General features: G+C 51.8%; 2 protein-coding genes across 2 annotated transcripts; one reads left to right on the forward strand and one right to left on the reverse strand.

The window, feature by feature from the left end:
- Positions 1-12649: 12649 nt before the first annotated feature.
- Positions 12650-16338, forward strand: LOC311176205 (olfactory receptor 11L1-like; the record flags this gene model as incomplete). Its single annotated transcript, XM_084241502.1, has 3 exons — positions 12650-13617; positions 14198-14393; positions 16069-16338. 3 exons carry the CDS (start codon positions 12650-12652, stop codon positions 16336-16338), a joined length of 1434 nt encoding a protein of 477 aa, XP_084097628.1.
- A 195-nt stretch (positions 16339-16533) lies between these two features.
- On the reverse strand, positions 16534-34280 carry LOC311176206 (olfactory receptor 14A16-like; the record flags this gene model as incomplete). Its single annotated transcript, XM_084241503.1, has 4 exons — positions 16534-16579; positions 18784-19472; positions 33912-34042; positions 34154-34280. The coding sequence occupies 4 exons, from the start codon at positions 34278-34280 to the stop codon at positions 16534-16536; spliced, it is 993 nt and encodes a 330-aa protein (XP_084097629.1).
- Positions 34281-71665: the final 37385 nt, after the last annotated feature.

A 71665-nucleotide genomic window follows, 5' to 3' on the forward strand; every position in this document is an offset into this window, starting at 1 on the left:
TGTCCGCAGCCTCTGAGCACAAGTTTGATCCCCAGCCAGGGAGCTGACCCATAGGGCATGGCAGACCTCTCCTGCCTCCCCGCTGCTCCCCTCAGCAGTGTATTTCAGTAGATCTGCCTTTTCTGTTCCCCACTCTGTCTCTGGTGAATCCTCTCACCCCTGCACCTCTGGCCTGTGCCCCAGTTCTTGTACGCATAATAAAACAAATCTTCAAAAAGTATCAGTGAGTTTAGCAAAGTTGACTGAGAGAGACGACCTGCAATTTTACACACTAATAATGAAAAAGGTAAAAGGGGAGATTACAAAAACAACACCCTTGCCACAGCATCAAAGAACACATGAGTTAACAGAAGAGGGAAATGATAACTGTGAGGTACTGTTGGGAGAATTGAAGAACACAGATCAGTGGGGACACGTGTTTGCTCACGGATTGGAAGACTTAATATGGTGAAAATATGAAACGACCCAAACATATGCACAATAATGCAATAGATACCAGAAGCTCAATCATTTTAAATGCAGACGTAGAAAACCCCTCCTAATATCCATACAGGACTTTAAGAACCTCAAAGAGACAAAACAATTTTGAAAAGTGCAAAGGTGGAGGGTTTCAACCTCCTAATTCCAAAGCCATGAAAACAGTGAGGTGTGGACAGACAGACAGATGGATGAACCAAGGTTCCAGGACGGAAAGCCCGGAGGAAATATCCATATGTGTGTCAAATGGGCGTGACAGAGCTGTGAGAAAAGGGCAGGCTGCAAGCCTGGGCTGGGACACCCGGACACCCACATGCAGAGGGGGATGTGGGTACCAACAGCCTGGCCAGGCGCTGCTGCCTCGTGAGCACAGAGCTGCATGACACGATGGGGCCCAGGACAGGTGTGGTGGTGGCAGTGGCCGTCACGACAGCCTTTTACTCCACTGGGCTGTGCCCTCAAACATGATAGGATGGTGAGTTTTATGTACGTATATTTCCCCAAAACTGGTAAGAGAGAAAAAAGAAACTACTTGGGGAAGAATCAAATGAAAGCAAGTCCCTAATGTATCCAGACACGCAGTGCATTGAAGTAGTGCTCGGGGGAATTCGTTATTGTAAATGTCTGTGTTTACAAACAAGATCTCAAGTCAGTGATAAGATTTTCACGAAGAGCTAGAAAAGCAAGAGCAAATAACCCTAAGAGAGAAAGGAGGTCACAAAGATTAGAGTAGAGACAGCATAGAGAAGATAAAAATAGAAAAAAAAAATACTGAAAGTTTGTTCTTGAAAAGGCTAACACAACTGACAAAGCTTTAACTAAACTGACTGGAGAAAATACTGGAGATTTGAGCCACTGAGGTTAGAAGTAGGAATGGGACATCCCTGCCAGGTTGAGACACAAAAAGGGCCGCATTGGAATACCATGGGTGAGGTGGCAGAGGTGGGATCAACAGATTCCAAGCACCACTCCACGCTGCAAGGTCTCATTGGTAAGAAATGCCCGAGAAGCCAGTCCACACGGGTGGGACGGGCGGCAGGAGGAGGCGCGGGAGTGACCTGAGGGGACGGGAGGTTTCCTTTGAAATGACAAAGACGTTCTGAAACTGGACAGCTGATGTCATGACTACGCGCTGTCACTGGTTACAGGTTTTTAAATGTCAAAATGTTGAGTTTCACGTCGTGTGTTTTCGCCACCATACAAAACGTTTTAAAAAACAATTAACTCCAAGTATGTGCAGTTAGACTATCATTCTTGAGGATATTTCAACACATAAATCAGAAGTCACACTGAACAGAATTACATATTTCATCTATAAAAGCAAATAAGCCCCATTCTAGATATCAAATAACTGAAAATGTCCTTAGGAGAAAGGGCATAGCAAGGACATATCCAGGCACACACACACACACACACGTGCCAGAGCCAACCCGTGCTAGTGCAGGAGCCCGTGGGAGACACTTCGGGCAGAAGAACCACTCTGCAGATTTCGTCCTGAGCTGGACTCTAAAGGCGCAGCCCTTACAGAGGGGTGGTCAAAGCCCTTCTGCATGTGAGCTCCAGACCAGGCACTTACACTCAGCACTTGCAGGCGGCACCTGTGGCCACACACCTGCAGCTCCATCGGGTGAGCCACCTGGGGAGAGACGCCAGGTAACAGCACGGAAGTGAAGCAACATGGGACGGTCCCCAGAAGACGCCATTCTGGGCAAAATCATTCACTCAGATCAGCAACAGATAAAAGTATATCTTCCATAAAGAAGTTAGGTTTGTTTCAAAAAATAGGTTTACCTTGACGAAATTCAAAATGCATTCAAATTTAAAGCAGCAAGACTGCAGTGGTACCTGACTGGCCTGACGACGAGCGGTGCCAGGGCCTGCAGTGTGTCCCGGGGCTGGCTGGGCGGGGAGCAGGATCAGGCTCCCAGCATCCTCACAGTGTCAGCCCCACAGAGCACAGGGAGAGGCCTGGAGGAGTTTTGGAAAGGGAGAAATCCCACTTCCCCAGTTTAGAAAAGGAAAGAACTTAGCAAGTGGGGAATCATGTAGTAGGATAGAAGCAAAAGCAGGTAAACAGAAGAAAGCGAGGAAGTTGGTGGAGAAAAGAGACGTGTCATTTTACTCTAAAAATGATTATGAAGGAGAAACATGAGAGAGACTGTGTGAGGCGCGGGGAGACTTTGGGGAGCGTGGCGGGCAGCAGGGCCTGCAGGCTGGCTTCGGCGAGCAAGCGTCCTCCTTACCAGAGTCAGGCTTCCATGGGGGCGCGGGGCAGGCAGGGCCAGGGTTATGGGAGGGGGTTGTGTGGCCTCATCTCCTGGAGGAGATCCGTGTCCCTATCCAGAGGGAATGCTGTGAAGACAGCGGCCCAGCAGGGCCTGCCCCAGGAGCCCAAATTGCCTGTGGGTGCCCTGAGCCTCTGGCTGATGTCACAAGGGTGATGTGCCTAAGTGGGGAGCCCCCTAGGAGCCTTGTAATTGTTTCCCGGTCTGCTGAGCTATAAATCACTCCCCAGGGCTGCAGGCAGATGGCAGGAAGCAGAGGGTGACGGCAAGGGCCATGCAGCTCGCCCCCTCAGGACACTGACTGATGGTTCCCCAGGCAGACAGGCCTTGAGGACAGCGACCCAGCAGGGCAGGTCCCCAGGAGCCCAAAGTGCTCCACGTCCCGTCCTGTGGCTCCTCCAAAGCCCTCAGCGCCTTGAGCACTCACCGCCTGCTGCGGCTCCAAGTTGTTTCTCAGCTGAGCTCAGTGGTAAATCAGCCCTCAGGGCTCCAGGCGGCTGACAGGAAGAAAGTTTAGTTCTCTCAGGGACAGAGCCCGGCAGTATCCCCAGACAAGGGGCAACCAGAGTTGAAGTTCAAGTTTCTGAAATCTCTACACAGAACAGCGTATTGCTGCATCTTGTTCAATGACCAAAGCCTAATTTTTATTTGAATTCTTAAGATGTACTCCATAGTATAACTTGCACAACTTTCTTTTTTTTAAGATTTTTTTATGTATGCATACAAGAGCTGGGGTACAGGCCAGAGATATGGGGTGTGAGAGAATTCACCAGAGACAGAGCAGGGAGCAGAACAGGCAGACGGACTGAAATACACTGCTGAGGGGAGCAGCGGGCGGGACAGGAGAGGTCTGATGCACCATGTGGCTCAGCTCCCTGGCAGGCCGGGGATCAAACTCGTGCTGCAGAGGCTGTGGATTGCTTCAACCCTCCACCAGGGAGGCACCTAATTTGTACAACTATCAATCCATGAAAAATTCACATTTTTAAAATCAATCCTCTTTTTTATTTTTAATGTTTTTTAAAGATTGATTTATTTATACAAGAACCAAGGTACAGGAGGGTGCAGGAGGGTGAGAGTTTCACCAGAGACAGAGCGGGGAGCAGAACAGGCAGACTGACTGAAATCCACTGTTGAGGGGAGCAGCGGGCGAGACAGGAGAGGTCTGCTGCGCCATGTGGGAATCTCCCTGGCTGACTAGGAACGAACCCACACTGCAGAAGTTGTGGACAGCTTCACAGCACTGCCCTCAACCGCCTGCACCACCGGGGATGACCTCTTTATTTTTAAGATTTATTTATGTATGCATACAAAAGCTGGGGTGCAGGCCAGAGATGCAGGAGTGAGAGGACTCACCACAGTCAGAGTGGGGAGCAGAACAGGCGAATCAATGGAAACACACAGCTGAGGGGAGCAGCGGGGAGATAGGAGAGGTCTGCCGTGCCATGCGGGTAGCTCCATGGCTGGTCGGGGATCAAACTCGTGCTGCAGAGGCGGCAGGCAGCTTCACAGTGTGGTACTTAACCACTTGCACCACCAGGGAGGCCCTCAATACTCTTATTTTTACTTTTTTAAGATTTATTTATTTATTTATACAAGCACTGGGTACAGTCAGAAGCGCGGGAGGGTGAGAGAATTCACCAGAGCCAGAGCGGGGAGCAGAGCAGGCAGAAGGACCAAAGTACACTGCTGAGAGGAGCAGCAGGAGGCAGGAGAGGTCTGCGCGCCATGCAGGACCCTACTCCGGTGGCCTGGGAGCAGCCGGGAATCGAACTTGCGCTGCAGAGGCTGCAGGTATCTTCGCAACCCAGCGCTCAACTGCTACGCCACCGGGGAGGCCCAATCCTCTTATTTTAAAATGAGCACAGCGTTAGAAAAGAAAGGAGGCAAAGAGTATCAGACAAAGCAGGCTTTATTGAAAGTCGGTGAGGTGAAGACCCCCTGTATACAGGTTGAGAATCGCCCCCAAAATGAGAGTGTGGGTCTTTATGGGTTGAGGCTACTGCTGTGTGTTTTGGCTCATGAGGGTGGAGGGTGGGGTTCTTTCCTGCCAGGAGGTCTGCTGGAGTGTTTACTGGTTATGTCTAGTTTAGCTCAGCTCTGGCACTGCGGGCTGCTGGGCACTGAGCACTAATGGGTTTTCGATGGGCCAGTGTGTGCTCTGGTCACATAGACAGACAGACACAGCGGGGGGTGCAGAGACGCTGTCTGAGCCCTTGGCCCTTCCCACCATCACAGCACAGGATACTTGGTGCTGAGGTAATGTGCTCACATGCTTTTGTGCCCTTTCATCACATATGTAGGTTCAGGGCGCCACCACGTTCGTCGAAGATACAAGACTATTTCATCCACCACACCTCCCTCGAGCTCCTGGACACAGCCACCCCCGTCTTCCATCGCTGTGGCTCTGTCATCTCAAGGACGTGGCATGGAATGACACATGGCCACACAGACACATAGCGGTGGGTTTCCCCTCTCTGTAACCCCTGGGCCCAAATAATTGTTGACTATTTTCAACAAACCACAAAGACATCAGCACACTATATTTATTATTTGGTGCCTCTGTTCTCATCCCTGCAGAGACAGGTTTGCAGCCGAGGGTGAGGTTTCCAGCCGGTGTGGTCTTTTCACAGCTTGGGTGTTATGGAGCGAGCCACCGTGTGCGGCTGTGCGCAGGCTTCTGTGTGGATGCGTCTCCATTTCTACAAGATGACCCCCAGGAGTCGAATCCAGATGATGTGGCAAGTGCATGTTCAATTTCTCAAGGAAAAAACAGCTGTTCCCCAGGGCAGCTGTGCACCTTTCATTACTCCCCACGAGATATGTCTGCTTTTCGTTTCCTCTATGAATTTAGTATTTAAATTACCCATTTTTTAATTTGTGGTAAAAGACAGGCAGTCCATTTAACAACTTATTTTTAAGCAAATTAAGTGGTTTATCTTGTTACGCAACAGAACTTTTACATCTTGCAGCTCTGAGCCTTGTGACCCGGTAACCAGCAGCCACTTCTTCTCCTGCCCTGGTTGGCACCTTTCCACTTCTGTTACTAGGAATTTGACCACTTTATCTCACAAAAGTGGAATCTCACAGTATTTTCTTGTGACTGATTCATTCCATTCAGTTTGCAGTCCACGTGGACCAGGTGACATGCCAGGTACTGTCCACTTACCTGTTGGTGGACGTGTGTATGTCCCCACATGTCGGGGGTCGTCATTAGTGCTGCTAGAAATGTGGGTGTAACAATAACTCCTCAAGGCCCTGCTTCAAGAAATGAAATTGCTAGATCATAAGGTAATTCTCATTTCAGCTTTTTTCAATAACTGTCATGCTGTTTTCGACAGTGGTTGGGCCATTTTACAATCCCACGAATAGCACATGGAGTCCAAATTCTCCGCACCCTTGCCCTGGTATCCTGTATTTTGTTTTGTCTGTTTTTGGAAGCTCACTGCAGAGTGGCTGACATCTCGCAGCATCTCACATTTAACAGCTAGTGATGCCGGGCGTCTTTCTGTATCTTTGACCTCTGCAGGTCTTCTTTGGAGAAATGTCTATTCAGCTCCTCACTGGTCAACATCAAGAATAGCTGGAAGGGCCTCTCCAGTGGTGCAGTGGTTGAACGCTGGGTTGTGAAGCTGCCTGCAGCCTCCGCAGCGTCAGTTCGATCCCCAGCCGCAGGGCGAGGGTCCCACATGGTGCACAGACCTCTCCTGCCACCCGCTGCTCCCCTCAGCAGTGTATTTTGTCACTCTGCCTGTTTGGGCCTCCCCGGTGGCGCAGTGGTTGAGCACTGGGTTGTGAAGCTGCCCACGGCCTCTGCGGCGCTGGTTCGATCCCCGGCTGCTCCCCGGCCACTGGAGGAGGGTCCTACATGGTGTGCAGACTTCTCCTGCCGCCCGCTGCTCCCCTCAGCAGTGTACTTCGGTCCTTCTGCCTGCTCTGCTCCCTGCTCTGGCTCTGGTGAATTCTCTCACTCTCCCTCGCTTCTGACCGTACCCAGTGCATGTATAAACAAACAAACAAACAAACAAATAAATAATACATGCCTCTAAAAAAATAGCTGGATTAAAAAAAAAAGCTGGATCCGTGCTAAGCTTACTAAATAGCATTATTTTTAAATGTAGACTGAGGAGTTAGATCAAAGGTGAGAAATTTCTCAAAAACACGCCCATAGAAAAATTCCTTGCTAAAAGTGAGATGAGGGGCCTCCTTGGTGGTGCAGGGATTAAAGAGAGCACTATCAAGCTCGTGCCAGCCACTGCAGCATGCGTTTGAGCCTCACAAAGTGCACAAGACCTCCCCTATCTCCCCGCTGCTCCTCTCAGCTGTGTATTTCAGTGGATCCACCTGTTCTGCTCCCCACTCTGCCTCTGGTGAGTCCTCTCACCCCCTGCACCTGTGGCCTGCACCCATTCTTGTAGCATAGATAAAATAAATCTTTAGAAGTGAGGTGTACAGGCCAAGGGCAAAGCAGGTGGCCAAAGCCAAGGTCTGATGAGGAGAAGGACTCAGAAGAACCTTACTAAAGTCTGGTCGAGGAGGTGGTCGCATCATTAAGATCACCACGACCCAGATGTGCATGCTGATGACCCAACAGAGAAACAAGGTGGAGGGGGGAAGTGCAGTTTCCAGGTTAAATTCCCCCTTCCAGGCTCTGAATGGTCACATCAGCTGTACAACAGGTAAGTGACGTCTCAGCCATCAGATGTGGGCCCAGGACCAGCACGGGCATCATCTCAGACCCCGTGAGAAAAGCAGAGCCCCAGGCACCACACAACCCCCTGGGTCAGAACCTGCACCACTGGGAGGCTGGGACACGACTCTGCCTCCTGCCTGCTAGGCCTGGGGTGGGGAGTGGGTGTGAACCCCTGAAAAGTTTACAATACACAATGCAAATTTTATTCTAAGTCTACAGAAATAAAATACACAGATCAATGGGACACAACAGGGAGGCCAGAAAACCCACCCCAGGCGGTGATCAGTGCAGCAGGGAGGAGCCGGGAGCAAACACAGGGGATGAGCTTTCTCGTTCAGGTGCGCCGGCCACCCACGGGGTCACACTCAGGAACGACCTGACCCCCATGTTCCTCCAGGACCCAAAATGACCCGCACAGAGCTCTCCACCCCTAGCAAGCCCCCCCACCCCGGGTCCCCTGACTGGCCCGCTCTGCATCAGCCACCGGCAGTGACATGTCCTCACCTCCCTCTCGCTTGGCGTGGTTCCTGAAGAAACTGGGTTCCCGCAGGCAAGGACTTCACCCCGAGTCCGGGGAAGCAGATGCCAAGGCGAGCCCGGCCACTGGGGAGGCAAGAGCCGGGCACAGGGGTGGGGCTGCAGGTGCAGGGTGGGAGAAGTGTGTGGGGGCAGGGCTAAAGGTGAGGGAGGGGGCTGCAGGGTTGGTGGGCAGGGTAGAGGTGTAGGGGCAGGGACGGGGTGCAGGTGCATGGGGCGGGGCTGCAGGTGCCTGGGGCGGGGCTGCAGGGGGTAGGCAAGGCTGTGGTTGCGGGTGGACAGAGTGTGGCTGCAGGTGTGTGGGCGGGGTGCAAATGCATGGAGCGGGGCTGCAGTGTCCGGTCAGGGCTCCAGGGCCGGAGCAGGCGGGAAGATCCCGGGGTGCTCACAGGCGACCCCGCCTGTCCCGCTGCGGCTGAAATTTAGAAAATGCAATGGAAACGGAGGCGAAGCACCCACGTCTCTGAAAGTGCTGTGACCCTAAACTTTCCGCAGCCATGAAATCAGCAGATCGTGTGCACGTGCGTTAAAATCACTGACCCGCGGCCACAGAGAGCCCCCCAAACCCGCTGCCCCCACCCCCAGTGAGAGAAGGGGCTTACTGCTCTGCCCGCCACAGCCCCGCCTGCCCCTGCGCCTCCTCAGGATTCCCCACCTCGCCACCAGGCGGCGCGCGCTCCCCGTACCCCTGCGCGCAGCCTTCTCCTTCCTCGGCCTGCAGGCCCGCTCCGCTGGGCGATCGCTCCTCGCCTCCGTGTCTCTGCCACTTCCACTCTGGCCGCTGCTCCACGTCAGCGCACAGGGTCGTGACGTCAACACGCAGGGGGCGGGGCGAGGCCGAGCTTGGAGAGCCTCGCAGGGAACCAGGGCCAGAGCAGAGACGCGCGCCGCCTGGTGGAGGGGCGGGGCGGCCTGGCCGGGACTCCGGTGGGCGGAGGTGCCTGGGCGGTGGGAGGCGCTGGGGGACAGAGCCGCGGCGGAGGGGCGGGTCGGCAGGGCCAGGGGGGACGCAGCCCAGAGAGTCATGGGGGGGGGGCTGCTCATCGGGGGGCTGGAAACGGGAGTGTGTGACGTCAGAGCCCTGAAGATGGGGAGACAGAGTGACGTGGAGGCAGGAACCCGCTGAAATAGGGGTCCTCGCGCATTCGGGGACGAGTACAAGCTGGGGTCGCCGTTCCGCGGGGACTCGGGATTTAGCGGCCGGCACTGGGGATGATGTACAGGCTTGTGCGCGTGTGTGTGCGTGTGTGTGCGTGCGCACATGTGTGTGCGTGTGAGGGTGTGTGTGTGTGTGTGTGCGTGTGAGTCTGTGTTAAAAGAAACAGTAATTCAGGTTTTGAGACTTGACCTAAGGAAATGCTTTGACACACGCGCACACACAGGCACACGCGCATACACACTTCGTGAACGTGCCAACCAGCATCTTCTCACACTTACTGACACTGGACACAATTTAAGGGAAACCCCAGAAATGGCAACACGCAGCTCACGGCATCCGCAAGCCGGTGCAGGGCAGGCGCTGCCGGAACAGGTCTCCGTGGGTGGGAAGCGCTCGCGTGACTGTGTCCAGTGCAGGAGGAGAGACGAGCGCAGGCTCGGGCTACTCCAGATATGAAGTGACCAAAGGACACAGACACATCAACTCCAAAGGGCACCTGCTCCCCTCTGTGTACAGTAGCACTGTTTACAATAGCTAAGCTTGGGAAACAACCCAAATGCCCAAAAATAGATGACTGGATCGAGAAGATGTGGTACATATACACCATGGAATATTACTCAGCATTCAAAAAAGATAAACACATGCCATTTGCAGCAACATGGATGGCGCTGGAAGGGATCATGCTCAGCAAAATAAGCCAGAAAGAAAAAGAAAAAAATACCGGATGGTCTCACTCATAGCAGGAATCTAGAAAACCTAAATAAGGGACCAGGAAAAAGAATAACTATAAGTAGAAATAATCAAAATCAACAAATAACTATGAACAAGAAACATTCTGTGGGGGGTGGGGCCTGGAGAAAGGAGGGATTGGGGTCAAAATAAGGGGGTTGTAATTGTATGGGGAATATTAAAATAAAATTTATTTAAAAAAATAACTATAAGAAAGAAAAAATCAAAATCAACAACTATGAACCAGAGACACTCTATGGGGCGTGGGGGGCGGGGAAATGAGGGATTGGGGTCAAAATAAGGGGGTTGCAATTGTATGGGGAATATAAAAATTAAATTTAAATTTAAAAAAACATGAAATAAATTTTCAACACCAGACAACGTGGAATCCCGTGAGGTGTCTGCATGGAGTGGCCCACAGCGAGGGGACAACCTGTCATGAAGGGCGAGGGAAATCGTGATGACAACGGCCTCGCATTCCTGCATCCTGGGGAGGAAGACGATGGCACAGTGTGGTGTGAGGGTTCTTCCCCCAGCCCATGGGTGCTCACTCTGTGATTCTAAATTTCCACCTGTGTCCTCTGTGCCCTGAGTATAAATGCGGGTGTCAGAGTTCACAGCTCAAAACATTGCAAATAATGAGGAAGAACGTAAGCTAATTCTTAAAATTATTTCTTTTAAAAAGATGTATTTATTTTTATGCAAACAAAAACTGGGGTCTAGGGCAGAGGTGCAGGGGTGAGAGCAGTCACCAGAGGCAGAGCAGGGAGCAGAACTGGCGCATGGACTAAAATCCAGGGCTGAGGGGGCAGCGGGGCACCCTGTGGAAGCAGGGGTGGCCCGGGGGGCTGGACTCGTCCTCAGGGGCTGGCCAGAGCTGGGGATCTCCATCTGCACCCCCTGCCCCCTCCAAGCCCACGTCATGACCTGATATGGTCCCCTTTCTCACAGGGAAGCTGGGCACGACCTGAGCTACAGGAGAGACGGCGCCGCCACGGGGATCATGATGGAGACCAAGCTCAGGGCAGCGTCCTCCTGCCCGGGATGGAGCGGGGGCTCCTGACGCCCAGCTCCCCCTGCCCCGCGCTGGCAGCGGGTGTGGGCCTGACGCGGAGCCGCCCCAGCCGGGCCTCTCTGCCCTCCCGCCCTCAGCGCAGGCGAAGCTGCTCAAAGCCCCGCCCAGGCGTGATCCTGAGACTCCAGGGGGGCTCCAAGCAGAGGGGGGTGCACGCACCCAGCCCGGCCCCTGCCCCCCCATGTCCAGCTGCTGCATCTCCAGGACTCCCCGAACCCTCATTGCACCCCATCCCTCTCACCCCATCTCCTGTCACCCAGGTGCGCACCCTCAGGTGGCGACGCGAGGCCCACACTCCAGTGGCCCCCAGTGTTCCCAGCAGCTGGTTTGCACAAAGGCTCATGGCGCAAACCCCAAGAGGAAGCCATCTACCCTCACCCCTGGGGTGCAGGGAGACTGGAGCATTCGGGTGGGAGGGGCGACGCTCCTCTGGGGGATGCGGCATTTCCAGGGGGGTGCCGGTTAATTTGGGCAAGAGACCAAATATTTTATCCAAGGCAAGCCACAGCCGGTTCAGATGCAGCCTCTGCGGGAGAGGGGGGAGGATGGGGTGATGCACCACCCATCGGGCTCCTGGGGAGACAGAGGGGGGTGGTGAAGTTTTCATCACTTTCCTACACAAAAAGTCTTGGAAGGTTTTGGAGAAGCGCCTGAAATAGTCCCTAGGGGAGAGGGAGGGAGGCGGAAGTGCCTGCAGCAGGAGCCCTGGGCCTGGGCATTACAGAGGTGATGTCACACTCAGTCCTTGATGAGGGAAGCCCCTGATGATGGGCGGATGCTGGCTTCGTCCAGAACTAGGCTAGACCTCGAAAAAAAGGAGAGGTGACTTGTAGACTGGACACCAAGTCCGATGACTAAGCTGGTGTCCACCTGGGTGAGAAAGTACCAGTGTAAATGCAGGCTGGCTCAGGCCTGGCCACACAGACACACACAGACACACTCAGATGCTCAGGTGCCCGGAGGAGGTGTCCATAAACACTGAGGGCAGAACACAGTCTCCCGGGGCTGGGAGATGGGCCAGGTGTGACCTGTTTCCAGAGGAGGGTCACCTGTGGGAGGAAAGGGCCTGGGCTCAGGCCCTTTCCAGGAAAACATAGCAATTAATTTTTTAAAGGTTTATTTATTCATGCATACAAGAACTGGGGTACAGGCCAAAGGTTGGGGTGTGGTTGAGAGGATTTACCAGAGGCCAGGACATAGTGGGGAGAAGAACAGGCGGATCTACTGAAACACACTGCTGAGGGGAGCAGCGGGGAGACAGGAGAGGTCTGCCTCACCCAGTGGGTCACTCCCTGGACAGGAATTGAACTCATGCCTTAGTGGCTGGCGACAGCTTCACAGCGCTGAGACTTAACCCTTGTGCCACCAGGGAGGCCCAGCTATTAATTGTATTTCCTGAGTTCGGCTCAGTGAGCCCCTTCTTACCTGTGGTGTTGAACCTGGAACTTCTAGATCTCAGAGAGCCTGGTGAGTGGCGCTTGCTGAGGCCTGCCCCCAACTCTTGCACCCCCTTCGCCTAGCGGGTTGAAACCACAGTGGTCTAAAAGACAGGTGGAGGCGCCCGTGCACGTTCTTCCAGAAAGCTTTCATGGAGACGGGAGTGCTCGAAGACAGTCTCTCACGTTCCAGAGAGCACCGAGGAATTTCATGCCTTGTCTGCAGTGCTTTCCAAGGTCTCTTCCCCTCCGCAGGCGATGGAGCCCCCAAATGTGTCTGCTGTCACTGAGTTTCAGCTGCTGGGGTTCCAGAACCTTCTCGAGTGGCAGTCCCTGCTGTTTGCCATCTTTCTGTTCATCTACGTGCTCACGGTGGTGGGGAACGTCGTCATCATCGCCGTGTCGAGCCATGACCAGCGACTGCACACACCCTTGTACAAGTTCCTCAAGCACCTCTCCTTCCTGGTGGTCTGGTACACCTCCACCTTCGTGCCGCCGCTGCTCGCCGGCCTGCTGGCCAGGGGTCGCGCCATCTCCTTCCCCGCCTGCATGGCCCAGCTCTACTTCTTTGTGTTCTTTGGGGCCACCGAGTGCTTCTTCCTGGCCACAATGGCCTATGACCGCTACCTGGCCATCTGCAGCCCCCTGCACTACCCCCTCCTGATGGGCCCCGAGACCTGCGTCAAGCTGGTGGCCGTCTCCTGTGTGGCCGGGGTGGGCACCGGGGCCCTGCCCTGCCTGATGATCTCCAGGCTGGACTTCTGTGGCCCCAACCGGATCGACCACTTCTTCTGCGACCTGCCCCCCCTGATGCGACTCTCCTGCTCCAGCATCTACCTCACCGGGATGGACATCTTCGCCCTGTCCGTGGCCGTGCTGTGCGTGTGCTTCCTCCTCACCCTCGTGTCCTACGCCTTCATCGTGGCTGCCAACCTCAGGATCCCCTCCACCTCCGGCAGCACCAAGACCTTCTCCACGTGTGGCTCCCACCTGGCCGTTGTCACCATCTACTACGGGACCATGATCTCCATGTACGTGCGCCCCAATTCCCACCTGTCCCCCGAGACCAACAAGATCATTTCTATCTTCTACATCATGGTCACCCCGCTGCTGAACCCCGTCATCTGCAGTCTGAGGAACAAAGACTTCAAAGAGGCTGGCAGGACAGCGATGACGAGGAGGGGCCGCGTCTCCGGCCTCAGAGTGAAGGGCGGCTTCCTGCTCAGGTGAGGCCATTCCAAGGGGCCGGCGCAGCCCGGGCTGCCCGCAGGTGGGGCTGCTTCCCGCGCCGCCCCCCCCCCCCCCCGCACGCGTCGGCCGCCCGCTGCACCTCTGCCCGGGCCCGCTGGCCCCGCCCGCCCTCAGGGGTCCCGCCGTGTGGCCCATCTCTGCGCGTGGCCGGCCCAGCCCGTGCGGCCGGTGGACAGAGGCCGCCTTCAGCCCGCCCGGGCGTCCGCTGCCGCGGGGGAGGCACGTCCGGCCGGCCCCGAGGCAGGCGGCGCTGGGGCTTCCAGACGCCGGACTGGTCAGCAGAGGCGGAGATCCCGGCGTTTGTGGAATGAAATTTTAGGAGAAGAGTCGCGGAGGAAGGGAGGGAGGGCGGGCGGGGGAGGGGCAGTGGCGAGAGACTGATAGGGGGGAGAGCCATGGGAAGGGCGGGGGGTGGCAGGAGGGGGCAGGTGGGGGCGGGGCGGGGCCAGCCGCCGTGGCCCGAGTGGCGCTGTGAGCTGAGGCTGCTGTCCCTGCCGGCCCCTGGACCCGGCCGTCGAGAGCTGCTGCTGGCCGCCGCCCCTGCCTGTCCCCCAGACGCCCTCCCAGGGGTGCCGTCCCCGCGGTGGGCCGGGCGGCCGGAGGCGTCCCTGAGGCGGAGGCTGATGTGCCCGCGGCGCGCCCCCCGCCCCCCCCGCATGTCCGAGCACCGGTTCTTGCGGGCAGCCGCCCAGGCTGGCGCACCGCGGCCAAAGGGCTGTTCCCCAACCCCGCGGGCAGCCGGGAGGCCCAGGTGCAGAAAGGGTGCTGGGCCGCCCTTGGCTCCGGCCCGCTGCCCCGACGCCGGGCCAGGCCCTGGGGGGCAGCGGGAGAGGTGACCCGACTCGAAGGGGAGCCCAGCGGGGGTCTGCGGTCTGTGCCCGCCCCTGCCTGGCGCCGGCCTTGCGGAGCAGACGGGGCTCCCTGCGGGCGAGGCGGGCTGTGGCGGGGCTCCCCGCGGGACGGGTGGTGCTGGGGCTCGGAAATCCCCGGGGTCCCCGGGAACAGGACGCACCCCTGAGCTGAGCTGGGGCCCGGCCGGGCGTCCCGGGCTTGACTGAGCGTGGATCCGGGGCGGGCGTCTGTGCGGACCCGCTGGGCGGGCATGGGGATGGCGGTGGGGAGACCCCCCAGGACAGCGGGGGGCGGGGCAGGCGGATGGGCTGAGGCGCCGCTGGGGGGCGGCAGGACCTGAGCATCAGCTGCCCCTGAGGTCTGCGCCCGCTGGAGCCTCAGCTGCGTGCCCTCTGCGCTCCCCGCCACGGAGCCGGACTTGAGGACTCTGGCGCGTCCCTTAACGCCCGCCCAGGCGCCGCTTCTGCTGGTTTTCCCTGCAGCTCCCCACCCATTGCGTGGAGGGGACCCTGCCTGCCGCGCCCTCCCCCCTTGCGTCCAGTCCTCCGGGCACGTGGCCAGAGGTGGGGGTGTGTGCGGGGAGCCCCAGAGCCCTTTGGAGCGGGGCCTGGGCCTGGGAAGTGAAGCAGCGGGCATAGGGCTCACCTCTCTGGTGTCCCATTCAACCCTCACATCTGGTACTCACAGGACACACCCCCTTCTGCTCACTGGTTCCCCTCACCGCCCCACTGCTCCTGGTGGGACCATCCCCACGGGGACAGACAGAGGCTGCCTGGAAGCCGCGGGGCCCCTCTGGTGTACTCCACGTGCACCAGCGCCTCCTCTGTGGCTCCCCACCCGGGCGCCCTGGAGGGCGAGCAACTAGGTCGCACCCCCTCCGGCCCCATCATCCCCTCCCTAGTGCGCCCTGCTCTGGGGCTCACCTGCGGGGCGCAGCCATGGTTTCACAGTTAAGGGTGGCCCCACGATGGGTCTCAGCCTCCCAGGGCACCCTGCATCACGGGTGCCCCCAGGCGCCCCAAGGAGCCCAGGAAGACCCGGGGCACGCCACAGGCGCTGAGGATGCACCCTGTTCGCCTGATGAGCCCCGGGCCTCACAGGGGCGGTTTGGAAAGGAGGGGCTCCGCACCCCGCTGTCTCCAGCACGCATTCCCTGTGCTCCCTCTGCGTGGGGCGGCTGGGGAGGCTGTGCCCCGGGATGGGGGGCGACCCCGGGGACCCCAGGGGCTTCACAGACACCAGGAGGGCTCCGGGCACACCTGGAAGGCCACCTGCACCGACCCCTGCTCGAGCTGCTGTCCCGGGTCCCCTGGGGGCTCTGGCAGGGCGCGGGGTCCCCAGCCCGGACCGGGCCTGGTGGGCGGCAGCCCCCCCCAGCCCCAGGCCCTCACCCACGCAGGGGACGGGCGAGGCCACCTGACCCAGCCCGGGGAGCCAGGCAGGGAAGCAAGCCCGGGGGGCCAGGCTGCGGCCCCTGGGGGACGGTCCCAGGGGGCCCTGCTGCTGCCCGGGCTTGGCCTCCGCTTTGTGGTCAGCACCGAGCTCCCCTGCCACGGTCACTCCGTCCCCCGAAGACCGTAGTCATCTCCCCGCCCCGGAATCCCTTGCGTCTTCTGTGCCCCTCACTGGCAGACGGGGGGCGTCGCTGCCGCCCCAAACCAGCGCTGGCCCCGACCCGGGGAGGCAGCATCTATGTGGACCTGACTCTGGCCGGGGACCCGGCCTGGTGGGTGCGGAGGCCTGAGGATCCTCCCCCGCCTCGAGTGGGGCCCCGGGCCCCCCACTGCGAGGCCCCCAGATGGCGGGGTGTTGGCACCCTAGCCCCAGCCGTCGGCTCCCCGTGAGGGCGGGGTGGGGGCCCGGGGAGCCCTGGAGGGGCCGAGAGTGCGTCAGGCCCAGCGCCCAGGGATGGCTGGTCCGCGCGGCCGGGGCGCCGCATCTGCCAGACACACGGCTGGGTGCTCTGGGGCCTGGGCCCGGGATTGAGGCGGCACAGAGGGCGCCGGGAGCGGTCCTTTCCTAACCAGGCTGCAGCAGGGTCAGCCCAGGATGCTGGCAGGCGGAGCTGGTTGCGGGTGGGGGGTGCTGCGGGAGCGGAGTGGTGGTAGGGGTGTGGCCTGGAGGTCCAGTGGATTCCAGCCTCAGTCTCTGCAATGACCCGCGCCCTGCGCGTGAGGACACAGGAGGAAGTTCTGCTTCCCGTGTCCCAGCTTCTCGTGGTCAATAATTATCTTCCTTCCCTTTTGGCCTTTGATGCTTTCTGGTGAATTTAAGTTTGTAATATATTTCCTGACCTTCTGGATCAACAGTTGGAATGCACGTCTTCTGGCACATGGAGAATTTATAAAACTGTTGTTATTGACTCCCCAGAACTGTGCTAGCAGCAGGTTACCACGATAAAAAGAAACAGTGATATAAATCTTTTAGTAACCCAAGTAAGAAAACAAATCAGAAATCAACGGTTTTAATTGTGATTAAATGTTTGAATTCATACAACTTTGAGCAGTTAATGTTTTATTAACTTATATATTCTAATTATGTTGTACAAGGTTGGCAAAAATGTTGGCAGTGAAGTGCATGTGTTTAGAATGGTCTGATCCAGTTTCTTGTTCAAGGCACACACTGGAGTCTCATTATGTTCCATAACGTTTATTGACCAGTGGAACAGCATCACAAATTAATATTAACAGAGTCACTTATTGGCACTAAAAAATAAAAAGGCCAATCACTTAACAGCGCAGTAGACCCAGAAGTTCACAGGTCAGGATTCTGCCACTTCTTCTACCGCCCCTGGCTGGTCTCCGGATTTGCCTGGTTCCACCTGGAACTCCCCCAGGCTGGACGGAAGGTCAGCCTGACTCAGCCCTTCCCAGGTGAGTGTCTGAGAGTGACTGAATGTCAGATATCCAATTTGAACTGCGTTTCATCATGAAATATTTGGTGTGAAATTTTCAACTATGGAACGTCACAGACGGGAAAGCAAAGGACGATGCGGTCAGCAGAGAGGAGCTGAGGTCAGACAGCAGCCTCACCCACGGGGTGCTTCACTTCCCAAATGAGATCTTCTTCAAATCCTTGCACGTCTATGAACACACCAAATGATAGTGTTACCTTTTTGTACATAAATCCGACGACTTTTTTCAGTTCAACCTGTTCATAAAAATGCAGACACTCTGTGTGAGATTCCTCTTGATGACCTGCCCGGCCAGGGCATTGTCCTGCCATTCCCACCCGCCCACTCTAGGGGATGAAATAAATGGGGACAACACTCCTGTGAAGTGTAGGGTGAGGTCATGAATGGTATCCATAACACATTTCTGGAAATATTAGATGCAAGGCAGGCTACTAGCTGTCATTTTGTTTTGAACAGATTGTTTCTCAAAAATTCCCACCCAATAATTTTTTGTAATTTTTTTAGTAATTATACTGCACAGGAACTTAACTTTCTTATTTCTGCTGTCCACCAAGCACTGATTGTGTTTATGGTAAATGTGGTGGCACCCACACCAGAGCTTCCAGAAGGGTCTCTGCCACATCAGGTGTGTGGGTCCTACTCTACAGTGGATCACGACTGCTCAGATTCTAACTTGGACCCTACGGCCTTGTTTATGCTGTGAAGGCCTCACTCACTAAGTACAGGGGCCTCTGTCCTACCGTGAACCCTGATCCCACACATGACTGCGAGGGTCGGTGACATTAGAGGGGAAGCCACCTTAGAGACTGGAGATGCTGCCTCAGGGATAACTGAGAAGACAACAGATGAAACTGTTGCTGACAACTGCTGACAACTGCAAAGAAACCCTACCATCTCCTCTCTAAGCTGCGAGCTACAGAATTGGAGAACAGCAGATAGTGGCTGGAAGTTCAGTTATCCCAGTATACACGGAATATCACACGGCACCTAAGATGTAAGAAGAGCAACAACTAAAACTAAGGGTATATGAAGGGAATTTAATATATATTTTATCATTTATTTTATTTAATATTTATTTTATTATTTATTATATTATTAATATGTATTTTACAATTATAAGAATATAGAGTAGTATAATATGAAAATTTAAAATAATTGTAAAGAGTAATGAACTCATCTTCCCTATTATATTTTGGTGAGTCTCCCCTTCAAGAGTCTCCCCACAGCCGACTTCATGGCTTGGTTCCTCAGACTGTATATGATGGGATTAAAGGTGGGGGGCACCACTGTGTAGAACATAGAAATGACCAGGTCAGACATGGACGGGGTCTCTGTGGTTGGCTTCAGTAAAGCAAAGAATCCAGCGGAGAGATACAGCATCACAACCAGCAGGTGGGGAAGGCAGGTGGAGTAGGCCTTGGACTTCCCTTCTTTGGATGGGATCTTCCTGACAGCAGAGAAGATGTGGATGTAGGAAATGACGATGAAAATGAAATAGCAGGTTACAAACACCACACTAATGAGAATGGGGACAATTTCATTCATTAGATTTCCTGAGCAGGAAATAGCCAATAACTGGGGGACATTACAGAAGAACTGGTGGACCACGCTGGACCCGCAGTAGGACAAGGAGAAGGTTCCAGCTGTGTGCATCACAGCATAGAGACCCCCACCCAGCCAGGACACAGCTGTCAGCTGCACACACCTGTCCCTGCTCATGAGGACCTCATAGTGCAGGGGGTGGCAGATGGCAGCATAGCGGTCAAGGCTCATTGCTGTGAGTGTGTGCAGCTCTGTGGTTGTTGTAAAAACCATCGTGAAGACCTGGAGGACACAGCCCGGGAAGGAGATGGAGCTGCTGTGCCTCAGAGAGTTGGCAATGGACTTGGGGACCGTGGCTGAGATGAGGCAGAGGTCCGTGAGGGACAGACTCCTCAGGAAGAAGTACATGGGGGTGTGCAGGTGCCGGTCCAGGGTGGTGATGAGGACGATATGCCCGTTTCCCAGCAGGGTGCACAGGTAGACCAGGGAGAAGAGCAGCGGTTGCAGGAAGCCCAAGGTCCCCTGGGTGGGGAACCCCAGTAGGATGAATTCTGTCACGGCCGTGAGATTGGTCACCCCTGTGGCCGTCATCTGCTTTAAAAAAATAAAGAGGAAGAAAACATTGTCAAATCTTCCAATATTGAACATAAGTGCATTGTCAGCATAGGATAATGATTCAATGTATTTAGCCAGTAATCACTCCTTCTATGTCCCACGGAATCCAGTACCCTCATGTGCTTGTAATGCTGTATTCAACCTTTCATTTCCATCTCCTGTGAGGTGACGTGATGACACTGTCCAAACATGTCCTGAAAATTGTTGAAGGCTTGAAGATTTCCACTGACCCTACAGAACTTTAAGAATTACAATCTCAAACCTCTCAACAACCCCGACTGACTGTCCCTCCCGACTGCTCCAGTCCTGCTGCTCTGGCCTCCTGCCAGGCCCCAGCATCTCTGCCCAGCACACCCCCCAGAGGTTGTCCAGAGAACAGCCCCAGAGGACACGTGACCATACCCAGCCCCTCCCCACCCTGGAGAGCCTGTCCCTGCTCCTCCAGCACAGCCCTGGTCTGGGGAGGCCCCACAGAGACGGGTGTGCAGGGAGATGGGGAGTGCGGGTCCCCGTTTTCCTGCTCCCCAAGAACAGATGCTGTCCTGGAGCTGAATGATCTGGGCTCCGTGTCCCTGAGTGGCATGTCCTGACGCCTCCTCTGTCAGATTCCTGCCACTGTGGCCTCACTGCTGCCTCCTGGTCCATCCCCTCGTCTGCTCATCTCCCTGCCCCTGACTCCCCACGTCTGAGGACCCAGAGACCACATTTCCCACAGAGTCTCCTCTTGGGTCACACCCACACGTCCCTCCTGCGGAATGGGCTCATCCACCCCGGGTCCCTCCTGGCCCCTCTGTCCCCTCAGACTCCTGCACTTCTGTTCAGGGAGGAGGCTGCTCTGGGGCTGAGATGGACGGTCTGTGCATGTGGCTGTCCCTGCCGGTCCTAGGGCCCCAGGTCCCCCAGTGTGGGTTTTTTCCTCCCCCCAGGCCCATGCATGCGTGGGGATGTCTGGACACAGGGCAGCCCTGCCCGCTCTCCTCCTCCCCAATTTCATCCTCTCCTCCCTCCATGGTGTGGCGGAGGGGCAGGCCCTGGGGAGGCAGAATTTTTAAGGCCACATAGTAACATAATTACAACACATTGGTGGAATCTTCCTTATAATTTAATAAAAAACAGGAAAATAAATCATATAACGAGATGGTCCAAGATATAGACATCTTTAGACTGATATCGGTAATGATGACAGAAGCTCTGCATATTCTCTTACTGTACAATAACACTAATGACCCCTGAGTTGTGGAGTTGGGGAAAAAAACCCATGTTCATATCTGTAAAGAGACATTCTTCATCACAATGTAATTCCGTTAATTGTTGTGTTTTTGTACATTGCCCAGAACAACTCAGGGTGCTGAATGTTCAAATGCCAGTTATGAAGCATTAATCATCACATAAACGATGCACCACAATGTTCTGTTCAATCCTTTGAACACTTTAAATTCCAGGAGAGAATATTTCTTCTCGCTGAGACTCATCCAGCATGGTAACGCAGTGGGGCACTGAGAAACTTGTGCACCTTCAGAATTTATTAGTTTTTGTGATTTATAAAATGAATATTTTTATTACTGTGAATTCTCAAATCTAAAATGAAGCTTGAAATCTAAAAACAGTCAATTTTGAATGATTTACACTCTGAAAACTGTTTAAGAACAGAATACCTGCAGTCGGGGGGGGGAGTTCCCGCTGCCGTGTCAAGTCTCTCTCCTGAGGTTGTCCCCATGGCGGGGACAGAGGGTGTCTCAGCCTCTCACTCCATGGCCGGGGCTCGTGGGGAGCCTCTGAGCACTCACAGGATGTTCCGCCCCGTCCTGCGCTGGCTCATGGACCGAGCAGGGCCTCAGGGCTGGGCTATTTGAGCTCTAGAACTGGTGTCCGCATGTTGGACACGGTCCAGATTTCAGCCCTCAGGGACCTTCCTCCAGAGGGAAAGTGTGTGTTTACTTGACTGTGTTAATTGGAGCATCCTGCAGTGCATCTCAGGGAGTAATTATCACACTCAGTGTGCAGATGTGATTTTGTGTCTGGCTCACGCTTCTATGGAAGTGAATAGACAAATCCTCATGTCCAGGTTCCATTCCCCACCTGTCGTGTCCACCGTGTGGGCACCATCAGTCATGACAGTGCTCTGAGTCCCTGTCCAGACAGCTGGACAGTTGCCCAACACCCCCCGTGTGCCCTTCACGGAGAGGACCTGGGGATGTGCATGAGGGGGATGCGGGAAGGCCTGAGGAGGGAGGGAAGGGACACAGAGAGAGGCAGGAGGGACCCCAGGGAGAGGGAGTGGGCGGAAATACAATGAACATCCAGCAGAAGTGAGTGACCATGGGGGTCACCAGCCCTTCGGGAAGAGAAACTTTACTTGTCTCTGAAGTTGTGTATCCTGCGGTTCTTTTCATCCCAGCCCCTGTCCTTGCACTTACATTAAAACTGTTATTAGGTTTGAATAATTTTACTATTAACCTTAACAAAATGGTCTAGAATATTAAGGGTTTCTGCTCATGGTGTCATATGCTTAGGTTTGCTGCATGATGATGGTGACGTCATGCATGGAAACAGGCGTTTACCTGCTTGAGTTTACTCTTCTGTAGGGGCTGGGGCAGGACTTGCTTCTCTCTGCTGTGTGTGTCTGTCTGCTTCTCCCAGCACCATCTCCCCACTTTCCCTGCTCCAGTGCCTGCTCTGGCTCCTGTCTTAGAGTCACTGTCCCTCCTGATGAGGGCGGGTTCCTGGACCTCGTTATATTCCAGTGGTCTGTGATCCGCTTTTCTCCAGCACCATGCTGTTTTGATTATTAAAGCTTTATTGTATGGACTGGAGTCTGAAAGTGTGCTTCTTCCTGTCTCACTCATTTTTCTCAAGACTGTTTGGATAGTTGTCGTCTTTTGTAGTTCCGTATGCAGGCTCATCAGCAGTTGGGGAAGTGAAGTGGCCCCATGATTGTCACTTGCTCTCTGGCCTCAGCTCCTCTCTGCTAACTGCATCCACCTTTGCTGTCCTGTCTGTGACGTCCCACATTTGAATATTTCACACCAAAATATTTCATGATGAAAATGTAGTTCCAATTGGATCTCAGACATTTAAGTCATTCTCACAGAGTTCACCTTGTGAGGACGCTAGTCAGGCCTACCTTGCCTCCAGCCCAGGTGAGACCCATGTGGGCACAAAGTAATAAGGAGGCAGCCAGAAACGGTTAGAAAATGGCAATATCTCCATCTTTGAAAGTGTGGGATGACAACTTCATACTCTTCTTTTTTTTTAACTTCTTATTTTTATTTTTTTTAAGATTTTTTTATTTATTTATACAAGCACTGGGTACAGTCAGAAGCACGGGAGGGTGAGAGAATTCACCAGAGCCTGAGCGGGGAGCAGAGCAGGCTGAAGGACAGAAGTACACTGCCGAGGGGAGCAGCAGGCGGCAGGAGAGGTCTGCGCGCCATGTGCGACCCTCCTCCGGTGGCCGGGGAGCAGCCGGGGATCGAACCGGCACCGCAGAGACTGCGGGCAGCTTTGCAACCCAGCGCACAACCACTACGCCACCGGGAAGGCCCATCCCATAACTTTTATTGACAGTAAACTATGAGAGTATCAAGAATTAATATTAAGAAAGTTACTTTTCATCAGAAAAAACTACACTGCCAATGATTTAAAAGAACAGCAGCACCTCGTTAATCCGAATGTCTAAAGATGGAGATGTTGCCAGTTGTAACTGTTTCTGGCTGCCTCCAAACTGACATTGTGCCCACATGGGCCTCGCCTGGGCTGAAGGCAAAGTCAGCCTGATTAGCACCCTCAGAGTGTGAATGTCTGAGAATGAGTTAAATGTCTGATGTCCAATGGGAGCTACATTTTACCATGAAATATCCTGGGGTGTAATTTTCAAACATTGGTTGTCACAGACGGGACAGCAAAAGTGGATGCAGTCAGCAGAGAGGAGCTGAGGCCAGACAGCAAGTGACAATCATGGGGCCACTTTACTTCCACAATTTAAATCTCCTTCAAATTTTTTGTCTTTACGTCTACACTAAATTATAGTGTTATTTATGATATGTGAATCTGATGAGTTTTCTCGTTTGACCTACTCCCCATTGAATCACAAACACTCTGAGATCCCATAATAATGTGGCCAAAAAGACATTGTCCTCCAATTCCCAGAAATTCTAGGTAATTAAATATATGGGTATAAACACACAAGGAAAGTGTGGCATGCTGTTGTGGATGCCCTGACTCAACTGTCTCTTCAAATACTAGAACATGGTTCAGTCCACTAGCTATTATTTTGTTTTTACCATTATAGATTCCTAAGTTCCTTTATTGTTTCTTGAAAAACTCTACCCAATGTATCTTAGTAAATTTTTAGTTATTATGCTGCACATGAAAGTAATCGCTTTCACAGCCACTGTCTTATTTCTGGTGTCCACCATGCACTGAGTAAGTTTATGGTAAATGCCAGCGGCACCCACACCAGAGCTTCCAGGGGGGTCTCTACCCAGTCATTTGTGTGGGTCTTTGTCCACATAAGTTCATGACTACTCAGATTCCAACTTGGACCAAAGGCCTTATTTATGCTGTGAAGGCCTCTAAGTACAGAGGCCTCTGTCCTATGCATGGCCCCTGATACCACGAGGGTCAGTGACATGAAAGGGGAAGCCGCCTTAGAGACTGGAGATACTGCCCAGTGAGAGAACTTCTGCTGACCACTGAGATGAAACCCAACCATTGCCTCTCTCAGCCCGGAGCACAGAATGGAGAACAGCAGGCAGTGGCTGAAGCTCAGTGACCTCCATCATCCAGCGAATATCAAAGTGCAACTAAGTTAAAAAGAGGAACAATCAATGCTAGTAAGACTATATGAGCAGCAGAATATATGAAGTCATCGTAAATGTATTTGAAAAAAGAGCATATATTTTTAAATTTTACAATGGAATTATATGAACTTAGAAAAACATAAAGGCCAGCATTATGTGAAATTTTATAATAAGTGTCTCATAATGGAGTCATGAAGTCATCTTCTCTATTACATTTTGTTGAGTCTCCCCTTCATCAGTCTCTCCACCCCCGACTTCATGGCTTGGTTCCTCAGACTGTATATGATGGGATTAAAGGTGGGAGGCACCACCGTGTAGAACTTAGAAATGACCAGGTCAGACATGGATGGGGTCCCTGAGGTCGGCTACAGATAAGCAAAGAATCCAGTGGAGACAAACAGCACTACAACCAGCAGGTGGGGAAGGCATGTGGAGTATGCTTTGGCCTTCCCTTCTGTGGATGGGATCTTCCTGACAGCAGAGAAGATGTGGACATAGGAAATGATGAAAATAAAACAAGAGAAATCCATCACCACACTAATGAGAATGGGGACAAGTTAGTTCATTAAATTTCCTGAGCAGGAAATAGCCATTGTTTGGGGGATGTCACAGAAGAACTGGTGGACCAGGTTGGACCCACAGTAGGACAAGGACAAGGTTCCAGCTGTGTTCATCACAGCATAGAGACCCCCACCCAGCCAGGACTCAGCTGTCAGCTACAAACACCTGTCCCTGCTCATGATGACCTCATAGTGCAGGGAGTGGCAGATGGCAGCATAGCGGTCAAGGCTCATCACTGTGAGTAGGGTCAGCTCTGCACCTGCTGACAAATCCAGCATAAAGACCTGGAAGACACAGCCCGGTAAGGAGATGGAGCTGCTGTGCCTCAGAGTTGGCAATGGACTTGGGGACCGTGGCTGAGATGAGGCAGAGGTCCATGAAGGACAGACTCCTCAGGAAGAAGTACATGGGGGACTGGAGGTGCCGGTTCAGGGTGGTGATGAGGATGTTGAGCCCGTTCCCCAACAGGGTGCACAGGTAGACCAGGGACAAGAGCAGCGGGTGCAAGAAGCCCATTGTCCCCTGGGTGGGGAACCCCAGGAGGACGAATTCTGTCACAGCTGTGAGATTGGTCACCTCTGGAGTCAACATCCGTATAAATAAAAATGAGGAAAATAACATTGTCATATCTTCCAATATTGGACACAAAATGGGTTATCAACATATACATATTTTATCTCATGTGATTGTGCTTTATTGCGTGGACTGCAGTCTGAAACTGTGCTTCTTCCTGTCTTACTCATTTTTGTCAAGACTGTTTGGATATTTGGCTTCCTTTGTAGTTCCATACGCAGGCTCATCAGCAGTTTGCTCAGGGTAGGCGTGTCCAGAGCCGGCTCCGGTGGGTCTGACGTTGCCTGCCCTGGGCACTTCAGGGTATCTGGGCCGGGATGCAGGCACCTCACTGGCCTGCTGAGACATGGGTCCAACAGCTGCATCTGGGCTCGGAGCCACCATGATGACAGGGAGTGCCCTGGGTCTGCTCTCTTGTGGCTCATACCAGGCTGGGTACACCTGGCACGTCAATCCAGGACTAGTGCCCAGGCAAGCCACCGTGCCCTGGACTGCACCTGTCGGGCAGGGCCCCTGGAACACCGAGACTGGACAGAAGGACACTGAGGACTCACGGAGGCTGAGGAACTCCAGTCACTCAAGGCCAGCTCTGAGGTCAGTGGGTGGCGTGACCTCGGGGGATGCCCTCCAGCAGCAGGAGGCCCAGAGCTTTGCCCTTGGTCTCTGCCAGATCTGCTTCCTCCCGCTTCTGCCCACGGGTCTGACATGAGGTGCAGGTCACTGTCCTCCTGCCCGTGTCCGAGAGTCCACCTGCCCCACCGAGGCATTGTTACTTTCTCTTCACCGCCTCTCAGTGTGGAATGGTCAGTGTCTCCTCCCTGGGACTCCCGGTGGGCACGGGCATGTCATTCTCCCTGCCTGTTCCACAGTGGCCACTTTTTTGAGTCCGTTCCTGAGGACACCACCCGCCACCCCCTCTGTTGTGTCCTTGACCAGGCGAGTGGCCCTGAGAGTGGGCGCCTTGGGGACACACTGGCCATCGGGGTCGGCGCCTTCTGCGGCTCCCTCTCCCTTCCCAGCTGAGGTTTGGTCTGAGGAGGGACACTGTGGTGCCTCCCTCCTGCCGGGCTCCTGTCCTGGCCCTGGCGCGTCTGTCTTTGCTGTTCCCATGTGCCACGTGCTCTGAGGCATGGGCACCAACTGGCCCCGCCGGGGACAAGCCCATGGACTCCTGATGCGGTGCCGGGACCTGTCCCTCCGCCCTGGCGAGTGCGCCACGGGCTCAGGCACCGGAGACCACACCCCGGGCTCTGCCCAGCTGCCGTCTCAGACCCTGGGGCCAGGCCCAAGCCGGCAGCCGTCCAGGGAGCACAGCCGGCCCCAGCGCGCTCGGGAGGAAGAGAATGTGCACATTGTCTGTTGGCTTGTGAGCAAGTTTCTCCCTGATGGATGCGAGAGTGTGGGAGATGCAGTTAGGGTCCCGCATGTTCTGCCTTTAGCTCCTTTGTCTTGTAAATACACCCTGCCATAAAGAAAATGTCTTCCATTTTTTCTTATGTGTTGTTCGTGTGACAGAGGAATGATCCGCCAGCTGCTCTGAGATGATGGGGCCGGGACGAGGCCCACCCGAGTCTGTGCAGGCCGCGCTTCGGGGCTATGGGTGGGGCCCCTCACTTCCCTGACACGCATGGGTGCCGTGAGCTTGGTGTGGGGGGGCCCAGGGTAAGGGGTCGGGGGCAGCGGGCACACCATGAGCTGGCAGACCCGGGCCAGCACCCAGAGGCCGGCAGGGGCGTTGCCTCCGACCTCGGAGTGCGGTGGGCAGCCTGCGGCCCCCAAGGCTCACCTGTGTCTCCCCGGGGCATGGTGATTGTGAGCACTGTGTGATCAGTGGTTTCTCAAGTCACCTTTGACCAGTGACCGTCCACAATGACTGACTGTGTCCCGGGATACCTCCCGGAGCCGAGCCCCCTGGGACAGGACATCCCCTTATCTCCTGCTCAGCAGGTGGCCCGGGCAGCAGGGCAGGTGCAGTCAGCGCCCAGGCGGAGTGTCCTTTAGGGTCTCCGGGAGAAGATACAGGGTCAGGGGGCTGGGGAGCTGCTCTTGGGGTTAACTGGGAACCTGCATGGTCACCGAGACTCTTGTCGTGTCTCGGCCAATGAGGGAATGTCCGTCCTTCCCACTGTCCTGGCTGGGCAGCGTCCAGCCCTGGGTGCCCAAGAGTGAGTCGCAGAAGCAGACTCAGGTGCTCTGTCTCCTGGGAGGCCTCGGAGACAGCGGGACAGCGAGTGGGATGTTTGAAGAGGATCAATTTGCAACAGTCAGACGCTGCAGGAAATCACCTGGCAGAACCAATTCAGGGGACTCAGATTCTATCCAATATTAAAATCTAAAACAAGCATCAGGAATAAGGAGACTTTATGCAGCACGAGCCGGCCCCTCTGACTACAGAGGCACGTTCACGTCCAGCAGGTGTGAGGCAGGTGGATGCGCTCAGGAGCCAAGATGGTTTCAACCTGAATAAAAGGTGTGAGAGGCTTCGGACTCCTGAACTCCCCCAGGAAAATGTCTCTGGGGGTCTGTCCACCGTGTTGAAATGGGGTGTCTCTTTCTGTGCTGGGTTTGCAGGTTTTGTGTACTTTGGACACTCGCCCTTGTCAGGTGTGTGATGTGCACAATTTCCTCCCAGTGCAGGGGCCCATTTTGGGGATGTCTTTTCTGAGGCACAGAAGCTCTCTAGTGTGGGGGGTCACTTGTTCCTACGTGCTCTTCTTCCCTGGTCCTTGGCGTGTGTCCCCAAGCTCATCTGTGGGGTGACTGTGCAGTGGGCAGCACCTGTGTGTTCCTTTGTCTAATGCAAATATTTAACCCATTCCAAATTGTTCTAATAATAAGGAAAATAGAAATCCAAACTGTTGTCACCTGTGAGAAGGGACCAATCCAGAGACTGGACCCAGCAAAAAGGTGAGGGAGGGAGAGAAAAGGCCTCTCACCTCTGCTGGGAATGGCGTGGAGACGTCTTCAGACACTAACAACAGGAAAACCACAGGATGGAGCCACCTCATCCGGGTATTTGTCCCAGATGCGCAGACTCTACAGTGCAGACCACGCACACCTGTGTTCCCAGCAGCACCGTCCACCGTTGCCAGTCGTTTTCCCAACCCAAGTGCCGTGGACAGAGGAGTGAATAAAGAATGTGGATCCACACTCCATGGAATTTGCATGGCTATTAAAGAGGTGTACTAGTGTCCTTAGGGACCAAAGTGGACCTGGAGTGGGTATGCCAGCTAGATAAGTCAAAAAGTGAAAGATATTGGCTGGTCTCACTCATTTATGGATTATAATATAAAAAGCCAACAATTAAAAAATTATAGTGGCAAACAGCAAAATGAAAAGTTGGACTAAGTGAAAAAATTTGTTCTTTCCCCAATAGAACAGGGGAGGAGATAGGAGTGTGGACAGATGGGCCAGTCACTGCAGGGCATTTAGTAGATTCTGAGTGACACTGGTGCATGTGGGGGAGTGAAGAGGGACCCACGGTGAAAACAGTAAAAGTGAAAATGAGTGTTCTCCTTGATAAGAACAAATAACAAATTAGCGTGATGTTGGGATGAAACACTCATGGAAAGATCCCTTCTCACAGACACTCACTGGATTTGTTCAAGGAAAAACAGAAAATACATACACAGGATTCTGACCGGGGAATGACATCATATCCCACATGGATGGGGACTGTGATCTCATGTGTATTTTTTAAAGATTTATTTATTTATACAAGAACTAGGGTACAGTCAGTGGTGCAGGAGGGTGAGAGAATTCACCAGAGACAGTGGGGAGCAGAACAGGCAGATGGACTGAAGACACTGCTGAGGGGAGCAGCAGGCAAGACAGGAGAGGTCTGCTGTGCCATGTGTGTAGCTCCCTGGCTGGCCGGGTATCGAACTTGTGCTACAGAGGCTGCACACTGCATCACAGCACGGCGCTCAACCCACTGTGCCTCCAGGGAGGCCATGTGCTCTCATGCTATCACTTACAACAATATTACTGTGAGTGATTTTCTAGCTCAGGTTTCATTCTGAAATTTGAATGGATGAGTCATATCTTGTGATTAACTAAATTTTATTATCACAAATAGTTTCATGGACAAAATGTGCTCATCGGTCAGGAGAGTGACCTGCTCCCGAAGAGGAGCAACATCACCCACAGCTCACATTCTCAGTGTTCGGGAACAATATGACCTCACTTCCGTATGTGCAGTGCAGGTGTGTAGGATTATAAAAACATTCCAACTATGTTTTGCTTTAGTTTGAATAACATTTTACATAATAAAAACTAATATTGTTCCAAAGTGGAAGAAAAGTGAACTTAAGTGTGATCTACAAGAAACTGGAGAAGACCAGATAGAGGATCAAGATACAATCTGGAAAAGTAAGGGAACCTAAAAATCAACACAATGCCAAGTTACAGATTAAAAACTTTTAAGGAAAAACGCAGTTCTTCACAGATAATTTATCTAACTTTACTTTTGAAAACACCACATTGAGGGGTGCAGTCACGTTGGCATCCAAACAGGCATCACAGAAATTAACATTCCATCCATTCCAGGATTCACTCATAGATTCCTACTAACCAAAGAAGCATCAATCCTTCCACCTCTGGCAGATCAGGTGGGGTTTCCTTTGTCCTTTGAGCAGGAACAGGAACTTCTCCTAGAGGAAGACTCCCCGTGAGGACTGATGAGGGATGAGGGTCCACTCAACCTCTCCCCCGCCATCAACGAGGACAAGGCCCTGGTGGAGACACACTCAGGCTGTGGGAACCGAGCCCCAAGACTGGGTCCCGTGGCCATGTGGTCCTGAGGACAGACCCCTTTACCACTGCTCATGTTATGTAAATGTTGGTGAATGTGAGTTCTAGAACATTCTTTCTACACCAAATACAAATTCATAACCATGAGCTGGATTCAGTTTATGAACATCACACAGGGAGGGCTTGTGGGAAGGATTGAAACATTTTAGGAAACCGGAGTATAGTGAGGATTATGAGAATATGGATTTGTGACAAGAGAATAATCCTAACACAAGAAATCTATACTTATATAGATTTACATGATGACTTATGTAGATGACATGATGACTATACTTATATAGTCTTACATGATGACATGTAAGACTAAGAGGGGAAAAGCTGAATTAATGAGGGGCTATAATTATAGATTGTGATATCTCACATCTTGGAGAATTGGCCCTTCACCAGTCTCACCACAGCCGGCTTCATGGTTTGGTTCCTCAGACTGTATATGACGGGATTAAAGGTGGGGAGCACCATCGCGTAGAACATAAAAATGACCAGTTCAGACATGGACGGGGTCCCTGAGGTTGGATTTAGATTAGCAAAGCATGCAGTGGAGAGAAACAGCACCACAACCAGCAGGTGGGGAAGGCAGATGGAATAGACTTTGGCCTTCCCTTCTGGGGATGGGATCTTCCTGACAGCAGAGAAGATGTGCACGGAGGAAATGACAATAAAAATAAAAGAACAGTTACCCCAAACCACACTAAAGAGAATGGGGACAGGTTTGTTCATCAGATTTCCTGAGCAGGAAATAGCCAATAACTGTGGGATGTCACAGAAGAACTGGGGGACCACGTTGGACCCACAGTAGGACAAGGAGAAGGTTCCAGCTGTGGGCATCACAGCATAGAGACCCCCACCCAGCCAGGACACAGCTGTCAGGTGCACACACCTGTCCCTGCTCATGATGACCTCATAGTGCATGGGGTGGCAGATGGCAGCATAGCGGTCAAGGCTCATCACCATGAGCAGGGTCAACTCTGCACCTGCTGAAATAACCATCGTGAAGACCTGGAGGACACAGCCCGGGAAGGAGATGGAGCTGCTGAGCCTCAGAGAGTTGGCAATGGACTTGGGGACCGTGGCTGAGATGAGGCAGAGGTCTGAGAAGGACAGACTCCTCAGGAAGAAGTACATGGGGGTGTGGAGATGCCAGTCCAGGGTGGTGATGAGGAAGATGAGCCCGTTCCTCAGCAGGGCGCACTGGTAGACCAGGGAGAAGAGCAGCTGGTGCAAGAAGCCCATTGTCCCCTGGGTGGGGAACCCCAGGAGGACGAATTCGGTCACAGCCGTGAGACTGGTCACAAATGGAGACATCATCGGTACCAAAAAAAGAGGAAGAAAACACTGTCATATCTTCCAATGTTGAACATAAAATGGGTTATCAACATATAGCAATCACACAATCTAGTTATGCTTATTGTTATCTGACCAAATTTATATTTTATCTCATGGGAATGCACTATTGATGTATTATCCAAACATGTGTCCATAAATTTGTGAAGAAATGAATTTTTAAATGACCATGATAAATCCTGAATATCAGATCCCTCGATAAACTGAATTGACAAACCACCCCTTCCCAGTCATTCCAGAGCCGCGGCTCCCTCTCCTGCCAGGCCCCAGCATCTCCGCCCAGCATACCTCCCAGAGGTTGTCCAGGGCACAGCCCCAGAGGACACATGACCATGCCCAGCACCTCCCCACCCTGGAGACCCTGTCCCTGCTCCTCCAGCACAGCCCTGGTCTGGGGAGGCCCCACAGAGACGGGTGTGCAGGGAGGTGCGGTGTGCAGGTCCCTGTTTTCCTGCTCCCCAGGACCGGACGCTTTCCTGGAACTGAATGATCTGGGCTCGGCGTGCCCGTGCATTGTGTCCTGACACCTCCTCTGTCAGATTCCTGCCCCTGTGGTCTCACTGCTGCCTCCTGGTCCATCCCCTTGTCCCCTCATCTCCCTGCCCCTGACTCCCCACATCTGAGGACCCAGAGACCACGTTTCCCACAAAGTCTCCTCCTGGTCACACCCACACGTCCCTCCTGCAGGATGGGCTCGTCTACCCACGGGTCCCTCCCAGCCCCTCTGTCCCCCTCATACTCATGCACATCTGTGCAGGTAGGAGGCCGCTCCGGGGCTGAGCCGGACTCTCTGTGCATGTGGCTGTCCCTGCTGGTCCCAGGGCCCCGGGTCTATCAGTGCGGGTTTGTTCCTCCCCCAGGCCTGTGAGTGAGTGGGGACGTCTGGACACAGGCAGCCCTGCCCTCTCTCCCTCCCCAATCTCACCCTCCCCCCCCTCTGTGGGGTGACACAGGGACAGACCTTGGGGAGGCAGGATTTTTAGGAGAATATTGTAATATATAATTATTGCCACACATTGGTGGGAATAATCCCAGAAATTTCATGAAAATACAAAAATAAATCAGGGTACTTGGTGGTGAAAAATGTTGACATCTTTTGTGTGACCTTAAATACATATTTAAAATGGATAAAATAATGTGACATATCTCCTCCAGGCCCTGTGTAAATACTGTGACTCATTTTACAATTACACTGACAATCCCTGAGTGTGGAGTTGGGGAAAAATCCCAAGTTCATGTCCACAAATAGACAGATGTCAGCGCCACCATCATGTTGGTGCCAGAGCCTTTAAGATGTCAACATGTCGCTGACAAGTTACTGAATTTCTACCTGACTCATATCTGTCATCATGTTCAGGAAAAAAGGCATAACATTCTGAATCGAACAATAAGTGTAATTTTTAATTCCCTCTGGAATGTCTTCTTCACCATCCAGTTTTATTGATTGCTGAGATTTTATTCAGCGCCCAGAACACACTGAGTGTGCTGGTGCTCTCCCAGGTGTGCGGCAGAAATTGTCACGTCTCCGAGAAGTCACAATCTTCTAATATGCTCAGTGCATTAAAAGTCAGTATCTTTGACCATTGTAAATTACAAGAGAATGTGTTTTCTCTCACCGAGTCCCACCCAGGCTGACAGGGCAGTGGGACATAATGACTTGGACCCTGTCAGCATCAGTTGTTGTGATTTACAAAGTGAATAATTTATCTGTGGCACGTTCTCCAGTCTAAAAGGAGGCGTGACATCTGAAAACTCTCAAGTGTGAGTGGATTCTCCCCTGCAAACGGCTGGGGGCAGATACCTGCAGTCTGGGGGGGAAGTTCCCTCTGCCGTGTCGAGTGTCTGTCCTGAGGTTGTCCCCGTGGCAGGACAGAGGGCGTCCCGGCCTCTCACTCCATGGTAGGGGCTCTTAGGGAGCCTCTGAGCAATCACAGGATGTGACACCCCATCCTGCACCACCTCATGGACAGATCAGGGCCTCAGGGCTGGGCTATTTGAGTTCTGGAGCTGGCGTCCGCGTGTTGGACACTGTCCAAGATCCATCCATCAAGTGACTTTACTCCAGAGGGACTGTCTTAATTGGCGTCGTCTTGTGGCGCATCCCAGTGATCATTAGTGCCCTGAGTGTGTCAGAGGCGATTTCCTTAGTTTTTACCCCTGTGTGGCCAGGACCTGGTCCTCCCTCAGGCCCATCATCCCCTGACCTCCGCGGGGACCAGGGTGGCCCCCTAGTCAGAGCCAGGATGAGCCCGGTTACAGGGAGCATGAAAGTTGCCACCACCCCCAAGCGCCCTCCTGGGTGTAGCAGGTGTTGGGCGATGTGCTGGCGGGGCAGGAGGGGCCGAGTGGGGGACAGGGCAAGCAGGACAATGAACAGACACCCTGGACCTGGCGGAGATGGGGCAAAGGCTGGATACCCTGAAGTGTGAGTTGTTGGTGCCACAACAAGATCCCTGTCCTGATGCTCCTGCCGGGCCCTCTAGTGCCTGAGAGTCTTACTTGCTGCTGACCTAGCGAGGATGTTGCATTCACGTGAACAATTCGGGTCCCACGTTCGGGTGGACATGGCCAGGCTGGGGTCCCATGGGGGGCCGAAGGAGGGCAAGGCGGGGATCCGGGGGTCCATGTCGCCCTGTGTGTCCAGGCCGCCACCTCAGCTGCCCATGCCTGGGCCAGCAGCCGGGGGGCCCCATGGGCAGCCGTGCAGAGGGAAGACAGGGCTCAGGGTCACTGAGGCACGCAGATTGCAAGCAGCCTCCTCCAGATGAGGGGCCGGCAGAAATCTCTCTATGGCATTGGAGCCAACCGGACAGTGGTCACCATGGAGCTGGCTGACCAGGTTAGCTGCCCGGGGAGGAGGGACCCGGAGTGACCAAAGTCCGTTTCCTCCCCTGATGGGAAGTGACCCCTTCATGTGCGGTCCCGGCTGGGCCTGCAGGACAAGAGGACACACAGGACAAGTGGACACACAGGTCAAGTCCCTGAACCTCCCCGATGGTGTTCACCTTTGACTGAAATGTGTATGTTTGTACCCAAAGGGCTCTGCGAGGTGGACATGGCCCCGAGGACATTGTGGGGGCCAGGGTGGGGGTCATGGGGCATACGCCCAAAGCCCGGTGCTGGCCAAGGTCAGGGTAAGGGACGTGCACTGCCCAGCATGGGTGGGCCGTGGCCGCAGACAGGAGGGTGCCTGGCGCTTCACCCAACTCCAGGGATCCCCACGTGCACCTTTAGTAGTACAGACACTGTGGCCCCATTCGCCTACCGGTGTTCCTTCATGACCCCCCCTTGTCCTCACGGTCAACACATGTCCAGCCCAGGGGAATCTTGCCTCTGGGCACTGTGACCCCCAATGCTCTGGACCCCCAATACCACCTGGGAGTTGACACCCACTTCCTCCTGCTCTGCCTGCGTGGTAGGGGCAGGCGGGGTTAGCACCAAGCAGAGTGTTCTCTTGGCCTCTGGGAGAAGGTCATTGGGGGCTGGAGGGCCTGGGGTGCTGTTCGCAGGGGTCGGGGGGGATCCTGCGTCCTCACTTAAACTCTTCTGGTTGAAACTCCTCAGCCCATGAAGAGAATGGTCAGTCCTTCCTGCTCACCCCGGCTCAGAAAGCTTCTCAGCCCAGGAGCACATCCCCACATTTAATCTCTCCAGATACAGACTCGAGTGTGCCCACCTTGTGGACCCCAGTGTCCAGCACCTGCTGAGTGAAGGGGACATGGTGGAAAGTGTGGGCTAAGTGTGAGTAGGACATGAAGAAACACATCCATGCGGGGGCCAGAACATGCCAGCGAGCTCGAAGCAGGGTCTGGAGCCTGAATCCACCTGCCCATGACTCTGCAGGCACCGGGCGTCCTCCTTAGAGACTGTCCACCTAGGCTTTGGCCCGTCTCTCGACTGAGGTGCTACTCCCTGTTGTGGTGGGGACACACGTGTGTGGATGGACACTCGCCCTTGTCAGGTGTGTGGGGTGCACATGGCTTGTCCCCCCGCAGGGCCTGTGCTCACAGCTGTTTGAGGCCCAGGAGCGCTCTAGTGTGGGGGGGCCACTTGTTTATTACCCTTGGGGTTCCCTGTCCTTGAATTGTGGAGGCAGGAAGGTGTTCACGTGGGTGGTCCATGGAGTGTGAGGGTGCACCGCACACAAAGAGGGGCAGATATGAAGCCCCAAAACAGAGAGCAAATATGTGACAAATGGCAATTATTACCATGACCCCACAAGAGCAACAAGTGTCTTAAAAATTATAAAACTTAATTGATGAAACGTAGTTCTTCAAGAATAGTTCACATTAAAAAAAACACGCTTTCGAAGGACTGTAATCAAATCAGAACGCCATATAAATGACCATGAAACAGAGGTTTCTTTTTTATTTTTAATATTTTTTATATATTTTTACATCATTCTTCATTTTTTGCACAATGTATGCTTTCTCATCTCAGGTGTCGTCCCTGTGAGATCCCAGCACCCACCCACCTGCGAACATCACTGCAGTGCCCTGTGCCGTTCCCACCCATTTTGATCCTGCTCCCTTGTCCCCATTGTAGTGTGTCTGGTTCATAGTCACCTGTTGGTGTTGATTTTTACTTCATTATAATTACTTTTTTTTTCCTGTTCTCTTATTTGGATCCTCTACGTTGCTACTATGAGTGAGACCATCTGGTATTTTTCTGTTTCTGTCTGGCTTATTTCACTGAGCATGATCCCTTCCAGCTCCATCTGTGTTGCTGTGAATGCCACAAATTTATCTTTTTGATTGCTGAGTAATATTCCATTGTGTGAATAGACCACATCTTCCTGATCCAGTCGTCGATGAGGGGGAATCCAATATGGAGAAAATAGAACTCTCCTGCAGTGTTGGTGGGAGTATGAGCTTGTCGAACCACTATGGAGAGCTGTGTGGAGATTCCTCACACTGATAAAAATGGAGCTTCCATATGAAGCAGCAATCCCAGTCCTAGGGATCTACCCGAAGGACATAAACATGATAATTCAAAAGGACGCCTGTACCACTAGTTTATTGCAGCACTGTTTACAATAGGTAGGCTACGGAAACACCCCAGATTCAGGTTGTTTAGGACAATTCCACCCATCTGTGGGAGATTCATTTCAAGAGCAATTCCTACTTGACTTTTGAACAGAAGAATGAATCTCTCTTGGAGGATGTTGCCCCATTATGAATCGTGAGTGTTGGGAGGCCCCACTTTCTGTCTCCCATTCCCTCCCCTCCACAAGGCGGGGTCCTCAGTGGAGACACACACAGGGGCTGTGGGTACCGAGTGCCCAGACCTGGGTTCACGTGACTGTGTACTTCCAAGGACAAACCCCCTTTACAACTGCTTGATTTCACGTAAATCAGGTTGGAGATGAGTGAGTTCTATCTAGAACATTCTTTCACATACCAGCCATAATATTTTAAAAACTGGGATTCATATACTGAATGTCACACAGATTTGAGTTTTGAAAAATGGCTGCATTATTTTAGGAAATATATTTTTGAAGATTTATTTATTTACACAAGCACTGGGGACAGTCAGAAGCGCAGGAGGGTAAGATAATTCACCAGAGGCAGAGCAGGGAACAGACCAGGCCGAGTGATTAAATACACTATTGAGGGGAGCAGCGGACACAGCAGGAGAGGTCTGCTTGCCATGTGGGACCCTCACTGGCGACTGGGGATCGAACTAGCACTCCAGAGCCTGTGGGCAGCTTCACAATGTAGTGCTCAACCTTTGTGCCGCCTGGGAGGCCCAGGAAATATATTTTTGAAGAATAGAAAAATGTTAAAATTTGTCAAAGGTAATCTGTAATGAAAAGTCTTATTTACTTTAAAATGGTGATGGTAATAGTTAGAGGAAAATCTAAATAACTGCTGGATTCCTGAATGTACATGGATAGAAGAATGTTAAAGAGAACACGCAGCGACCGTAGAAAGCATCATGCAAAGATTTTTTTCATGGGGAAAATGTAGTTGTCAGACATCCTCAGCAGCGTCTGCAGTCTCCGTGGACAAGTCAGCGGCCTTCCTCTAGGCATGCCACCTGTCTAAAGAGGAGGGCGTCAAGAACCTTCCCCTCAAAGTCAATAAATGAATTGACTTTGGGGATAAATGAATCTAGCAAAGAGCTGAAGGACTCAAACAGGAAAACTTCCAAGCACTGAAAAGGAATATTGGAAGAGAAAAAGAAGTGGGAGGACATCCCCGGCAGGTAGGTCAGTAGAGTCAGTGTTATCCGAAAGCCAGCCTGGCAGACACAAATTCCAGAGTCATCGCCCTTCCCGTGGAAATCTCCATGGCATTCTTGAGAGAAATTGAACAAATATTGCTGAAATTCACAGGGAATCGCAAGAAACTCTCAATAGCCAAAGTTCTCCTGACTAAAGGGGGCGGAAGGGCAGCGTTACTCTCCAGACGTCACGCACAGCCACAAACCGTAACAGTGAAGACCAGTGTGGCGCGATGCAGCCCGTGGGGAAAGTCTCACCCCAGCACACTGGGCGCATCAGTTCAAACGGAAAATGTAAAACACATGGTCGGGATCTGACCCAGGAAGTGCGTGACGACCACGTGGTGGGGATTGTGGTCCTGTCACCCCTGTGGTGCGGTGACCCTCGGGAGCAGCCCTGAGTAGCTGCTCAGGCCACGCTGGGGAGAATCTACACGCGAGCGACTCCCAGGCGGTGGGACCGGGACTGGAATGGACTGGAGCTCTTGGCCACCGGGCATTCTCCTTGCGAAGCTCACTCAGGGACTGACGATGGTAGAGCCCCCAGGAGAGTGCGGGGCACAGCGACCTGCCCCCGGAGAAAGGGCGTGAGGGGCAGAGCATCACCAGCTCGGTCATCAGGGTTGGGGAAACGTGCGAGAACCTCGGCCGTGCAGGGCAGATGCCTCGGAGAGACGAGTCGGCCACACCGCCCTGTTCTCCTCACAGGATGTTCCAAAAGGAACGACACAGTCCCAAGCGCAGACGTACAGTGAGCGCCAGAGTTCTCTGCAGGACACTTGGGAAGCAGACCTGGTGCACATCGAGGGGCGACCTGGAACCTGGGGGGAGCTGCCCGTGAGCCCAAGGACAGCCAATGGCTTCAAAGTCATAAATGTGAAAACCAGAAAGGTAGCTCTTCACAGCGATGCATTCTCCTAAGAGCTATTTTATTTCAAATTCTCCATCAAGGCAGTGGAGAGACTCGATCGAACCAGGACGTGATAAACGTGAACACGCCCGTCAGCCACAGGCTTCAGTCGTCCATTCTGACTCCTTAAGTATCACCTTCCGCCCATCTCTGGCAGATTCAGGAGGAGATTCTTTGTCTTTTGCACAGAAACATGAATGTGTCGTAGAGGAAGATGCTACTGTAGGAATGGTGGGGGGGACCCCACTCAACTGTCTCCCCTCCCCTCCACAGAGACGGGGTCCTCAGTCTCCACTGAGGCTATGGGAACCGAGTGCCCAGATCTGGGGTCCTGTGACCGTCTGTTCCTGAGGACAGAACCCCTTCACCACCGCTTGGTTTCGGTAAACGTTGGTGATGGTGAGTTCTAGAACATTCTTTCTACACCAAACATATGTTTTTAACCGTGAGCTGATTTCTGTTTATGAACATCACACAGGGAGAGGTTTGAAAAGGATTGCATTATTTTAGGAAACAGGAGCACATTGACACTATGAGGATATGAATTTGCAACAAAAAAAAATACTAATGGGAAGCAATTTTACCTTGTGCATGATGAATGTAGAGTTAGTGGGAAACTGAATAAATGCTGGTGAATAATTGATGATGCCTTATTTGTTGGAGAATTGGTCTTTTATCAGTCTCCCCACAGCCGATTTCAAGGCTTGGTTCCACAGACTGTATATGACGGGATTAACAGTGGGGGTTACCGTCGTGTAGAATATAGAAATGACCAGGTCAGACATGGATGGGGTCCCTGAGGTTGGCTTCAGATAATCAAACAATGCAGTGGAGAGAAACAGCACCACAACCAGCGGTGGAGTAGACTTTGGCTTTCCCTTCTGTGGATGGGGTCTTCCTGACAGCAGAGAAGATGTGGACATAGGAAATGACAATGAAAATAAAATAGCAGATACTCAACACCACACTGATGAGAATGGGGACAAGTTCATTCATCAGATTTCCAGAGAAGGAAATAGCAATTTACTGGGGGATGTCACAGAAGAACTGGTGTACCATGTTGGACCCACAGTAGGACAAGGAGAAGATTCCAGCTGTGTTCATCACAGCATAGAGACCCCCACCCAGCCAGGACACAGCTGTCAGCTGCACACACCTGTCCCTGCTCATGAGGACGTCATAGTGCAGGGGGTGGCAGATGGCAGCATAGTGGTCAAGACTCATCACCGTGAGCAGGGTCATCTCTGTACTTGCTGACATAACCATCATGAAGACCTGGAGGACACAGCTAGTGAAGGAGATGGAGCTGCTGTGCCTCAGAGAGTTGGCGATGGAATTGGGGACCATGGCTGAGATGAGGCAAAGGTCCGTGACGGACAGACCCCTCAGGAAGAAGTACATGGGGGTGTGGCGGTGGCTGTCCAGGGTGGTGATGAAGACGATGAGCCCATTCCCAAGCAGGACACAAAGGTAGGCCAGGGAGAAGAGCAGCGGGTGCAGGAAGCCCATGGTCCCCTGGGTGGGGAACTCCAGGAAGACGAATTCTGTCAGGGCAGTGAGATTGGTCACACCTGGGGCCGTCATCTGTATTGAGAATGGAGAAGGAAAGAGAATGTCAAACTTCCAACATGGAACATCTGTGTTATCATAATAGAGTAATGATTCAATCTATTTTCTTCTAGTTACACCTTCTAGCTCCTATTGAGTCAAAAATCATCATCTGCATAAACTTCATTATTCAGCCCATTTATTTCCACTTCATGTGAATGTGGCATTATTACATTTTCCACAGAAGTCCTGAAAATTGGTGAAAACTGAAAATTTAAATTATCCCCTAAAAATCTTGCATAAATTAAAATCTCATATCTGACAGCAAACCCGACAAACACCCATGCCTACTGCTCCCGTCCCATTGCTCTGGCCTCCTGCCAGGCCCCAGCATCTCCGCCCAGCACACCCCCCAGAAGTTGTCAAGGGCACGTGACCATGTCCAGCCCCTACCCACCCTGGAGAACCTGTTCCTGCTCCTCCAGCACAACCCTGGTCTGGGGAGTCCTGACAGGAATGGGTGTGCAGGGAGATGGGGTGTGTGGGTCCCTGTTTTCCTGCTCCACAGGACCCGACGCTGTCCTGGAACTGAATGATCTGGACTCGGCGTCCACGTGCAGTGTGTCCTGATGCCTCTTCTGTCAGATTCCTGCCCCTGTGGTCTCACTGCTGCCTCCTGGTCCGTCCCCTCGTCCCCTCATCCCACTGCCCCTGACTCCCCACATCTGAGGACCCAGAGACCACGTTTCCTGCAGAGTCTCCTCCTGGGTCACTCCCACACGTCCCTCCTGCAGGATGGGCTCGTCCACCCCGGGTCCCTCCTGTCCCCTCTGTCCCCCTCAGACTCCTGCACATCTGTGCAGGGAGGAGGCTGCTCCGGAGCTAAGCCGGACGGTCTGTCGTGTGGCTGTCCCTGCCAGTCCCAGGGCTCCGGGTCCCATGGGTGTGGGTTTGTTCCTCCCCCCAGGCCCGTGCGTTAGTGGGGACGTCTGGACACGGGGCAGCCCTGCCCTCTCTCCCACCTCCCCAATCTTAACCTCTCCTCCCTCTGTGGGGTGACGGAGGGGCAGGCCAGGAGAAGGCAAGATTTTTAAGGTCACATAGTAATATCGAAAAATGGCAACATGTTGGTGGAAATCTTCCCACTAATATGATAAAATTAAGGGAATAAATCAGGATATGAGATGGTCCAAGATGTCGACATCTTTCGAGTGATATGGAACGTACATTTATTGATGACAGAAGCTCTGACATCTTCTCTTCCTGTGCAGTATCAGTGACGACCCCTGAGTGGGGGTTTGTGTATAGGAAGGCTACTGTTCTTGTGTGTTGATTTTGTATTCTGCCACTTTACTAAACTGATTGATTAGTTGAATTAGTTTTTCTGTGGAGTTTTTGGGGTTCTCTATGTATAGTATCATATCACCTGCAAATAGTGATAGTTTGACTTCTTTTCCTATTTGGATTCCTTGTATGTCTTACTCTTGTCTTATTGCTCTGGCTAGGACTTCCAGTATTATATTGAAAAGCAGGTGGTGAGAGTGGACATCCTTTTCTTGTTCCAGATCTTAATGGAAATGCTTTCAGCTTTTCACCATTGAGAATGATACTGGCTGTGGCCTTGTGGCCTTTATGATGTTGAGGTATGTTCCTTGTATTCTGAAAATTTCAAGGGCCTTTGTCATAAATGGGTGTTGTACTTTGTTGAGTGATTTCTTGGCATCTATGGATATTGTCATATGGTTTTTATATGTCTTTTTCTTGATGTGTTGGATAACGTTGATTGATTTTCAGATGTTGAAGCATCCTTGTGTCCCTGGAATAAATACCACTTGGTCGTGGTAAATTATCTTATGGATACAGTGTTGGATTCTGATAGCTAAAATTTTATTGAGGATTTTTGCATCAGTGTTCATTACGGAGATTGGCCTGTAGTTTTCTTTTTTTGTGTTGTCCTTGTTCGGTTTTGGTATTAGTGTAATGTTGGCTTCATAGAACGTGTTTGGTATTATACCTTCCTTCTCAATTTTGTGGAAGAGTTTGTGAAGGATAGGCACTAATTTGTCTCTGAATGTTTGGTAGAATTCATTTGTAAATCCATCCGGTCCTGGGCTTTTGTTTTTGGGGAGGTTTTTGATTACCATTTCAATTTTGCTGTTTGTAATTGGTCTGTTTAGGTGTTCTTTTTCTTCTTTATCTAGCTTTGGGTGATTGTAGAGTTGTAGAAATTTGTCCATCTCCTCTAGATTGTTGAACTTGTTTCCATATAACTGTTCATAGTAGTTACTGATTATTCTTTTGATTTTTGCTGTGTCCGTTGTGATTTCTCCTCTTTCATTTCTGATCCTGTTTATTTGTGCTTTCTCCTGTTTTTCCTTTGTGAGCCTGGCTAGGGGTTTGTCTATTTTATTTATTTTTTCAAAGAACCAGGTTTTGGTTTCATTCATCTTTGGGATTGTTTTTTTAGTTTCAATTTCATTTATTTCTGCTTTTTTATTATTTCTTTTCTTCTGCTGGTTTTGTTTTTAGTTATTGTTGTTCCTTTTCTAGTTCTTTGAAATTTGAAATTAGGTTGTTTCTTTGAGATCTTTCTTGTTTTGTGACATGAGCATCTATTGCTATAAATTTCCCTCTTATTACTGATTTTGCTGCGTCCCATACGTTTAGGAAATTGGTGTCCCCCTTGTCATTCAACTCAAAGTATTTTTTTATTTTCTTCTTTGATCTCCTCATTACTTCAGTGGTTTTCCAGTTGTGTGGGTTTCAATCTTCATGAGGTAGGTGAGTCCCTTGCCTTCTTTTTATGGTTTATTTCTAGTTTGATGCCTTCATGGTCAGAGAAGATGCTTAGTATGATTTCAATCTTGGTGTATCTGTGGATGTGTGTCTTGTGTCCCTGTATGTGATCGATCCTAGAGAATGATCCTTGTGCGCTTGAGAAAAATGTGTACTCAGATATTTTGGGCTTAGAGTTCTGTAGATGTCTGTTAAGCCCAAGCACTCTAGATCCTTATTTAGAGCTTTAATGTACTTTCTTATTTTTTTGTCTCGTTGATCTATCCGTTGTTGATTGTGGTGCATTGAAGTCTCCTATTACATATGTTTTCTAATGGTTGCCTGATATATTTTGGTGTCCCTTCATTGGGTGATTATATGTTAATGTGTGTTATTTCTTCTTGAAATATTGTCCCCTTGATCATAATGTAGTGACCATTGGGGTCTCTTTTTTACCTTTTTGAGTTTGAAATCTGTTTTATCTGATATAATTATAGCAGTTCCTGCCTTATTTTTTGGTCCATTTGCTTGTAGGATTGCTTTCCATCCCTTAAATTTGAGTCTATTTTTATCTTTTGTAGCTAAATGTGTTTCCTGGAGACAGCAAAAGGTTGGGTTTTGTTTCTTAATCCAGTCTGTGACTCTGTGTCTTTTTATTGAAGAGTTTGGTCCATATATAATTTGAGTTACTATTGATATATTAGCATCTATATTTGCCATTGTGTTTGTCTTTCCTTTGCTTTTATTTATTTATTCTTTTAATAACATTTTTTTTGTTGTTGGCCTCCTTCCATTGTTATTCATCCCTCTGAGGTTCTGGCTTTAGGACTCCTTGTAGTATTTTTTGGAGTGGGGGTTTAGTCATAATGAAATTCCAGAGTTACTGTTTGTCTGGGAAGGTCCTTATTCTTTCTTCATAGAGGAAGGAGATCTTTGCGGGACAGAGTATTCTTGGTTGACATCTGTTTTCTTGGAGTCTGTTGACTATGTCCCTTCACTTTCTGCTAAAATCTCAATAAATGAGATGTCCATAAATGTAGATAGGGTAACTAATTAATGAAAACAATGATACCTCACATGCTGGTGTACCGGCCCTTCATCAGTCTCCCCACAGCCAACTTCATGGCTTGGTTCCTCAGATGGTATATGAGGGGATTAAAGGTGGGAGCACCGCCATGTAGAACATATAAATGCCCAGGTCAGACAAGGACGGGGTCCCTGAGGTCAGCTTTAAATAAGCAAAGAGCCCAGTGGAGAGAAACAGCAGCACCACCAGCAGGTGGGGAAGGCAGGTGGAGAAGATTTTGGCCTTCCCTTCTGTGGATGGGATCTTCCTGACAGCAGAGATGATGTGGATGTAGGAAATGATGAAAATGAAATAGCAGGTTACAAACACCACACTAAAGAGAATGGGGACAAGTTTGTTCATCAAATTTCCTGAGCAGGAAATAGCCAATAGTTGGGGGATGGCTCAGAAGAACTGGTGGACCATGTTGGACCCACAGTAGGACAAGGAGAAGGTTCCAGCTGTGTTCATCACAGCATAGAGACCCCCACCCAGCCAGGACACAGCTGTCAGCTGCACACGCCTGTCCCTGCTCATGAGGACGTCATAGTGCAGGGGGTGGCAGATGGCAGCATAGCAGTCAAGGCTCATCACCGTGAACAGGGTCATCTCTGTACTTGCTGACATAAACATCATGAAGACCTGGAGGACACAACCCGGGAAGGAGATGGAGCTGCTGTGCCTCAGAGAGCTGGTGATGGACTTGGGGACTGTGGCTGAGATGAGGCAGAGGTCCAAGAGGGACAGACTCCTCAGGAAGAAGTACATAGGGGAGTGGAGGTGCCGGTCCAGGGTGGTGATGAGGACGATGAGACCGTTCCCCAGCAGGGCACACAGGTAGACCAGGGAGAAGAACAGCGGGTGCAAGAAGCCCATGGTCCCCTGGGTGGGGAACCCCAGGAGGACAAAATCTGTCATGGCCGTGAGATTGGTCACCCCTGGAGCCGTCATCTGTATTGAGAATAGAGAAGGAAAGAGAATGTCAAAATTCCAACATGGAACATCTGTGTTATCATAACAGAGTAATGATTCAATCTATTTTATTCTAATTCCAACTTCTAGCTCCAATTGAGTCAAAAATCATCATCTGCATAAACTTTATTATTCAGCCCAATTATTTCCACTTCATGTGAATGTGGCATTATTACATTTTCCACAGAAGACTTGAAAATTGGTGTAAACTGAAAATTTCAGTTATCCCCTACAAATCTTGAATAAATTAACATCTCATATCTGTCAAAAAACTCAGCTGACACCCCCCTACTGTCGCAGGCCTGCTGCTCCCCCTCCTGCCGGGCCCCAAGGTCTCCACCCAGCACACCTACCAGATGTTTCCAGGGCACAGCCCTAGAGGACACGTGACCATGCCCAGCCCCTCCCCACCCTGTAGAGCATGTCCCTGCTCCTCCAGCACAGCCCTGGTCTGGGGAGGCCCCACAGTGATGGATGTGCACGGAGATGGGGAGTGTGGGTCCCCGTTTTCCTGCTCCCCAGGATACGACACTGTCCTGGAACTGAATGATCTGGGCCCGGCGTCCCCGTGCAGCATGTCCTGACGCCTCCTCTGTCAGATTCCTGCCCCTGTGGCCTCACTGCTGCCTCCTGGTCCGTCCCCTCGTCTCCTCATCTCCCTGTCCCTGACTCCCCACATCTGAGCACCCAGAGACCATGTTTCCCGCAGAGTCTCCTCCTGGGTCACACCCACACGTCCCTCCTGCAGGATGGGCTCATCCACCCTGAGTCCCTCCTGGCCCCTCTGTCCCCCTCAGACTCATGCACGTCTGTGCAGGTAGGAGGCCGCTCCAGTGCTGAACCGGACGATCTGTGTGTGTGGCTGTCCCTGCCGGTCCCAGGTCTTCGGGTCCCCCAGGTCGGGTTTGTTCCTCCCACCAGGCCCGTGCATGAGTGAGGACGTCTGGACACTGGACACATCTGGACATCTGGACACAGCCCTGCCCTCGCTCCTCCTCCCCAACCTCATTCTCTCCCCCGTCTGGGCGTGGCGGAGGGGTAGGCCCTGGGGAGGCAGGGCAATGTCGGGAATCCATTCATGGAAATACAGTGGTGGACAAACATTAAAATAATTTAATAGAACCTAGAGGATAAATGAAAATATGAGGTGGTAATAGATGGAGACATCTCTTGAGTAATTTAGAAAAAATATTTGTAATGATGAAATATTTTTTTCTAGGCAAGATATTTAATGTCACATAGTAATATAAATCAATTGCAACACATTGGTGGAAATCTTCCCAATAATATAATAAAAACAAGGAAATAAATCAAGATATGAGATTGTCCAAGATGTTGACATCTTTCCAGTGATATGAAACATACATTTATTGATGACAGATGCTCTGACATTTTCTCTTCCTGTGCAGTACCAGTGAGGACCCCTGAGTCGGGGTTTAGGGAAAAACCCAAGTCCATGTCTGTAAAGAGACCGGACTCCACACCCAACTTCTCTTAATGCTTGAGCCGTGAAATGATCAACGATGTTGCTGTAACATTTGCAGAATTTATATTTGACTCTTCGGTCTGTCGTAATATGTAGGCAAAAGGCACACCATTATGACAATAAGTATCATATTAACTTTCCCCTGGAATTTCTTCATCACAATGTAATTCCGCTAATTACTGTGCTTTTATACAGTGCCCACAACTCAGGGTGCTGAATGCTCACATGCTAGTTATGGAGCATTAATTGTCACATACATAAAAAACTTCTAATATATAAAGGTACGACAAGTCAATCTTTAAACACGTTAAACTCAAGGAGAGAATACTTCATCTGGTTGAGACTCATCCAGCATGATAAGGCAGTGGGGCACTGAGATCCTTGTGCACCTTCAGAATGTATTAATTTTCATGATTTATAAAATGAGGATTTTAGTTACCTTGCTTTCTCACATCTAAATTGAAGCTTGAAATCTAAAAACAGTCAAGTCTGAATGATTTCCATTCTGAAAAAGCCTAAGAACTGAATACCTGCAAATTGAGGGGGGGTGGATTTCTGGCTGCTGTGTCCATCTGTGTCCTGAGGTTGTCGCCTCAGCGGTACAGAGGGTGTCCCAGCCTCTCACTCCATGGTCGGGGCTCATGGGGAGCCTCTGAGCACTCACAGCATGTTCCGCCCTGTCCTGCACTGCCTCATGGACAGAGCAGGGCCTCAGGTCTGGGCTATTTGAGCTCTGGAGCTGGCGTCCACCTGTTGGATACGGTCCTGATTCCAGCCCTCAGGGACCTTCCTCCAGAGGCAAAGTGTTTGTTTACTTGACTGTATTAATTGGAGCGTCCTGCAGTGCGTCTCAGCTAGTAATTATCACACTCGATGTGCAGATGTGATGTTGTGTCTGGCTCACGCCTCTATGGATGTGAATAGACAAAATGCTCATGTCCAGGTTCCATTCCCCACCTGTCGTGTCCACTGTTGTAGGCTCCATCAGTCATAACAGTGCCCTGAGTCCCTGTCTACACAGCTGGACAGTTTCCCTTCACCCCCCATGTGCCCTTCACAGAAAGGCCCTGGGGATGGGCGTGAGGGGGATGTGGGAAGGCCTGAGGCAGGAGGAAAGGGACATGGAGAGAGGCAGGAGGGAGCCCCGGGAGGGGAGTGAAGCGGGAAGACAATGGACATCCAGCAGAAGTGAGTGACCACGGGGGTCACCAGCCCTGCAGGAAGACAAACTTTACTCTTCTCTGAAGTTGTGTATCCTGCGGTTCTTTTCCACCCCAGCCCCTGTCCCTGCACTTACATTAGAATTGTCCTTTTGTTGGGATAATTTGCTTCTAATCTTCAGAAAACAGTATCTTAGGGTTTCTGCTCATGGTGTCATATCCTTAGGTTTGCTGCATGATGACGGTGACGTCATACATGGAAACAGGCGTTTATCTGCTTGAGTTTACTCTTCTGTAGGGGGTGGGGCAGGACCTGCTTCACTCTGCTGCGTGTGTCTGTCTCCTTCTCCCAACACCATCTCCCCATTTTCCTGCTCCAGTGCCTGCTCTGTCTCCTCTGCCTGAGAGTCACTGTCCCTCCTGATGAGGGTGGGTTCCTGGGCCCTCGTTATGTCCAGGGGGCTGTGTGTCTGCTTTTCTCCAGCACCATGCTGTTTTGATTATTAGAGCTTTATTGCGTGGAATGGAGTCTGAAAGTGTGCTTCTTCCTGTCTTACTCATTTTTGTCAAGACTGTTTGGATAGTTGCCGTCTTTTGTAGTTCCATATGCAGGCTCATCAGCAGTTTGCTCAGGGGAGGCATGCCTGTGCCAGCTCTGGTGGGCCTGATGCTGCGTGCCCTGAGCACTTCAGGGTATCTCGGCCAGAATGCAAGCGCCTCACTGTCGAGCTGAGACCTGGGTCCAGCAACTGCGTCTGTACTCGTGGCCGCCATGATGACAGGGAGTGCCCTGGGCCTGCTCTTCTGTGGCTCACGCCAGGCTGGGTACAGTTGGCACATCAGTCCAGGGCTGATGCCCAGCCAAGCCCCGCGCCCCAGGCTGCACCTGTGGGCAGGGCCCCTGGAACACCGAGACTGGGCAGAAGGACACTGAGGACTCACGGATGCTGAGGGACTCCAGTCACACAAGGCCAGCCCTGAGGTCAGTTGGTGGTGTGACCTCGGGGGACGCCCTCCTGCAGCAGGAGGCCCAGAGCTTTGCCGTTGGTCTCTGCTAGATCTGCTTCCTCCCGCTTCTGCCCACGGGGCTGACCTGAGGTGCAGGACACTGTCCTCCTGCCCATGTCCGGGCGTGCACCTGCCCCCGCTGAGGCATCTTCGCTTTCTCTTCCCCGCCCCTCAGTGTGGAACGGGCAGTGTCCCCTTGCTGGGACTCCTGGTGGCCATGGGAACATCATTCTCCCCGCCTCCTCCACAGAGGTCGCTTCTTTTGAGTCCATTCCTGAGGACACCGCCTGCCACCCACTCTGTTGCCACCTTGACTGGGCAAGGGCCCTGAGAGTGGGCGCCGTGGGGACACACTGGCCGTCGGAGTCGGTGCCCTCTGCGGCTCCCTCTCCCACCCCAGCTGAGGTTTGATCTGAGGAGGGTCACTGTGGTGTGTCCCTCCTGCCGGGCTCCTGTCCCAGCCCTGGGGCTTCTGTCTTGGCTGTTCTCACGCGCCCTGCGCTCTGAGGCATGGGCTTCAGCTGACCCCGCCGGGGACAAGCACATGGACTCCTGACGCGGTGCCGGGACACGTCCCTCTGCCCTGGCCAGTGCGCCGCGGGCTCAGGCCCCGGAGACCTCACACCTGGCTCGGCCCAGCCACCGTCTCAGGCCCTGGGACCAGGCCCGAGCTGGCATCCATCCAGGGAGCGCGGCCAGACCCAGTGCGCTCGGGAGGAAGAGAATGTCCACGTTGTCTGTTGGCGTGTGAGCAGGATTCTCCCTGATGGACGTGAGAGTGTGGGAGATGCAGTTAGGGTCCCGCATGTTCTGCCTTTGGAGTCATCTCCTTTGTCTTGTAAATACACCCCACGGTCTCTTCTCATCCATGATAAAGAAAACATCTTCCATTTTGTCTCACGTGTTGTTCGTGTGACAGAGGAATGATCCACCGGCTTCTCTGAGGAGACAGGGGCCGGGATGAGGCCCACGCGGGACTGTGCAGGCTGTGCTACGGGGCTGCGGGTAGGGACCCTCGCTTCCCTGACACACGTGGGTGCCGTGAGCTTGGTGTGGGTGGGGTCCAGTGTCAGGGTTTTGGGACAGCGGGCGCACTGGGGAGCTGGCAGACCCGGGCAGCACACAGTGGCTGGCAGGGACGCCGCCTCCAAGCTCGGAGCATGGGTGGGCAGCCTGCGGCCCCCTAGGGTCGCCTGTGTCTCCCCGGGGCATCATGATTGTGAGCACCACGCGGTCAGTGGTTTCTCAAATCACCTCTGACCAGTGACCGTTCACACTGACTGACGGTGCCCCGGATGCCTCCTGGAGCCAAGCCCCCCGGGAGAGGATACCCGCTACCCTCCTGCTCAGCAGGCGGCCCAGGCAGCAGGGCAGGTGGGGTCAGCACCCAGGCGGAGTGTCCTTTAGGGGCTCAAGGAGAAGGGTGCTGTGGCTGGGGAGCTGCTCGAGGGTGTTGTGAGAACTGAGGTCACCGAGACTGTTGTTGTGTCTCGGCCAACGCGGGAATGTCTGTCCTTCCCGCCCATCCTGGCTGGGCAGCGTCCAGCCCCCGTCGCCCATGAGTGAGTCGCAGAAAGCAGACTCAGGTGCTCTATCTCCTTGGAGGCCTCTGGGGGGAGACAGCAGGACAGTAAGTGGGATGGATGAAGAGGATCAATTTGCAACAGTCACATGCCACAGGCAATCACCTGACAGAACTAATTCAGGAGACTCAGATTCTATCCAATATTAAAAATCAAAAGCAAGTATCAGGAATGCAGGAGACTTTATGCAGCACGAGTCGCCCCTGTGACTATCGAGGCACGTTCACGTCCTGCAGGTGTGAGACAGGTGGATGTGCTCAGGAGCCACGACAGTTTCAACCTGAATAAAAAGTGTGAGAGGCTACGGGCTCCTGAACTCCCCCAGGAAAATGTCTCTGGGGGTCTGTCCTCCGTGTTGGATTGGGGTGTCTCTTTCTGTTGCTGGGTTTGTAGGTTTTGCATATTTTGGACACTCGCCCTTGTCAGGTGTGTGATGTGCACAATTTTCTCCCAGTGCAGGGGCCCATTTGGGGATGGCTTTTCTGAGGCAAAGACGCTCTCCAGAGAAGGGGGGGGTCACTTGTTCCTACGTGTTCTTCTTCCCTGTTCCTTGGTGTTGTGTGCCCAAGTTCACCTGTGGGGTGAATGTGCAGTGGGCAATACCTGTGTGTTCCTTCTGGTATTTTACGGGTTTGTCTCATGCAAATTTTTTTAAGATTTATTTATTCACGCATACAAGAACTGGGGTACAGGCCAGATGTGCATGAGGGTGAGAGGATTCACCAGAAACAGAGCAGGGAACAGAACAGGCAGATTGATTGAAATACACGGGTGAGGGGAGCAGCGGGCGAGACAGGAGAGGTCTGCGCACCATGTGGGATTATCTCTGGCCGGCCTGGATCGAACCCGTGCAGCTTCATTGAGCTTCACAGTGCTGTGCTCACCCATTCCAAATTGTTCTAATAATAAGGAAAATAGAAATCCAAACTGTTGTCACTTGTGAGAAGGGACCAATCAAGTGTCTGGACCCAGCAAAAAGGTGAGGGAGGGAGAGAAAAGGCCTCTCACCTCTGCTGGGAATGGCGTGGAGACGTCTTCAGACACTAACAACAGGACAACCACAGGATGGAGCAACCTCATCCGGGTATTTGTCCCAGATGTGCAGACTCTACAGTGCAGACCACGCACACCTGTGTTCCCAGCAGCACCGTCCACAGTTGCTGGCCCTGGCCCCAACCCAAGTGTCAGGGACAGAGAAATGAATAAAGAATGTGGAACCACACTCCATGGAATACCACATGGCTATTAAAGTGGTGAACTAGTGTCCTTAGGGACCACAGTGGACGTTGAAGAGCATATGCTAGTGAGATAAGTCAAAAAGTGAAAGATATTGGCTGGTCTCACCCATCTGTGGTTTATAATATAAAAGTCAACAATTAGAAAAATTATAGTGTCTTTACCCGACAGAACAGCGGAGGAGATAGGAGTGTGGACGGAGGGGGGCCGGCACTGCAGGGCATTTAGTAGATTCTGAGTGGACACTGGTGCATGTGGGGGAGTGAAGAGTGACCCACGGTGAAAACAGTAAAAGTGAAAATGAGTGTCCTCCTTGATAAGAACAAATAACAAATTAGTGTGATGTTGGGATGAAACACTCATGGTAAGATCCTCACAGACACCTACTGGATTTGTTCAAGGAATAACAGAAAATACATCAACAGGAATCTGACCAGGGAATGATGTCATATCCCAAGTGGATGGGGACTGTGATCTCATGCGTATTTTTTAAAGATTTATTTATTTATACAAGAACTGGGGTATAGTCAGCGGTGCAGGAGGGTGAGAGAATTCACCCGAGACAGAGTGGGGAGCAGAACAGGCAGACAGACTGAAGACACTGCTGAGGGGAACAGCAGGCGAGACAGGTGAGGTCTGCTACGTCATGTGGGTAGCTCCCTGGCTGGCCAGGGATCAAACTTGTGCTGCAGAGTCTGCTCACAGCTTCACAGCACGGCACTCAACCCGCTGCACCACCAGAGATGCCGTGTGCTCTCATGCTATCACTGACACAAATATTACTGTGAGTGATTTTCTAACTCAGGTTTCATTCTGAAATTTGAATGGACGAGTCATGTCTTGTGATTAACTACATTTTATTATCATAAATAGTTTCATGGACAAAATGTGCTCATCGGTCAGGAGAGTGACCTGCTCTGGAGAGGAACAACATCACCCCCAGCTCACATTCTCAGTGTTGTTCACTGTCTTAATTGGTGTCGTCTGTAGCACATCCCAGTGAGCAATTAGGGCACTGAGGGTGCCAGAGGCGATGTCTTAGTTTTTACCCCTGTGTGGCCAGGACCGTGGTTCCTCCTCAGGCCCCTTCACCTCCCCTGACCGCTGCGGAGACTGGGGGTGGCCCTGTCATCAGAGCCAGGATATGCCCCGTCCACAGGGAGCTGGAAAGCCACCGCCACCCCCTGTGCGCCCTCCTGGGCCTGGCAGGTGGGACGGGGCAGTGTGGAGGTGGAGGGGGAGGGAGAATAACCAGGATGAAATTCCCACAGGAGCGAGAAGGGGAAGCACCTGGGTCTTCTCACACATGAATTGACTCATGTCTTTAAGAAATGCTTTTATTTAAAAATGCCATTTACTCTCAGCGCCTGTGACTCTGTCATCACATTTGAACTGTTGTCATGTGTGAGGGAAGCTTGTGTTTATCTTCCACTGAGGGTCAGTCCCGAGGCAGCACTGTCTGGCGTGTCCTCGGGGTGGTCTGTGACTCGGCTCTGACACAGAAGAGTGGGGAGACCCTCTCCCGGATGTGGATCTCCCCAGAGTCCTCATGGCCACACTAGGCTAGGCGCAGACAGCAGGGGGTACTGGCGGAGGACACAGGGGATGGACAGTCCCGGGCCCCACGTGCTGTCCCCCCATGTCCACAACGTCCTCCAGGCCAAGCCCACAACTGCCCAACGAGATGGTGCCACCATGGGGGAGGCAGAGCAGGAGGCCTGGGTTGGGCGTGGTTGGGGACTCATCCCGCCTAGTGGGTGCACGTGGACACTGCTCCCTAGACCCTTTGGCAGCCCTGGCTCCTGGACCCACCGATGGCCAGTGCACTCCCTTCTGGGCCCTCCTGCCCTGAGGCCATGAACCACTCAGCGGCTCCTGACAGGGTATGCACCTGGGTCCGTGGGGCCTAGTGTCGGCCTGGCCCACTAGACCAGCACAGGATGCAGCGTCCACCCCAGCCCTGTGTCTACTTCAGGCGGCAGGCAGTTCCACTGTATCTGTGAACCGGGACTGGACCCGCCACCCATGTCCCAGACCTGCCTGGGCCTTTCTCTCCTTTCCCTGAAACCCCAACTGCTGGTGCCAGAGTCCCCAGTACCAGCTCCCAGGGCACAGGCCAGGCTGCTCAGCAGGGCTCGGGGTTGTCGGGGAACATGGAGCCCAGGTCACGGTCACTTGTCCAGGTCTGATGATGTTCCCTGGGATTTGGACAAATGACAATTAGTGCTTGGCCCAGACAGGACACCCAGGACACCTGCCTCCTGGCTTGGCTGGACACGGCTGCCCATGGTGGGGTCAGCTCCCCCCTGCAGGACCCTGAGATTATGGGTAACAAGGTCTGTGTCCTCAGCCCAGCAGAGTTCCCAACAGACCAGGGAACTGAGGGGTCACGTGGAACAGTCCTGAGACCTGGCAGATGAGGATCCTGTGATGGTCACTAGCAGGGCCCAGCCCATCTACGGCCGCAAAGGCTGATGGGAATTCTGAGGATACAGGGTGTTCCCCCTGACACATGCATGGGCTCCTGGCTACAAAGACCTGGGGTCCCAAATCAGGAAGCCCAGGTTCAGAGACTAAACATGCCCCAACTTCCTCTTCCTCAGACACCAGCCTCTGCCCCCGATTCCTGCAGGAGGATAATAAGTAAATCCACTTTTTCTACTTACACCACCATCCCCAGTGAGGCCTCATCCAACCTCCCTGTTTCCCCTCACAGTTCTGTCAACCGTGTTATGAGAAAATTTAAAATAAGAGTGTTGGGATGAGTCATGGCCTTGACTTTCCTATTACTCCTTGGTAGTCTCCCCTTCATCAGTCTCCCCATAGCCGACTTCATGGCTTGGTTCCTCAGACTGTATATGACGGGATTAAAGGTGGGGGGCACCACCGTGTAGAACATAGAAATGACCAGGTCAGACATGGACGGGGTCCCTGAGGTTGGCTTCAGATAAGCAAAACATCCAGCAGAGACAAACAGCACCACAACCAGCAGGTGGGGAAGGCAGGTGGAGTAGACTTTGGCCTTCCCTTCTGTGGATGGGATCTTCCTGACAGCAGAGAAGATGTGGATGTAGGAAATGACAATGAAAATAAAATAGCAGGTGCTCAACACCACACTGATGAGAATGGGGACAAGTTCATTCAATAGATTTCCTGAGCAGGAAATAGCCAATAACTGGGGGGTGTCACAGAAGAACTGTTGGAGCACATTGGACCCGCAATAGGACAAGGAGAAGGTTCCAACCGTGTTCATCACAGCCAATAGACCCCCACCCAGCCAGGACACAGCTGTCAGCTAAACACAACTGTCCCTGCTCATGATGACCTCATAGTGCAGGGGGTGGCAGATGGCAGCATAGCGGTCAACGCTCATCACTGTGAGCAGGTGCAGCTCAGCACCTACTGAAAGAAACAGCACAAAGACCTGGATGACACAGCCCGGGAAGGAGATGGAGCTGCTGTGCCTCAGAGAGTTGGCAATGGACTTGGGGACCGTGGCTGAGATGAGGCAGAGTTCTGAGAACTACAGACTCCTCAGGAATAAGTACATGGGGTTGTGGAGGTTCCGGTCCAGGGTGGTGACAAGGATGATGAGCCTGTTCCCCAACAGGGCACACAGGTAGGCCAGGGAGAAGAGCAGCGGGTGCAAGAAGCCCATGGGCCCCTGGATGGGGAACCCCAGGAGGACAAATTCTGTCATAGCCATGAGATTGGTCACCACTGGCACCATCACTATATAAAAATGTGGGGAGGAAGAAATCAGTGCCGTCCAGTCTCCCCAGACTGAGGGTAACTGGGTGCCTGGTACAACAATCACAGCAGCTTCTCACCACCCACACTCCTGGTCCTCCCGAGTCTCATCCCTAGCTGGTCTCTGAGTAGCGTCATCCTGTGAAGAATTGCATTTTCACTCTGGATGTGCCCTGTTGCATCATCCAAGCTTTTCATATGAAAGACACAAAGATTTGAAATTTCAACTTACTGCAGGGACTAACAAGACCTGGAAAACCCCCTATATTTTCCAATAAATGGAATGACTGGTGGATAAGGTCTGCCTGTGTCTGTCCCGTCCTCCCGGGCCCTGCCAAGCCAGCCCGTGTGCCTGCTGTCTGGGAATCCAACATCAGCAAGGCCTGGCGAGCAGCGCCCTGTGCCAGAACCTGCTCTACCTGCCCCACGAGACCCCCCCCCAACCTGCTGTCTGCAAAACCCCCACGCAGGGAGCTCTACCATCTGTGCTTTAACTAGGAGATTAAGGAGACACTGACCTGGCTGTGCTGACTCATTCACAGAGTCAATATTCACCACAACATGAAAGGTCTCAATTCATTGGGCATTGCCTCCATGCTCCTGAATTTCCATCCGAATCAGATATGCCATTGGCGAACTGGGGACTGGGGAGGACGGTGTTAGCGTTTGATCTTTAGCCTTGTTTGTTCGGTTTCCCTGAGTTTAACGTCTTGTCATTCATTCTTATGATTTCACTTAGAATTGAACACAGAGTCCCTGAGTGTGCCCCTGGGCTGAGCACATAGCGGGCAGCCCTGGCACCAGATAGTCGTCCTATGCAGCAGGAAAGGGGCAAATCTATGAAAACCACACTCAGAGCTGCACCTTCAATTAAAGGGAGAAAAACATTTTCTCCACTGAAACTGCTCCCACCAGTGGGCTGTGAAAGCTACACAATTCCTGCACAGGGCAATAAAATACCCCTTCAGCTATCACTACTGTTACTGGGAAATGAACAATTTCTACTTTGTTCTCAAATCTAGAATTTTTTAAATATATGGATTTTTTTTTAAATTGTGGTCCTTTCATCGCTGAGGTAACATGGCATGACAGGGTGCACCCGACCTAGGAGGTAGCCCCCCGGCCACGGGGTCTCCACACCCACCACCCCGGCACCACAGGCCTCACCCGCCTCGGCCACTGCCCCGTGCCCTGCACCTGTGGTCCTGCCCGGCATGTCGGTGACTGGGTCAGATGCGCGTTCAGGTACGGGCCTCCCCGGAGGGCCTCTGGGTCTCTTCCAACTCTGGCTTCCGTGACTTAGCCCAGTCCCCTTAACCTGAGTGACTCTCCAGGACACATGCCAGCACAGCCGCCGCAGCCTGCGAGGCAAGTTGTCTTTTCAATTTTGCTTCCTGCGAAGCCAGCAAGTGGCGTCCGCAGAGGAGATGCCAGATCCCAGCTGTGCGGCTGTGACACGGCTCTGAGGCCTCAGAAAACTTAGGGCAGTTATGAGTATGACTCCAAGGCAGGGGCCTGAGGAGCTTTGACCTTCCTGCTGGTCCCCCGGGTGCTCTCTGTCCTCGAGCCCCACCCAGGTCATCCCTGGGGAGGAGGGCATGCTCAGTGCTCTCTCCTGCTCATCTGCTTAATTGACCTCAACCTAAAATAACCATCACTGAGCAATTAGGGCACCGAGTGTGTCAGAGGCTATTTACTTAGTTTTCACCCAGGGAGGACTGGAACTGGTTCCCCCTCAGGCCCCATCCCATCCCCTGACCGCCGCAGGGACAGGTGTGGCCTGTGGTCAGAGCCACAGATGAGCTACGTCCACAGGGAGCTGGAAAGTCACCATCACCCCCTATGCACCCTCCTGGGCCTGGCAGGTGGGGATGGGCATGTTGAGGCGGGAGGGGGAGGGGGAGGGAAACCAAGAAATCCCCCAGAAGCAAGAAGGGGAAGCACCTGGGTCTTCTGACACGGGAATTTGTTCGTGTCTCTCAGAATTATTTTATTCAAAAATGCCATTTACTTTCAGCACCTGTGACTCTGTGACTACATTTGAACTGTTGTTGTGTGTGATGGAAGCTTGTGTTTATCTTCCAATGTGGGTCAGTCCCGAGGCGGAGCTGTCGGGGTGTCCGTGGGGTGGTCTGTGACTCGGCTCTGACGTAGCAGAGTGGGGGGACCCTCTCCTGACTGTGGGTTCCCCTGTGTTTTCAGGGGCCCCACCAAGCCAGGCGGGACAATGGGGGGTACTGGTTAAGGACACGGGGATGGATGGTCCTGGGCCCACGTGCTGTTCCCCTGACCCCGGGTCCACAGCGACCACTAGGCCAAGCCCACAGCAGCCCAGCAAGATGGCACCACCCTGAGGGTGGCAGAGCTGGAGGCCTAGGTGGGCGGGGTTGGGGGGCCATCCTGGTATGGGAGTGCACGTGGTTGCTGCTTCCTAGGCCCCGCAGCAGCCCCGGTTCCTGGATCCCTGAAGGCCTGTCCACCACTTACAAGCCTGCCAGTCCTGAGGCCACATGCCTACAGAAGTTCCCGAAGGGTGTGCGCCCGTGCCCGTGGGGCTTGGGGTAGGCCCGACCCTCTAGATCAGCACGGGTGCTGCATCCACCCCAGCCCTGTGTCCACTGTGGCTGGTGGCAGCTCTGCTGTGTCTGTGAGACCAATGCTGGGGCCACCTGACCCCATCCACACCTGCCTGGGCCTTTCTCTCCTTTCCCTGAAACCCCAACCGATGGTGCCACAGTGCCCAAGACCAGCTCCCTGTGGGTACACACACTCCAGGCAGCAGAGAACAGCCATGTGAGCAGGGAATTACTTGAAAAGTCTTGGGGAACAATCTCCTAAGGGCTCTGAGAAAGGAGGGGAGGGCTCAGAGGACAACGGGGGGGCTGGTGTCCCTGTGACACGACCACCATCTACCAGCGTGCACTTGTAGATGGTCTGTGTGGCTGAGGGAAAGAAGGGTGAGCTTTACTTGCTGGTGAAACTGCCCTTCATCAGTCTCCCCACAGCCATCTTCTAGGCTTGGTTCCTCAGACTGTATATGACGGGATTAAAGGTGGGAGGCACCACCGTGTAGAATGTAGAAATGACTAGGACAGACATGGACGAGGTCCCTGCGGTCAACTTCAGATAAGCAAAGCATCAAGTGGAGAGAAACAGCACCACAACCAGCAGGTGGGGAAGGCAGGTGCAGTAGGCCTTGGCCCTCCCTTCTGTGGATGGGATCTTCCTGACAGCAGAGAAGATGTGGACATAGAAAATGAAACAGTACATAACCAATGTCACACTAATGAGAATGGGGACAAGTTTGTTGATTAAATTTCCTGAGCAGGAAATAGCCAGTAACTGGGGGACGTCACATAAGAACTGGTGGACCACGTTGGACCCACAGAAGGACAAGGAGAAGGTTCCAGCTGTGTTCATCACAGCATAGAGACCCCCACCCAGCCAGGACACAGCTGTCAGCTGCACACACCTGTCCCTGCTCATGAGGACCTCATAGTGCAGGGGGTGGCAGATGGCTGCATAGCGGTCATGGCCCATCACCGTGAGCAGGGTCACCTCTGCACCTGCTGACAAATCCATCATAAAGACCTGGAGGACACACCCCGGGAACGAGAAGGAGCTGCTATGCCTCAGAGAGTTGGCAATGGACTTGGGGACTGAGGCTGAGATGAGGCAGAGGTCCGTGAAGGACAGACTCCTCAGGAAGAAGTACATGGTGTCGTGGAGGTGCCGGTCCCGGGTGGTGATGAGGACGATGAGCCCGTTCCCCAGCAGGGTGCACAGGTAGACCAGGGAGAAGAGCAGCTGGTGCAGGAAGCCCACGGTCACCTGGGTGGGGTACCCCAGGAGGACAAATTTTGTCATGACCATGAGATTTGTCACCACTGGAGACATCATCTGTATAAATATATCAAGCAGAATAAAACATGAGTGAAGCCTTCCAGTCTGAGCCTAGATGACACCTACAAGGACAGTCACAGGTGTGCCCCATTGGTCACATTCAAGGTGTGGAATGGAGGAGCACCACGTCTCTAGCTCTCTGTAGAGCCTTTGTGTTCAGCTCCAAAATGCAATTTATCACACAGGATCTGGGATGGGGAAGGAGGAGCATTTCAGCTGAACGTAGGATTCTGCTCTGGTTGATCTCATAGACAGACTGACTGCCCCTCCCCACCGCCCGATTCCCGCTGGCCCAGCTCCTGCCCAGGCCCCAGCGTATCCACCCAGCACACCACCCAGAAGTTGTCCAGGGCACAGCCCCAGAGGACACGTGACCATGCCCAGCCATTCCCCACCCTGGAGAGCCTGTCCCTGCTCCTCCAGCACAGCCCTGGTCTGGGGAGGCCCCACAGGGATGGGTGTGCAGGGAGATGGGGTGTGCTGGTCCCCGTTTTCCTGCTCCCCAGGACCCGACACTGTCCTGGAACTGAATGATCGGGGCTCTGTGTCCCCGTGCGTGTATCCTGATGCCTCCTCTGTCAGATTCCTGCCCCTGTGGCCTCACTGTTGCCTTCTGGTCGTTTCCCTCGTCCCCTCATCTCCCTGCCCCTGACTCCCCACATCTGAGGAACCAGAGGCCACGTTTCCTGCAGAGTCTCCTCCTGGGTCATGCCCACACGTCCCTCCTGCAGGATGGGCTCATCCACCCCGGGTCCTTCCCGGGCCCTCTGTCCCCCTCAGACTCTGCACATCTGTGCAGGGAGGAGGCCGCTCCAGGGCTGAGCTGGACGGTCTGTGCATGTGGCTGTCCCTGCTGGTCCCAGGGCCCCGGGTCCCCCGGGTGCGGGTTTGTTCCTCCCCCCAGGCCCGTGCGTGAGTGGGGACGTCTGGACACAGGACAGCCCTGCCCACTCTCCTCCCCGCCCCAATCTCACTCTCTTCCCCCTCTGTGGGGCGACAGACGGGCAGCCCCTGGGGAGGGCAGGAATTTTACAAATATGTGGTAATATATAATTATTGTAAGAGATAAGACAAATATTTCCAGCTATTTTAATGAACACAAGAAATAATAACCTAAAAATTGGTAGCCTATGAAAAAAACTCTTTCAGTGATTTAGAATACACATTTATATTGACAAAGTTATATTTTACATAGCTCTGTTGTTGTGTGGTGTTAAAATATAAGGAAGGTCAGGGCTGCACTGGGGGCGCAGGTGCTTGAGCACAGTGCTGTGAAGCTGTCCGCAGCCTCTGCTGTGCTGGTTGGATCCTGGCCAAACGGTGAGGGTCCCTCTCCTGCCTCGTCTTCTGCTCCCCTCAGCTGTGTATTTTGTCCGTCTGCCTGTTCTGTCCCCTGCTCTGCCTCTCACCCTCAGTGCATGTGGCCTGTACCCCGATTCTTATAAAATAAATAAATAAATCTTTAAAAAAATATATAAGCAAGGTCAGGTCCATAATAGACAGATTTCCACATGTGTCTATCACTTTAGTGTGAAAGAAATAGGAAGATCAACATAGATCACGAGAAAAAGTCATGAATTTCTCTCTGACTCCCTTATTGTGATAATATTTTAGGCATGTGAATGTTTAGCTTTCCCTTTCTAAACAATTAGCATTGTTTTAATTTTCCTCTTCAGATTTTCTTCACTGCTCCCTAAATACTTCCATTAAATGTGATTTCATTTATATTCATATGCTTTCAACTCAGAGTGCTACATGTTAAAAAATTAGTCATGAAACAATAATTGCCCTATATACCCTACTTCAGAATATTATAAAATAATAAATGCAAATGCATGAAAGATCATAATCTGTGGAACACCTTAAAATGTAATTACATTTTCACTCTTAGAAACTCATCCCAGAACAACATGGGCTTCTGAAACTGAGCTATATCCACTTTTATAATTTTTTTTCTTTTCATTTATAAGATGCATATTTTAACTACTGTTTTTCTGAAGTGCAAAATGCATATTGAAATGATACTGTGTTGTAAACAATGTTACCTCAAAAAAGGAAAAAAGCCACCATTGGAAACAGAAACAGTAACAAATATTTCATGCTGAAATGCCAACACTTTCATGTATGGGTTAAATGAAATGTCAGTAAATTAAAAATTTTAAAAACTTACCTTTATATAAATTATTTGACTGACACATCCAGTCTTGCGTGATGCACCCACAGGCCCAGAAGTTGCTTCCCACAAAGCTCACCCTCACAGAGATAGGAAAAGCAAACCTCACTTGATGGCCCAGTCACCCGCTGCCCTCTGCTGTGCTGGCCTCTGACGTCTGGGGTCCAGGCTTCCGTCTCACTGACTCCACAGATCAGCCTCAGGGCTCACTCTCTCTGTCTCCCGTGGCCCCCGAGCCCTGACATGTCCATGCTTCCCTTCCTAGGGACACCGCCCGGGGCCCGGGGTGTCCCTTGTCCCCGAGGACTTCTCAACAGCGTCCACGGTAATAAGCCTCCAGAGTTATTGGCACAGTCAGGGGGTCCCAAGAGATTCCATCAGCAGGACCATGTTTCCTCCTCCTCACACTGATTGGCATCGGGGGAGGGGACCCGGGTGTGGCCTCGTCCTCAGAGCCACGGATGAGCCATGTCCAGGGAGCTAGAAAGTCACCACCACCCACCGTGTACCCTTCTTGAGGACCTGGCAGGTGGTGTGAAGAGGTTGAGGCAGGAGGAATGGAAAGAATAAAGTAGGAAGGAAAGAGGGAAGGAAGACAAAGAGAAATTCAACAGAATTGAATGTCAGAGGGAAGAAAACTGGATCCTTTGATCCAGTGGGCATTGTTCATGTCATCCCGGGTTTACTCTGTGTGTGCATTTGTTTCTTTATTTTTTGCTGGGCCATTCTCAGTGCCTACAAGCCTTGTTTGAATATGAATCGCTACTGCCAGTGAGCGTGTTTCCCCTTTGTCTTCACAAGGCGAGGGGCCATTGCAGTTGCAGTGGTTCTGTTGGGTGGCGCATGGTGTGAAGTTCCTGGGGTTGACGTCGTGCATACTGTGTCTTCAAACACCCGGTAAGAGGTCTTTTGTGTGTTGTGGCCTTGGCTGTGTTAAATGCTTTGGGAAATGGATAATTTATCAAGTAGATTATGCCACAGTATTGACTAGATTGGGGGGGGCAGTTAGTCCAGGTTATAGTCTCCGCATCCTGCGTACACTTAGAGGGGAACAACCATCACCCCCTCCATGTGATGGACCCCAGGCAGTACGTTTGGCTGAGAGTGAGAGACTGGGCTGACACTCTTCCTACACAACATCTTCCACCATTCCCAGGTCATTTAAATAAATATCTCAATATTTTGCAGTGAGCAGAAGAGTTACTGCTTCTATTTTCTGTAGTTGTGCACAAATATTAAAATGGCATCTCCAATAAAATTAGAATTGACCACATTACCCATCCGTCATTGAAAGGCTAATTTATCTTCAAACACAGGCTCTGGCAACCTTCTTTAGGGCCACGTTTTGCAGCCTTCCCAGGCCGTGCAGGTCATAGTCATTTCTCACATGTGAAAAGATAATTTTGTGGCCTTGTTAGACTTTTCAGGTCTTTAACACTGACTCAGGGGAAAGATCAGCTCTCTCCCTCAGCATTTTTCTGGCTGTCTCCCTGCCCTCTGGACTTCATAGTGACGCTGCCTTTATACCTCTTCATCCTTTGGTTTACATATGCACATGTCCCATATTCTCTGGGCCCAGGTGTCTGCACTCACATGCACATGCACAAGACTTTGGGTGCCAGCCACAGAGGCTAATGGCAGGAGGGGGCAAAAAGCCTGACTTTTACCTCATATACCCTACAATCCACCCCTTCAGGATTTTTCACTGCACCCTAGTGCCTGGCACAGCCACCCTGTGGCCCTGGGAGTGCCGAGCAGCAGATAAGATTGCTTTAAGACACCAAGGATGACAGGCCCATCCTTTGATCTTCATCTCCTGTGATGGGAAAATTATTCTGTCCACCCCCAGTTCCCAAAGTTCTCCGTATTCTGGCGGGATTGTTTGTGCAAGTCAGTCAGTGTCATCTTTGTCACTGGGCAAGCTCCAAATGATGGATGGGGTCCTACATTTTTCCTGAAGAGTCTGCTGCCTCAGGGGTAAAGTGGGCTGGTCTTTGCAGGGCTGTCTTCTCTTCCCCATGAGGTCCGAGGTGTTCCCAGTGCTTGTCCTCCATCTCCCAGACCTTGTCCACCTTCTGTGCTCCTGCAGCATCTTCAGCTATTCTTGGACTTTGACCACCATCTATGGTTCCCAGCGACTCTGATGTTGTCTTTGACTCCATTTGTAGATGCCACGTGGTATGTCTGCTCTCAGAGTGATATCTTGCCGACTACACCAATTGTTTTTCAACCATTTAAAGCCAGGTAGGTCGTTGTCATCTCTCACAGACGCAAAGATGATTTTGGAGCCTTCAGTATATATTTGCATGTAGATATTTAGAGCTTTCATGCTGTGTCAGGGAACAGACCAGCTCTCTCCCTCAGCTTTCTGGGACTGTCTCCCCTCCCTCTGGATCTCAGTTGATTCAACCCATATAGCTTGGCACAGGGGTCCCAATTAACATATGTGCATGCTCCATGCTCTCTGGGCCCAAGTGTCCACAATCATAGGCACATGTTGAAGACCTCAGGTGTTAGCAATAGTGGGTTAATGGCAGTTCTACAGCTACTGAAAAAACTAACATAAAGAACTGGATGACACAGCCCGGGAAGGAGATGGAGCTGCTGTGCCTCAGAGAGTTGGCAATGGACTTGTGGACCATGGCTGAGGTCCGTGAAGGACAGACTCCTCAGGAACATGTACATGGGAGTGTGGAGGCGCTGGTCCAGGGTGGTGATGAGGACATTGAGCCTGTTCCCCAGCAGTGCACACAGGTTGACCAGGGAGAAGAGCAGCAGGTGCAAGAATCCCATTGTCCCGGGGTGGGAAAGCCCAGGAGGATGAATTCTGTCACTGCTGTGAGATTGGTCACCACTGAAGACATCATCTGGGGAAAACAGAAAACAGGAAGAAATTGTCAAATCAGCCAACATTGAGCATGTGGTTTATCATGGTATGATAACAATTCAATCTACTTTCCACATAATTTCTCCTTCTAGGTCCTATTGAGTCAAATACCATCATCTGCATAAATTTCATTATTCAACCCCTATATTTCCATGTATGTAAATGTGTCATTATTATGTACTCTGAACTTGTTTCAGAAATTGGTGAAATCCGACATTTCACCAAAAATTGTACAAATTAGAATCCCATTGTTTCAACAAACCTCACAGGCCCTCCCTACTGCCCCATCCCCCTGCTCCTGCCTCCGGCTCCTGCCCAGGCCCCAGTGTCTCAGCCCAGCACACCTCCCAGAGGACACGTGGCCATGCCCAGCCCCTCCCCACCCTGTAGAGCCTGTCCCTGCTCCTCCAGCACAGCCCTGGTCTGGGGAGGCCCCACAGTGATGGGTGTGCAGGGAGATGGGGTGTGCGGGTCCCTGTTTTCCTGCTCCCCAGGACCCAACACTGTCCTGGAACTGAATGATCTGGGCTCGGTGTCCCCGGGCAGAGTGTCTGACGCCTCCTCTGTCAGATTCCTGCCCCTGTGTCCTCACTGCTGCCTCCTGGTCCATCCCCTCAACTCCTCATCTCCCTGCCCCTGACTCCGCACATCTGAGGACACAAAGACCACATTTCCGCAGAGTCTCCTCCTGTGTCACACCCACACGTCCCTCTTGCAGGATGGGCTCATCCACCCTGGGTCCCTCCCCGGCCCCTCTGTCCCCCTCAGACTCATGCACGTCTGTGCAGGGAGGAGGCCGCTACGGAGCTGAGCCGGACGGTCTGTGCGTGTGGCTGTCCCCACTGGTCCCAGGGCCCCAGGTCCACCGGGTGCGGGTTTGTTCTTCACACCATGCCCGTGCGTGAGTGGGGACGTCTGGACACAGGGCAGCCCTGCCCTCTCTCCCCCTCCCCACTCTCCTCCTCTCCCCCCTCTCTGGGATGATGGAGGGGCAGGCCCTGGTGAAGGCAGGACTTTTAGGAGAATGTGGGGAATAAATTGATAAAAATACATTAGTGGACATATTTCCAAATATTTTAATAAAAGAAAAAACAAATAAGGATACCACATGGTTAAATTTGTAGACATATTTTGAGTGATTTAAAGTACATATTATAACTGATGTAAATTTTGATATATATTCTTCTTTCTCTATTCAATTACTGTGACTTTATTTTCTATCACTAACAATCACTGAGTGATGGAGTTGGAGAAAATTCTCAAGTTCATGTCCATAAATAGTCAGATGTCCCTGCCACCTGCACTGTAGTGTCAGAGCCATGAAGTACTAAAATATTTTTATAAAAGTTGTTGCATTTCTTCTTTCATATCTGTCAATATTTAGGAACAAAAAGAAATGAGAAATTGAAATTTAGCAATAAATATTTTGAAATTTCATCCTGAATTTCTTCTTAGTTACAAAATAATGATTAATTTTTGTGATTCCATTTAGCACTTAATACAAAATAATAGATGTATGCTAAAATCACTCATGAAACAAATGTCATATTTATCATAAAGTCATCCGATATGATGATTATATTATAATGGTATATTTGTGGAAAACCCTCAAATAACAATATGTTTTCTCTCATTGAGTCTCACCCAGGCTGACAGGGCAGTGGGACATGACGACTTGGGCCCCGTCAGCATTAGTTGTCATGATTTACAAAATGAATAGTTTAACTGTGGCGCTTTCTTAAGCCTAAAATGAAGCTTGATCTGAAAACTTTCAGAAACTTTCAAGTGTGAGTGCGTTCTACCCTGCAAATACCTGCAGTCTGGGGGGAAAGTTCCTGCTGCTGTGTCGAGTCTCTCTCCTGAGGTTGTCCCTATGGCGTGGACAGAGGGTGTTCAGGCCTCTCACTCCATGCTCATTGGGTACTCGTGGGGATGCCTATGGGCACTCACAGGATGTTCCATCCTGTCCTGCTGCTGCCTCATGGACAGAGCAGGGCCTTGGGGCTGGCCTATTTGAGCTCTGGAGCTGGTGTCTGCGTGTTTGACACTGTCCAGATTCCAGCCCTCAGGGACCTTCCTCCAGAGGGAAAGTGTGTGTTTACTTGACTGTGTTAATTGGAGTGTCCTGCAGTGTGTCTCAGTGAGTAATTATCACACTCGGTATGTAGATGTGATTTTGTGTCTGGCTCACACCTCTATGGAAGTGAATAGCAAAATCCTATTTTGGGCCTCCCTGGTGGTGCAGCGGGCCGAACATCGCACTGTGAATCTGTCCACTGCCTCAGCAGTGCGTGTTTGATACCGGCAGGCCAGCGAGGGTCTCACAGGGTGCCACAGACCTCTCCTGTTGTGTCCACTGATCCCCTCAGCAGTGTATTTCTGTTGTCTGCCTGTTCTGCTCCCTGCTCTGTCTCAGGTGAGTCCTCTCACCCTCCTGCGCCTTTGGCCTGTACCCCGCTCTTTTATAAAAATAAATAAATATTTTTCTTTTTTTTAAAGGAAAATGCTCATTTCCAGGTTCCATTCACCACCTGTGATGTCTGCCGTCGTCGGCACCATCATTCATAACAGTGCCGAGAGTCCCTGTCTAGACAGCTGGACAGTCGCCCATCACCCACCGTGTGCCCTTCATGGAGAGGCCCTGGAGATGGGCGTGAGGGGGATGTGGAAATGCCAGAGGCGGGAGGGAAGGGACACGGAGAGAGGCAGGAAGGAGCCAATGGAGGAAGAGTGGGTTGGAAAGACAATGGACGTCCAACAGAAGTGAGTGACCAAAGGGGTCACCAACCCTTCGGAAAGAGAAACTTTATTAATCTCTAATAAAATTTCCATTTTCAGCACCTATAATTCTGAATTTAAATTAGAACTGTTATTATGTTTGAATAATTTTACTTTTAACCTTAACAAAATGGAGTGGAATATTAGGGTTTCTGCATGTGGTGTCATATACTTAGGTTTGCTGCATGACTAGTGACTTCATTCCTTTGCAAACAGGTGTTTATCTGTTTTGAGTTTATTTTTCTGTAGGGTGTGGGGCAGTGACCTGGTTTCTTCTGTTGCGTGTGTCTGTCCGCTTTTCCCAGCACCATTTCCCCACTTTCTTTGTTCTAGTGCGTGCTCCTGGCTCCTCTGTCATAGAGCAACTGTCCATCTCGATGGGGGTGTATTCCTGGGCCCTCATTATAATCCATTGCTCTGTTTATCTGTTTTTGTCCCAGTACCATGCTGCTTTAAGTATTAGAGCTTTATTGTATGGACTAGAGTCTGGAATGTGCAGCCTCCACCATTCTTCCTCATTTTTGTCAGGGTTGTTTTGGGTGTTTGGAGTCTTTTGTGGTTCCATATTCATTTAAGTATTTTTTTTTAATCTCTTTGGCAAATGCCATAGAATTTCTTATTGGGATTACATTGAATCTGTGATTACTTTGGGTCAGATGGGCATTTGGTAATGTTGATTCTTCCAAGCCAAGGTCAGGGAATATATTTCCATTTCTTTCTCTTTTCTATTTCTTTTAACAAAGTCTTTCTCTTTTCTTTGTTTCTTCACCTCCTTAGTTATGTTTACTCCATGGTACTTAGTCTCGTGGTTATAAGTAGGATTGTTTTCTTAACTTCTCTTGTAGTTCATTTTTTGCATATAAGAAGGCAATTGATTCCATGTGTTGATTTTGTAAGCTTGCAACTACACTGAAGTGGCTTATTGAGTTAATTTCCTTTTCAGTGGAATCTACAGCTTTTTTAGTGTATATTATGTTGTCCACACAGCTTTAATTTTGCTTAAATGTTTAAGTTAATACAACCTAGAGACAGCTAATGATTTATTAATTTGAAAATTTCAATTGTGTTACCCAAAAGTGACAAAATGTAGGCAATGAATAGTCTCAGTATATCTTTATAATAGTCTGATTCACCTTCTTCATTCAAGACGTGTTTTGAATTCTCATCCCATAACCTTGTTTTTATATTGCGCCATGTCTATTGACTAGTAAGCCATGACAGTATTGAGAATTAATATTAAGAGAGTTATTTATCAGTAGATAAATAAATGCCAATGATTTAAATAACAGTAGCAAGTTGTCAATCTTGAAATTTGAATATCGAGATTTTACCATGTTTTAACTATTCCTGGTTGCCTCCAAATTGGCATTGTGACCACATAGAACTACACTGGGCTGCAGGCTAGGTCACCCTCAGAGGGTGAGGGTGAGTTAAATGTCTGATATCCAGTTGGAAATACATATTATCATGAAATATTTTGGTGTGAAATTTTCAAACATTGGACATCACACATAGGAATGCAGATGTTGATGCAGTCTTCAGAGAAGATTGAGGCCAGACAGCAGGCCATACCCATGGGGCATTCCACTTCCCAAATTTAAATCTTCTTCAAATTCTTTATGTCTTTACATTTTCACTAAATGATAGTGTTATTTATGGTATGTAAATCTTATGAGTTTTGTTGTTTGAACAACTCCATATGGAAATGCAAACACTCTAAGGGCCCATAACAATGTGCCCAAAAAGGACATTGACATCAAATTCCAAGGCATTCTTGGTAATTAAATAAATGTGGATAAACACACATGTAAAGTGCAGCATGATGTTGTGAGTACCATTCCTCAACTATCTCTGGAATTATTAGAGTATGGTGCAGTCCAATAGCTATTATTTTGCTTTCACCATTATAGCTTTCTATGTTCTCTTATTAATTCTTAAAAAATCCTACCCGAGATATTTTACTAAATTTTTAGAAATTATACTGCACTTGAAATTAACAGCATTCACAGCCACTGTATTATTTCTGGTGTCCGCCTTGAGTTGAGTGTTTTTATGGTAAATGTCGGTGGCACCCACACCAGAGCTTCCAGGAGATTCTCCACCACATCATGTGTGGTCCTTATAGACAGAAAATGGTGACTACTCAGATTCACTACAGATCCTCAGGCCTTATTATTCTGTGGAGTCCTCACTCACCAATAAAGGGGCCTCTGTCTTACCTGTGGCCCTGGCCCCACACGTGACCGAGAGGGTCAGTGACAGGAAGGGGGAAGTGCCTTAGGGACTGGGGATGCTACCCCAGTAAGAGAAATTCTGCTGACACCTGAGGTGAAACCCAAACATCACCTCACTCGGCCAGGAGCACAGAAGTGGAGGACAGCAGAAAAATGAGATGCTGAAGTTCAATTACCCCAGTACACAAGGAATACCAGAAAACACCTAAGTGCTAAAAAGAACATGAATTAAAGCTATAGGAATATATGGAGTCGTCGTAAATATAATTTTAAAATAAGTATGTATTTTTAATTATACAATGGAATTACATGTAATTACAAGAATGAAAAGGGCAGCATGATACAAATATTTAAAATAAGTGTCTCTTAATTGAGTCATGACTCATCTTCTCTATTACATTTTGGTGAGTCTCCCCTTCATCAGTCTCCCCACAGCCGTCTTCATGGCTTGGTTCCTCAGACTGTATATGACGGGATTAAAGGTGGGGGGCACCACCGTGTAGAACATAGAAATGACAAGGTCAGACATGGACGGGGTCCCTGAGGTTGGCTTCAGATAAGCAAAGAATCCAGTGGAGACAAACAGCACCACAACCAGCAGGTGGGGAAGGCAGGTGGAGTAGGCTTTGGCCTTCCCTTCTGTGGATGTGATCTTCCGGACAGCAGAGAAGATGTGGACATAGGAAATGACAATGAAAATAAAGCAGCAGAATTCCAACACCACGGTAATGAACATGGGAACAAGTTCATTCATTAAATTTCCAGAGCAGGAAATAGCCAATAACTGGGGGATGTCACAGAAGAACTGGTGGACCACGTTGGACCCACAGTAGGACAAGGAGAAGGTTCCAGCTGTGTTCATCACAGCATAGAGACCCCCACCCAGCCAGGACACAGCTGTCAGCTGTATACACCTGTCCCTGTTCATGAGGACCTCATAGTGCAGGGGATGGCAGATGGCAGCATAGCGGTCAAGGCTCATCACCGTGAGCAGGGTCAGCTCTGTAGATCCTGAAACCACCAGAGTGAAGACCTGGACAAGACAGCCTAGGAAGGAGATGGAGCTGCTGTGCTTCAGAGAGTTGGCAATGGACTTTGGGACCATGGCTGAGATGAGGCAGAGGTCCGTGAAGGACAGACTCCTCAGGAAGAAGTACATGGGGGTGTGGAGGTGACGGTCCAGGGTGGTGATGAGGACGATGAGCCCGTTCCCCAGCAGGGCACACAGGTAGACCAGGGAGAAGAGCAGCGGGTGCAAGAAGCCCATGGTCCCCTGGGTGGGGAACCCAAGGAGCACGAATTCTGTCACGGCCGTGAGATTGGTCACCTCTGGAGCCGTCATCTGCATGAAAGTTTAGAGGAATGAAACGCTGGGCCCGTCTGCCTGTGCTGGACAGTTGTGTCTCTCTGCAGGTGACCAGCACTGTCCTTTACCACTGACCTCTCTCTGCTCTCTGTCCGGTGTCCCTCCACAAGGATCTCAGCACCTGTTCTGCTCAGCCTCTGCAGCATCAGTGACCCGCAGTTGCCGCCACTGTGTATGTCACCTGTGGGAGATGCTGAAGCGTAGAGAGTTCAACTGACCTCAGCCCCCTGAGCAGTCTCCACCCGTCTCACCATGCCCCGTGCATGGGCACCCCTGAAACGCTGACCCCGGCCCCTCCTCACAATCTCAAGGCCCCAGGTCCATGCACCTCCCAGATGTGGGACCCCCCCCCCAGTAGCCTAAGGAACGTGATGGTCAAGGACGCCCTAAATCTAGCCTGTGGTGTCTCAGCCACCAAGTCCCTGCAAACACTAGCCATGGCAGCTCCAGGTGCACATTTTGGGACTAAGTGGACACTGATGGCCCCTAGTTGGCTCCTGGTTGGTGCCCTCATCACTGCCGTGGGTGGGGTGTCCCAAACCTGTGTCGCTGTCTGACGACCATCTGCCCCTCGCCCCTGTATCCAATTCACTGAGATGGTGACCTCCCACTCCTGCCCATCCTGGTCGTTGTCCTGCCCCTTCCCTCCCTGGAGGAGCTGAGCTGGATTCTCCTGCAACTACTTCCCATGGTCAAACCCACTCACCCCTGCTGCAGTATGGTATCGTCCGCCCCCAGGTCCCTCCAGACCCCTCTGTCCCCTCAGTCTCATGCACGTCTGTGCAGGGAGGAGGCCACTCCGGCTCTGAGCCAGATGGTCTGTGTGTGTGGCTATCCCTGCCGGTCCCAGGGCCCTGGGTACCCCAGGTGCAGGTTTGTTCCTCCACCTAGGCCCGTGCGTGAGTGGGGACGTCTGGACACGGGGCAGCCCTACCCACTCTCCTTCCCCCA

Source organism: Talpa europaea, assembly GCF_964194135.1.
Source record: "Talpa europaea genome assembly, chromosome: 8".
Classification (NCBI taxonomy): domain Eukaryota; kingdom Metazoa; phylum Chordata; class Mammalia; order Eulipotyphla; family Talpidae; genus Talpa; species Talpa europaea.